Below are 72,089 nucleotides of genomic sequence, written 5' to 3' on the forward strand. Positions count from 1 at the left end.
AAGTAAAAGAAACTAGCCACAGAGACATTCAATTAATCACAATGAATTCTGATATTTTGGGACCAATAGACATCTACAATGTATATGTGAGGAGTTCTAGGGGTGGGAGGTCAGAGGTTTTGGCGGCCTTGGGCTCCCTACTTGATACCTTCTCCCAGGATAATCATATTGTCATTGCGGGGGATTTTAATCGATCATTTGAACCACTAGCCATAGACGATGATTTCTTGGGGGAGGATGAGGATTGGCATTGGGGGGGTCCCAAAATTAGAGTTGAAACCAGTTGTGCGTTGGAATGAGGATGTGATTGGTATGAATGCCCCATGTCTAGAGAAAGGTCTAAGAGCACTAAATGGAAGGACGATAAGTGACAAAAATGGGTCCATGACTTTTGATAATGGGCGGCACAAGAGCAGAATAGATTATGTACTTTGTAGTCTGCAATTATGGCCGCTCTTATGTGATATGGAGGTCGTGTGGAGGAGCGAGAGTGACCACAATCCCCCGTGTATAAAGCATAAATGGTGGTCATTACTTAACAGGCCTAGTAGTTCTACTACCCTCGCTCCACCCTTAATTGTCCCTACTAACAACATGCGTAGGTTGAGATGGATAAATGTTGTAACTAATCAACAAGCCATGGATAATATCAAAATTGAAGCTGATAAAGCGATAGCAGCCATGGAAAATACTAATACTTCCAGTTCTGAGCTGAGTTGTGTGGACGCAATCCACGATACTCTTTTTTCAGTAATTAAAAAACATTTTTTGAAGCCTGTCAAGGGCAAGAGAGCTCCTAAGAACGCAAAATGGTACAATGCCCGTTGTAGGGATGCACGCAATGCATTAGGTATTGCTCTAAAGGGTAGGGATACTAGGGCTATCCAATCCGCTAGAATGAAATATAAAGCCAGTATAGTGAACGCAAAGAAAGCCTGGGATGAGTATCACTGGGCTGAATTAAAAAGAGCCAGTGACAAGGAAGACTCCAGACTGTTCTGGAGCATTGTTAAATGGGGTGGTGAGGGGAATCCTGAACCCCCAAATAACAATGTCCCTGAAGAAGAGTGGGTAAAATGTTTTAGTACTCAGTACGCTGAGACTAAACAGGATACAACCATAGTGGATATAAACTATACCCACTATAAAGATCATTTCTTCAGTCCACAAGAAATCCTGGCGGCTTTGAATACTGTGAATAGTGGGTGTGCACCAGGTATGGATGGTGTTCCTGCCGACGTCTTTGTTAATGACAGGGAACGCTGGTGTAGGTATATCTGCCTCCTCATCAATAATATTGCTGGGGGTGCGGAGATGCCGATTTCCTGGCGGGGAGCAGTAATTATCCCATGTAGTGTAGTTCCTATCTTCCCAATAGGCTCTGCGCATTGGAATAATACCTACAGCAGTAAAGGCCTAGGCCAGACGTTAACTAGGTCTACTACTGTCGATACTAGACTTAAGTTTTGGGTTTGCCAGCGTAGCTCAGAGTTCGCTAGAAACTTTCTCGAATGTTCAGGAAAGAATTAACTCCCCTGATTAGACAAGAAGGGATTTAGTTTCTGACAACCATAGAACATGACAACTTTGCTCTCCCCTAATCAAGAGTGTATCTCCAGAGTCGTGTGAGCACAAGGCAATTATTTTACTCAGTCAGTTCGTGCATTCTTAGTCTCATCAGATTGTAGAGAAAAGGAAGAGACGGGCGTGTTCAATAAAAGGGTGTTATTTATTGATCAGTCTCTTTTCTCGTACAAGAGAAATGGATCGATATTATTGCAATACTTATAGTTAAGTAAAGTGCATACATTAAAAGCAATAGTATAAAATAATACTGTAAAAACATTGATATGGTTTCTGAGCCATATGATGTTTAAAATGATTAAAATATATTTACATACACATATACATTTGACTAAACGTACTCAACTGGTGTTTCTAAATACGCCTACCCCCTGTACCTGACCTAAGTCTAATGCATGGGCGGGAATAGAAAGTTACAGTTTAAGTTAAGTTTGTTTTTGCCAAGTGAATAACTAAAGAATTCTCTGTGAGGGGTTATTCAGTTCTGTACCTGGAAGTTAGGATGAATGAGGAATGGTATCTCTTTCTCTGGTCTCGATATTCCAGGCTGCCTGCGAGGGCTGCCCGAAAGCGCCGGTGCTGTGTCTCTCGGCAAGAGATAGCAGCGCGTCTCTCAGCGCGTCAGGAAGGCGGGGCTGCTGCCAGCGGGGTCTGCTCTGCTTCTGGGCTTCGGCAAGTATGGCTGCTCCGTCTCGTCACCACGCGTGTGTTTGCATAGGGCAAGATCGGCAATATTTATACCTTAAAGGTGCCGAGATTGACGTAAGGATGGACATAGATGCGTCAATAAAGATGTCATACGACTTGCTCGTTAGCACATTCTTTTACTGAAGTTCTCTGTGAAAACAAAACAATGGCCGCACGGATTTTCCAGGTTGTCATAGGTTTGATTTGTTATGAGAACGTCGTATGCCTTATCAGGGGCTGGAGGAATGTCGCTTGTCTAATTAGATCTCAAGCGTTATGACCTAATCAGATAACACGTTCCTGTGCCGTAGTGTGACTGCGTCAGATAACGGTATCTGCATCATGGGGGCTTTTCTTGCCTCATGGGCTGACTGTTAGTTAACTTGATAGTTAGTTTAACCAGAATAGGGTCAGGAATAGGGGGATCGATTCAGAACCTATAGGAATACATGACACCCACTCCACGCTAACTATGGTCATATTTACTAATCTATGCATAGTATAACATAGTACAACATACTATAGAGTATAGTGTATACCTCACCACCCCAAAATACATAAATGCATTTCGAAATTTTCAAATATACTGAAAAATTGCAGTCATATATATTGTATGCACTTAAGCTATGAATTAAACGCTAAAGTAAACACGCATTTGTAGACATTATTGCTTATTTGGTATATGAGAAATACACATGAAATGGCTCTTAATATGGCTATACAGAAAGAAAGTTCGAGACCATTTCATCACATAATAAAATATTTGTGAACATACCATCGGGCAACTAAAGTTTATAAAGTATCTAAAAATAGAAATCTTAGTTCTCTAGGAATAGTTTCTTACTTTAAGCAGAAGATAAGTGTCCCGAAAATTTTGTAAAAAATAATTTGGGGCTGCTAAAAAATTGTTGTCCGTGAACTGGTGGGAAAAATTGTTCATGTGACTTTATTTTCAAAGTTGAAGGCCGAATTCAGGGAACGCCGTGTGCGAGCTTGCTCAAAAGTCTCTATTTCTGTTCTGGAGAGAACATCATATCATTAAGGCTTTCGAAAAAACTGTCAACAGCTTCATGGGAAAGTTCCACTAAGTCGGAAATAGGTGTAACCATGCATTCGTGCGCATGATTGTCTCCATTGACATTCTGATTCGCATTGCTGACAGAAGGTCGTACCTGATTAATGCTGCTTTCATCTTGAACTTCACTACTCTTCAATCGTAGTGGTGAAGACTCCACGAATGCCGTCATCAGGATTGGCAGCCTTTGAGGGCAGCACAAAGCGTGAACCTTGGTAGGAACCAACAATGTATCTGCATCCACTGGCGCATCCGATTGTAGCGTCAGACAGGTGTCTAACACGCATTCTTCTCCGCATAGCAGACATCTCAATACAGGTAAAACACATCTTTGCCACATTGGTCGAAATGATAGAAACCAAGTCATGTTCAGGTCTCTAAGCCGGGATAGTCCCAGGATTTTTGATATCCGGTCCCGGTATCCAATGGCTAGGATTGTATCTTCCATTGTCGCGAGAGTTTGATCTGTGACATGGGTTGCCATAACGAAAAATAAGGACTAAGAATAGGATTCCTGCAATTAGTCCCAGTATCAGGGGAAGTCCGCCAAAAATCGAATGGACGAAATCTGGAAAAATACCCAGTATGGCTTTGAATGGTGTTAATGCCATCGAAAATACTGTCTTAAATACCTTTGAGACCCCAGTGGTATCAGAAATATTTAAGATTTCGCTCAGGATTTCCGCGAAATGTACGGGGGAATTAGTCGATAATAATGTATGTATCTCTGCAGTCGTCCTTGCGACTTGTAGATCATACGTTTCTTTTGATGACGTGAGCCTTGTAGGCGTCTGAAGAAGCACTGTTTTCATTCTGCTTAAAGTATCTATTCGAATAGAAGTAATTTTCAAACTGGGCCATGCCCTTGCCTCCCTGTCTGGAAAGGAGCTGGGGAACAAAGAACGTCCACAGCACTTGACCTTCGCAGTCGTAGTGACTAGATAAGGAGTCCCGGGCATAAGACTACAACATTTGCGGTCTACAATAAGAATGTAACTCCCATTATAGAGTCTTTGAAAGAATGGTTCTATTTCGGTTGCAGGTGCGCCTTGCTGGTGACATGAAAGGTTGTATGAATTCCCTTCACAGGCTCCATGCAAACTAATTCCGTTACACAGAAGCGTGCCGCTTAGTGACATAGCACAATTGTTGCCACTAAGAAACACTTTCTGTCCTTTATTACTGACACATGCATGCGAATAGGGCAGGTTCCAAGTTGTTTTAAGGTACCCCTTTCTCAATTTCTCGTACATGCCAGCCTGTATATATTTTTGGCAGTATTGAAACCTGAAGGTTGAGATTGGAATATTTATGATTCAGTGGATTATCCATTCACTGACAGGTCGTTCTGACATTGTCATTGGTAATCTTTCTAGTTTTTCAATGCTCAAGATTGTATAATCAGCACCCTTTTGCGCCATACCGATTTGTCTATCAGTAAGGTTAAAGATTTGGAATAGTGACGTTGTGTTGATTAAACGCCAAGGCACATAGCCTGAACGCAGATTTTGTAACGTCCAGCCAAGCTGTACAATAGAACGCAATTGTGACTGACCATGTTGTAATAACAGTAAGTCTTGCGATAATATATCGATTGCTGACGACACAATGCTGTCCAAAGAAAAAATTCTGGAGGACATTAACCCATTGTCCACTACAGAAAGTGATTTTTCCAAATTAATACGGTCAATTTCCCGTATTCTCTCTGCTGTTTCAATTTGAGTAACCTTCCAGGCCTCATTGTATGCTGCATATACAGAGGCTGCTATGAAACGCTTTTGACGCTGTTTGCGTGGTCCCATTATGAAATCACGCAAGTCAGCACCATCAGTAAGTAAAGTTAGGTGTTGCTTAATTTCAGGCAGTGTGGAAGTTTGTAGCCACTGAAGGCATAATTTGCCCACACTGTAGGTTGTTATTATCCCTGGGTGATGTCTTTGGGGATATCTAGGGTCTGGCCTGGTCATTTTGAACCCCTGTGTTTTATTCAGGAATCTGTCTTGACAGTTATTTGTGTCTGTGGGCCAGATCAACCATTGTTTCCAATTAGGATGTGTTCTGTTTTGGTTTAATATATGGTTTACGTCTATCTCTTCATCTGTATCAGAGTTATTGCTAAACATTGTTGGCTTTGAAATAGACGGTTTATTTAAATCTTTGATTTTGGCTAGGCCAAGACAGGTGGTTTGTTGAACAGTGTCATTTAAAAATATCATTTGTTCTGGGATCATGCAAGCTCTAAACAAAGCTTCTAAACCCTGTACTTGCCATTCTTTTGTACCCCAAACACTTTTCAAATCAACATTTTTGTCCCAATAATTAAATCCTAAAGTATTCATTTCTTCGAAGAATGAATCTGAATATATCAACTTTGTGTTGGTTATCATGGTTTTCATCCCTGTCTTGTTTGACAATTTATAATAAAATGTTTCAGCTTTACTTGTGTTAAAACCTGAAAAATATGAATATTTGTCGTAAACAGTTCTTGAGCTCCCTTTTGGAGGTGTTGCACAATGTTCCCATTGATTATAATTTAAAACATTTCTAGGTTGTGCAGATTTATGTAAAAAATGGTTACCATAGTGGTTATAGCAATACATACTATCATAATTTGTAGAACCTTGCAAATAATCATGTTTTGTAAATTTAGCAGACATTACTAAGTCAGACATCATGTTATTAATGCTTTCGAAGTCCCAATCATCAGCAAATGAGTTTGGTTTTGCAAAGTCACTCAAGGAGATCTTGATTTGGTGTGGGTATTTCAGGATCTCGACCGGACCATAAATTTCATAGTCAGTGTTGTCCCAGGCTACCCCACCAGGTATCGGATTGGCTGTGAAGTTGGCTGAAGAAAGTTCTCTTTTCTCGACGTGTGAAGATGTGTGTGGTTTGAGGACCAAGTTGATGTTCTGACTTGCTGTGTCCATTTTAGCATATTTTCCCTCAATGAAGCGTCCCAAAGTTAATACCATGATGAGCCAAAGTATGAGGATAAATGCACCAAAACCCACCCAAAATTCAATCCATGGAGAAATCAGATATGTTTCTTTCAGTTGGTTCAAAAGTTCCTTAGCTTTGTCTTTAAAGGATTTTGATGATGGCTGTGTCTTTGATTCACTGAGGCTTTCAGAGGAATCATCGAAGTTGATGAAGTAGCCGGATGCAGTTCTGTCAATTGTTCCAATTGCTTCAGGATTTTTGTTTCTTGCATTTTCACTTGGTACTTCATTATAGATTGGTGTGTCTCTGCTAAATGTTTTTATTTGGGTTTTCAGAGGTCTGAGTTCTATTGCATCGTTGCATAGTCCTTGCTGTTCTTCTGTAGGCGTTTCGAATGTGATGAGCCTCTTTGTTAGGACCTCTGTACTGGTAGCAAACCTTGGTGTTCTGCTACTTATTGGGAGTCCACTTGGCCTACTGTTTGTTATCGGCCACATGTTGTGGTTTTACCAGGTCGATGGATACAACTCGGTTCTTCTTTTTACCAGCAAGTGGCGGTAGTACAACCGATCTTGTCCCGTTGACAGACAAGACAGGAACTGCTTTTCTGTAAGAAGGCCCAAATTCCTTCTTTACCGCGATCTTCTCCCTGACTAGATCCCCGACTTTTGGAATCCAGACAGGTCTTGCTGGGACAGGTGGTGATTCTTCAGTGGTTGTTGGCTGTTGTTTCAACTGTATGTTGCTCAGGTCTTTTCTTGTTTTGTTTAAGTCCTGCAAAATAGCCAAACGGTCTTTGACATCAAAGCTTTTTTCTTTAACCACTGAAGTCTGACTGTCGAGGTCAGAGATAATCATTCTAGTTCCAAATAATAATTCGTACGGACTGAATCCCTTCAGAGAATTTCTTGGCAAGTTATTTAGACTACGTTGGACACTTATTAGATGTTTGACCCACCCAGTTCCCGAACCTAATATCCTTTCCATTATAGATTGCTTTCTGCCTTGGTTTTTTCTTTACACCATCCCGTACCCTCAGGAAGGAAGTGAGAAGATTCCCGCTGGGCTGTGCTCATTTGGCCATGTTTCCCCCCCGGCCGGAGGGCTAGAGTGAAGACTATGGTCAAACGTAACATGCTCTTAGCGTATATGCCATTTAGACTCGCAAATCTTTGTATAACAGTCCGGACGTCAGCCGAGTGCTGGTGATCTACATTATAAGTGGAAACTAGCCTGTATATGTTAATCGCAAGCCCTGCTTTTTATTGGTCATATTATCTGCCTTGATACGACGAGGTATTAAACTGTTTCTCTCCCCACTGCGATCTCTGATGCAGTTTGGGCAGTTTTTTACAAACATGGTGTAATGCAGGCTCATGCCTGGCCACCAGTACCGTGATTATAATTCTTCCAGAGAATCTTTCAGTTTGAGGTGTCTGAGACCCTCGCCCATGTGTGCGTCTGCGATTAACAAGCTTCTCCTGTCCATGTTTGGAATCACTCTATCCCCCACTCCAGGGATTCGAGCAAAAGGGACGGAGTTTGCATCGATTATGTATGTATAATTGAGTGGATAGTTGATCGGTAACGCTGAGCAGTCGCCTTTTGATGACGTTTTCACCGCCAGCATTGTTTCACCGTCAATGTATCTTAATGTACGCTTTTTTCGATCTACGGGAGCCGGTTTAGTGGCTGCCGCTGCGGCTGTTTCAGCCAATGAATTCCCTACAACGTGAACGCCATCACGCTGATGACTCAGTGAGTGTGTCACGTGAGTCTTTGGTAGTTCTTTTTGTAAAAGAGCTATTTGTTCCCAGAGCAATTTCTGCTTTATTGGTGCATCTGTGTCATCTTTGTAACCGTTCTGAATCCATGTCTGCAAATCCTTGTTATATGCTTTGACGCAGTAATATGAATCTGACACTATAAGTGTCGGGAATTCGCGATCCGCATTATCTAGCGCCATTTTTAATGCTATTATTTCAGTTTGTAGTTCTGAATTAGTTTCAACTGAGTGTGTTTTTGTTAATAGAGGTCTTAGTTTACCTCCGCGCCACACTTCTTTTGTAATCTCACATGTGGGGTTGTATGCATGTTCTCCCCAAACGGAGGGTTGAGCATGTCCGTCTGTATAGATTACACAGGCGTAATGTCGTAGAGGCAGAATGTCGATTGGTAGAGGATACGTCTTTTCATATTTTAGATTTTTTAATTCTTCTAGTTCTGGATCAAAGTAGTAGTATACTTTGTCCGTTGTGATTGAATTCACCCATTGTATCCATTCCGGATTCAATGTTGTTGTTGGTAAATTACACGGTGTTGTTAGTGCCTCAAAGGCTGATTCTGCTGTTCTGACTGTGATATGTCTACCGTCAGCTATGTCTTTTTCTCTAGCTATTGCGGTTTGAACTGCACGAATGATTTTTTCTGTATTACTGAATTTCTGTTCAGCTTCTGTATACAAGTGGGATTTTAATGCAATTGGTACCTTTTCTCCCTCATTAGAGGTCAGGTATGTGAATCCGCATCTCCCTGGGATGACTCGAATCACAAGATTGCGTGTGTTATCACGTGTTTCTAATTTTGTTTTAATTAGCATGTCTGTTTGTAAGGATCTCAAAATTTCTGTGTGTGTTTGAGTCCAATTGGATCTTTTAAAGTCTGGTTTAATTAGATCATAAAGGGGTTTGACCCTTTCTGCGTAATTTGCAATGTATGTTCTTCCGAAATTTAGGAAGCCTAGAATTGACTGTAGGTTTTTTAGTGTTTTAGGAGCTTGGATTACGGCACATTTCTCTAGGAAATTGTCTGCCAGGCTTTTACCTTCACTTGATAACTCATATCCTAAGAACAGGACTGTCAGATGGGCAATTCTGGACTTTTTAAAGTTGAATTTGTAACCCTCTGCTGCGAACCCAAGTATTATGGTGTTCACTCTTTTCAAGTGAGTATCCAAGTCATCATCTGTTAAGTAAATGTCATCGACATAAGATAATGCTTCATTATCATATAATTGTAGTAATTCTGTTACTCTCGCTGAGAATACCCCCGGGCTGTTCTTGTACCCCTGGGCTAACCGACAAAATTGCTTTTGAGTGCCATTTACTGAGAATGCAGTTAAATATCTGCTCTCTGGTGCTATGTTTTGACAAAAGAATCCATTGGAGATGTCCAAGGTTGTTTTGTATTTTTTGCGCACTATGTTATTCATTAGTGCAGCACTGTGTGAGTTTTGCACTGCAAAGGTTTTGCAACATGTGTTAAGGTGTCGGTAATCCAAAACTAGACGATATGAATTGTCTGGTTTGGAGACCGGAAACAAAGGATTGTTCATTTGTGAGGTGCAAGTTTCAATCACCCCCTGGTATTCTAGCTGATCTAGTTTTTCATTTACCTGTTTTTTAGCTTCTTGCTTAATTGGGTACTGCCTTTGTGCAGTAGGTTGTGATTTTAACTGGATTTTGTGAGGAGGAGAATCCTCATCCTATCCTACATGATTTTTATATAAAGCAGGTGCTAAGGCCACTGCCCACTTTCTAGCAAGTGTGTATTTTTTATGAATCGGGATTTGATTCGAGAAGGCAGGCATAATTACTTCTTCGCCATGAGGGCACTCCCTGACAAACTCTGGTGGCCAGTCTTTTTCAGCTAGAAGGATGTCATAGCCCTTGGAGAGGTTATCCCAAAATAGTCCCCTTATTTTCCTAGTCTTATCTCCCTCTATACGTAATGTTATCTCGTATATCTTGTGGGGTTTGCTAACTCTGGTGTCTGCAGTTTCCACTTGAAGATATTCATTCGTGTCCACTGTCTCCAGATGATTCATAAGGACTTTGCGAGCTATGCTCACTTCTGCTGCGCTGTCTAGCATTGTCTGAGCCCACTCTCCGTTTTTCAGTTGTGTCCTCAGTATTCTCGGCATTGTTAACTACCTTGATACTGGCTACCTTCTTTTTTGGAAATTGTAATTTCTTTTTTTGTTGAGCAGGTTCCTTGTCTTTGGACTTGGCGTGCTCTTCTCTTTGTTCTGATCGTCCTCTTCTTTCCGATTTCTGCGAGGAAGTCTGAAAAGATTGAGAGGGACGTGTATCAATGTCTTGATATCTATCAGGTTTTTTAATATTATCCCTATTTCTAAGGTTATATCTTTTCCCAGAGGGGTCACTCTGGGGTGACCTGTGTCTTTGGTTCGGAGATTTTTCTCTTCGCCTAGGAGACCTTCCTCTGGACTGGAATTTCTTTTCTTTAGGATTGGATTGTTTGTTTCCATCCCAGTTCTTTTTTGGTGAATTATTATTAAAAAATATTTTTTCTGGACTTTCAGTCAGTTGCGGTTTTACTGGTATTCCACCTAAACTATCTCTACCTAGTTCTTCATAGGATTTTTCTATGATTCTGGCAATTTCAGCTGGTTGGTCTGCTATATCTGTCTCTTTTAACCTCTGGCGGATCGCCACGTTTGCTGCTTCACCTTTTATATTGGCTAGTAATATAGCCGAGACCTGCTTGAAGTCTTTCAGTAATTTCATACCAAGAGTTAAAGCTGGTTCTGGACCGTATTCATCTTGAATTTGTTTTAGCACATCTGGTATTACCGAAATGGATGGAACACCGTGCGTTTTTGTGTAGATTGAAGCAAAGACTGTACCCCAAGTGTCACAGTCCTCTATGTGTGGTGCGATTCCCATTGGGAGACATATAGTCAGAATCCTGTGTTTTTCTAGCGGGGTGGTGTCAGGAAACACCGCCTCTATTTGGGTGATTTTCTGTGCCAACCAGAATGGTATCTGTTCCCGTTTAGCCGGAACTTTACCTAGGCAGGATTGGATGTTCTGTGGTGTGATTTTATTTGTGTTCCCCTGGTGAGGGGTCAGCTGTGGAAGTTTAATCGCTGGCTGAATTGTTGAAGTCCGCATTACATACTGGACTAATTGTCTATGAATTTTTAGTAATTGTTTTAGCTGTATTAACAGCTCTCCAGTAGACATTCCTTCGATGTCTGGGTGTGGTGTGTATCCGGCTAAGACCGGCCACGTTGCTCCTGGTCTACCTAAAGGACCGAGCCTGGTGATGTGATTATTATGTATTAGGGCGCCATCAAATAAGAGCAAATGCTCTTGGAATTTGAGTGGTACTTCCACCTCCTCGAAAGGAGTGTAAATGTCGGGTGGAACCTCTATTTTGTAATAGTGGAAGTACTTTGTTACAGCATTTGCTGCTGGAAAATGTATCCATGTATAGTATACCTCTGTCTGCCGATATTCGTGTGCCTCAATTACGAATATGACTGTGCCACCTCTAGGTGTCAGTCCATTTTCTATAAGTTTTAAGGTTATAGATTTCCTTTTGCTGACCGGAATGAGTATTATATCCGCGTCTGCATCCTTTAGTGCAGTATCTGCTGCTGCTATTTCAGCTGCTAATCTAACTGCCTCTCTTTCTTCATCACTTTCTGACATTTTACAGTCAGGATGGTTATTTTGTTTGTTTGCAGATCAGGTTTCTTATGGAACAAAGATTAGATGCACAATATTTTGGAACAGTGTATCCTTCAACGTTGACTAAACCAAGAACCTTACATAGGAGTTCCCTCCTGCGAGGTTTTGGAGGATATTACCTTTCACCCACTCCAGACGTCTTTGGAGTATTTGGGAAAAGGGGTCTGAGTGAGAAAGCACGACTGAGTTACTCTAAATGTCTTACGTTAGTTTTATCGCCCTTTCCAAACGCGTTGGGCGCCATGTAGTGTAGTTCCTATCTTCCCAATAGGCTCTGCGCATTGGAATAATACCTACAGCAGTAAAGGCCTAGGCCAGACGTTAACTAGGTCTACTACTGTCGATACTAGACTTAAGTTTTGGGTTTGCCAGCGTAGCTCAGAGTTCGCTAGAAACTTTCTCGAATGTTCAGGAAAGAATTAACTCCCCTGATTAGACAAGAAGGGATTTAGTTTCTGACAACCATAGAACATGACAACTTTGCTCTCCCCTAATCAAGAGTGTATCTCCAGAGTCGTGTGAGCACAAGGCAATTATTTTACTCAGTCAGTTCGTGCATTCTTAGTCTCATCAGATTGTAGAGAAAAGGAAGAGACGGGCGTGTTCAATAAAAAGGTGTTATTTATTGATCAGTCTCTTTTCTCGTACAAGAGAAATGGATTGATATTATTGCAATACTTATAGTTAAGTAAAGTGCATACATTAAAAGCAATAGTATAAAATAATACTGTAAAAACATTGATATGGTTTCTGAGCCATATGATGTTTAAAATGATTAAAATATATTTACATACACATATACATTTGACTAAACGTACTCAACTGGTGTTTCTAAATACGCCTACCCCGTGTACCTGACCTAAGTCTAATGCGTGGGCGGGAATAGAAAGTTACAGTTTAAGTTAAGTTTGTTTTTGCCAAGTGAATAACTAAAGAATTCTCTGTGAGGGGTTATTCAGTTCTGTACCTGGAAGTTAGGATGAATGAGGAATGGTATCTCTTTCTCTGGTCTCGATATTCCAGGCTGCCTGCGAGGGCTGCCCGAAAGCGCCGGTGCTGTGTCTCTCGGCAAGAGATAGCAGCGCGTCTCTCAGCGCGTCAGGAAGGCGGGGCTGCTGCCAGCGGGGTCTGCTCTGCTTCTGGGCTTCGGCAAGTATGGCTGCTCCGTCTCGTCACCACGCGTGTGTTTGCATAGGGCAAGATCGGCAATATTTATACCTTAAAGGTGCCGAGATTGACGTAAGGATGGACATAGATGCGTCAATAAAGATGTCATACGACTTGCTCGTTAGCACATTCTTTTACTGAAGTTCTCTGTGAAAACAAAACAATGGCCGCACGGATTTTCCAGGTTGTCATAGGTTTGATTTGTTATGAGAACGTCGTATGCCTTATCAGGGGCTGGAGGAATGTCGCTTGTCTAATTAGATCTCAAGCGTTATGACCTAATCAGATAACACGTTCCTGTGCCTTAGTGTGACTGCGTCAGATAACGGTATCTGCATCATGGGGGCTTTTCTTGCCTCATGGGCGGACTGTTAGTTAACTTGATAGTTAGTTTAACCAGAATAGGGTCAGGAATAGGGGGATTGATTCAGAACCTATAGGAATACATGACACCCAGTGTTTAAGAAAGGTGACCGATTACAGGCCGATTAGTCTTATTGATACCATACAAAAAATAATAGGGCGTGTGACTGTGAATAGACTTCTTGATTGGGCTGAGGACAACGATGCTCTGTCACAGTTTCAAGCGGGATTCCGTAGGTCCACAAGTACTGTGGATCAGGTTTTCCGTTTCAACCTACTGCAATGGAAGACCGTGGTGCTGGGCGGAGGTAGCCTTTTGTCGACTTGCGGACTGCATTCGACCTAGTGCCGCGGTCGAAGTTGTGGTTTGTTCTTAAGATCCTGGGTGTTCCTGATGATTTACTGTCTCTGATAATGCGGCTCCATGAATCAACGTTCGCTAGAATCCAATGGGGGGGCCCGGGCTTGGAGACAGCGGATTTCCCAGTAGAGCGGGGCGTCCGGCAAGGCTGCTCAATGGCCCCCACTCTATTCACACTGTTTATTAACGGAGTTGTACCCCGCATGATATCGGCAGAGTTGGATGCCCCTATATTAGCTGGCACTAAAATTCCAATTTAAATGTTCGCGGATGATGCGCTCATTCTATCAAAAACCCCGAGTGGTCTCCAGCGAGCATTGGCGATTTTTGATTTATTTTGTGGTGAGCACGGTCTGGAGGTCAATGTGACCAAAACGAAACGTATGATTTTTAATCCCCATCCCAGTTTTAAATCCAAAATTATCATGAACGGTCGGGCTTTAGAAGTAGTGAACATTTTTACTTATCTGGGTATTCATATCTCGAATAAGAATGGCTGGAGGAAACATATTGATATAGCTACATTGAGGCATAGACAACTATCAGGTGCTATCAGTTCTGAACATAGAAAGTCCATGACGAAACCAATAAAGCCTGCTTTGCAGGTATATGATTTACAACAAGGGGTGGTGATGGACAGAGTCTCTGAATTAAGCAGAGTACTCTCACCCAGTCAAGAGATCAGGGCTAGATCCAACACCGTTTTTTAGCTCATTGCACCATCCCAGTTTCAGAACCTGGCTGTATGCAAATTAGTCTGTCCCTGGCCCAGTGCATCATGGGAACAGGGCAGACCAGACTACAAAAGCCAATTCTTACACTGGGAAGGAAACAAACTTCCGGGGACCGGTTTCTGCCATTTCAGGCGTCTTTGGCCCGGCTTGCTTGAATCCTGATGGTGCAATGAGCAAGGGACTCACATCTGAGTATACCCTTCCACGCTTAGGGTGGACAAAATAATTTACAACAAGGGGTGGTGATGGACAGAGTCTCTGAATTAAGCAGAGTACTCTCACCCAGTCAAGAGATCAGGGCTAGATCCAACACCGTTTTTTAGCTCATTGCACCATCCCAGTTTCAGAACCTGGCTGTATGCAAATTAGTCTGTCCCTGGCCCAGTGCATCATGGGAACAGGGCAGACCAGACTACAAAAGCCAATTCTTACACTGGGAAGGAAACAAACTTCCGGGGACCGGTTTCTGCCATTTCAGGCGTCTTCGGCCCGGCTTCCTTGAATCCTGATGGTGCAATGAGCAAGGGACTCACATCTGAGTATACCCTTCCACGCTTAGGGTGGACAAAATAATTTACAACAAGGGGTGGTGATGGACAGAGTCTCTGAATTAAGCAGAGTACTCTCACCCAGTCAAGAGATCAGGGCTAGATCCAACACCGTTTTTTAGCTCATTGCACCATCCCAGTTTCAGAACCTGGCTGTATGCAAATTAGTCTGTCCCTGGCCCAGTGCATCATGGGAACAGGGCAGACCAGACTACAAAAGCCAATTCTTACACTGGGAAGGAAACAAACTTCCGGGGACCGGTTTCTGCCATTTCAGGCGTCTTCGGCCCGGCTTGCTTGAATCCTGATGGTGCAATGAGCAAGGGACTCACATCTGAGTATACCCTTCCACGCTTAGGGTGGACAAAATAATTTACAACAAGGGGTGGTGATGGACAGAGTCTCTGAATTAAGCAGAGTACTCTCACCCAGTCAAGAGATCAGGGCTAGATCCAACACCGTTTTTTAGCTCATTGCACCATCCCAGTTTCAGAACCTGGCTGTATGCAAATTAGTCTGTCCCTGGCCCAGTGCATCATGGGAACAGGGCAGACCAGACTACAAAAGCCAATTCTTACACTGGGAAGGAAACAAACTTCCGGGGACCGGTTTCTGCCATTTCAGGCGTCTTCGGCCCGGCTTGCTTGAATCCTGATGGTGCAATGAGCAAGGGACTCACATCTGAGTATACCCTTCCACGCTTAGGGTGGACAAAATAATTTACAACAAGGGGTGGTGATGGACAGAGTCTCTGAATTAAGCAGAGTACTCTCACCCAGTCAAGAGATCAGGGCTAGATCCAATACCGTTTTTTAGCTCATTGCACCATCCCAGTTTCAGAACCTGGCTGTATGCAAATTAGTCTGTCCCTGGCCCAGTGCATCATGGGAACAGGGCAGACCAGACTACAAAAGCCAATTCTTACACTGGGAAGGAAACAAACTTCCGGGGACCGGTTTCTGCCATTTCAGGCGTCTTCGGCCCGGCTTGCTTGAATCCTGATGGTGCAATGAGCAAGGGACTCACATCTGAGTATACCCTTCCACGCTTAGGGTGGACAAAATAATTTACAACAAGGGGTGGTGATGGACAGATGGACTGGGTAAGAGTGGTTTGCTTAATTCAGACACTCTGTTCATCACCACCCCCTTTTCTGTATCGTTTTTGGCCACTATAGGTGTGGCAGGGTATACTCAGACATGAGTCCCTTTCTCACTGCTCCATCAGGATTCAAGCAAGCCGGGCCGAAGAGGCTGAAATGCCAGAAACCGGTCCCCGGTAGCTTGTCTCCTTTCTGGTGAAGAATTGGCTTGGTACTTTGGTCTGCCCTGTTCCCATGATGCACTGGGCCAGGGACAGACTAATTTGCATATAGCCAGGTTCTGAGCTGGGATGGGGCAGTGAGATAAATAACGGTGATGGATCAAGCCCTGATCTTTGGACTGGGTAAGAGTGGTCTGCTTAATTCAGACACTCTGTTCATCACCACCCCCTTTTCTGTATCGTTTTTGGCCACTATAGGTGTGGCAGGGTATACTCAGACATGAGTCCCTTTCTCACTGCTCCATCAGGATTCAAGCAAGCCGGGCCGAAGAGGCTGAAATGCCAGAAACCGGTCCCCGGTAGCTTGTCTCCTTTCTGGTGAAGAATTGGCTTGGTAGTTTGGTCTGCCCTGTTCCCATGATGCACTGGGCCAGGGACAGACTAATTTGCATATAGCCAGGTTCTGAGCTGGGATGGGGCAGTGAGATAAATAACGGTGATGGATCAAGCCCTGATCTTTGGACTGGGTAAGAGTGGTCTGCTTAATTCAGACACTCTGTTCATCACCACCCCCTTTTCTGTATCGTTTTTGGCCACTATAGGTGTGGCAGGGTATACTCAGACATGAGTCCCTTTCTCACTGCTCCATCAGGATTCAAGCAAGCCGGGCCGAAGAGGCTGAAATGCCAGAAACCGGTCCCCGGTAGCTTGTCTCCTTTCTGGTGAAGAATTGGCTTGGTAGTTTGGTCTGCCCTGTTCCCATGATGCACTGGGCCAGGGACAGACTAATTTGCATATAGCCAGGTTCTGAGCTGGGATGGGGCAGTGAGATAAATAACGGTGATGGATCAAGCCCTGATCTTTGGACTGGGTAAGAGTGGTCTGCTTAATTCAGACACTCTGTTCATCACCACCCCCTTTTCTGTATCGTTTTTGGCCACTATAGGTGTGGCAGGGTATACTCAGACATGAGTCCCTTTCTCACTGCTCCATCAGGATTCAAGCAAGCCGGGCCGAAGAGGCTGAAATGCCAGAAACCGGTCCCCGGTAGCTTGTCTCCTTTCTGGTGAAGAATTGGCTTGGTAGTTTGGTCTGCCCTGTTCCCATGATGCACTGGGCCAGAGACAGACTAATTTGCATATAGCCAGGTTCTGAGCTGGGATGGGGCAGTGAGATAAATAACGGTGATGGATCAAGCCCTGATCTTTGGACTGGGTAAGAGTGGTCTGCTTAATTCAGACACTCTGTTCATCACCACCCCCTTTTCTGTATCGTTTTTGGCCACTATAGGTGTGGCAGGGTATACTCAGACATGAGTCCCTTTCTCACTGCTCCATCAGGATTCAAGCAAGCCGGGCCGAAGAGGCTGAAATGCCAGAAACCGGTCCCCGGTAGCTTGTCTCCTTTCTGGTGAAGAATTGGCTTGGTAGTTTGGTCTGCCCTGTTCCCATGATGCACTGGGCCAGGGACAGACTAATTTGCATATAGCCAGGTTCTGAGCTGGGATGGGGCAGTGAGATAAATAACGGTGATGGATCAAGCCCTGATCTTTGGACTGGGTAAGAGTGGTCTGCTTAATTCAGACACTCTGTTCATCACCACCCCCTTTTCTGTATCGTTTTTGGCCACTATAGGTGTGGCAGGGTATACTCAGACATGAGTCCCTTTCTCACTGCTCCATCAGGATTCAAGCAAGCCGGGCCGAAGAGGCTGAAATGCCAGAAACCGGTCCCCGGTAGCTTGTCTCCTTTCTGGTGAAGAATTGGCTTGGTAGTTTGGTCTGCCCTGTTCCCATGATGCACTGGGCCAGGGACAGACTAATTTGCATATAGCCAGGTTCTGAGCTGGGATGGGGCAGTGAGATAAATAACGGTGATGGATCAAGCCCTGATCTTTGGACTGGGTAAGAGTGGTCTGCTTAATTCAGACACTCTGTTCATCACCACCCCCTTTTCTGTATCGTTTTTGGCCACTATAGGTGTGGCAGGGTATACTCAGACATGAGTCCCTTTCTCACTGCTCCATCAGGATTCAAGCAAGCCGGGCCGAAGAGGCTGAAATGCCAGAAACCGGTCCCCGGTAGCTTGTCTCCTTTCTGGTGAAGAATTGGCTTGGTAGTTTGGTCTGCCCTGTTCCCATGATGCACTGGGCCAGGGACAGACTAATTTGCATATAGCCAGGTTCTGAGCTGGGATGGGGCAGTGAGATAAATAACGGTGATGGATCAAGCCCTGATCTTTGGACTGGGTAAGAGTGGTCTGCTTAATTCAGACACTCTGTTCATCACCACCCCCTTTTCTGTATCGTTTTTGGCCACTATAGGTGTGGCAGGGTATACTCAGACATGAGTCCCTTTCTCACTGCTCCATCAGGATTCAAGCAAGCCGGGCCGAAGAGGCTGAAATGCCAGAAACCGGTCCCCGGTAGCTTGTCTCCTTTCTGGTGAAGAATTGGCTTGGTAGTTTGGTCTGCCCTGTTCCCATGATGCACTGGGCCAGGGACAGACTAATTTGCATATAGCCAGGTTCTGAGCTGGGATGGGGCAGTGAGATAAATAACGGTGATGGATCAAGCCCTGATCTTTGGACTGGGTAAGAGTGGTCTGCTTAATTCAGACACTCTGTTCATCACCACCCCCTTTTCTGTATCGTTTTTGGCCACTATAGGTGTGGCAGGGTATACTCAGACATGAGTCCCTTTCTCACTGCTCCATCAGGATTCAAGCAAGCCGGGCCGAAGAGGCTGAAATGCCAGAAACCGGTCCCCGGTAGCTTGTCTCCTTTCTGGTGAAGAATTGGCTTGGTAGTTTGGTCTGCCCTGTTCCCATGATGCACTGGGCCAGGGACAGACTAATTTGCATATAGCCAGGTTCTGAGCTGGGATGGGGCAGTGAGATAAATAACGGTGATGGATCAAGCCCTGATCTTTGGACTGGGTAAGAGTGGTCTGCTTAATTCAGACACTCTGTTCATCACCACCCCCTTTTCTGTATCGTTTTTGGCCACTATAGGTGTGGCTGGGTATACTCAGACATGAGTCCCTTTCTCACTGCTCCATCAGGATTCAAGCAAGCCGGGCCGAAGAGGCTGAAATGCCAGAAACCGGTCCCCGGTAGCTTGTCTCCTTTCTGGTGAAGAATTGGCTTGGTAGTTTGGTCTGCCCTGTTCCCATGATGCACTGGGCCAGGGACAGACTAATTTGCATATAGCCAGGTTCTGAGCTGGGATGGGGCAGTGAGATAAATAACGGTGATGGATCAAGCCCTGATCTTTGGACTGGGTAAGAGTGGTCTGCTTAATTCAGACACTCTGTTCATCACCACCCCCTTTTCTGTATCGTTTTTGGCCACTATAGGTGTGGCAGGGTATACTCAGACATGAGTCCCTTTCTCACTGCTCCATCAGGATTCAAGCAAGCCGGGCCGAAGAGGCTGAAATGCCAGAAACCGGTCCCCGGTAGCTTGTCTCCTTTCTGGTGAAGAATTGGCTTGGTAGTTTGGTCTGCCCTGTTCCCATGATGCACTGGGCCAGGGACAGACTAATTTGCATATAGCCAGGTTCTGAGCTGGGATGGGGCAGTGAGATAAATAACGGTGATGGATCAAGCCCTGATCTTTGGACTGGGTAAGAGTGGTCTGCTTAATTCAGACACTCTGTTCATCACCACCCCCTTTTCTGTATCGTTTTTGGCCACTATAGGTGTGGCAGGGTATACTCAGACATGAGTCCCTTTCTCACTGCTCCATCAGGATTCAAGCAAGCCGGGCCGAAGAGGCTGAAATGCCAGAAACCGGTCCCCGGTAGCTTGTCTCCTTTCTGGTGAAGAATTGGCTTGGTAGTTTGGTCTGCCCTGTTCCCATGATGCACTGGGCCAGGGACAGACTAATTTGCATATAGCCAGGTTCTGAGCTGGGATGGGGCAGTGAGATAAATAACGGTGATGGATCAAGCCCTGATCTTTGGACTGGGTAAGAGTGGTCTGCTTAATTCAGACACTCTGTTCATCACCACCCCCTTTTCTGTATCGTTTTTGGCCACTATAGGTGTGGCAGGGTATACTCAGACATGAGTCCCTTTCTCACTGCTCCATCAGGATTCAAGCAAGCCGGGCCGAAGAGGCTGAAATGCCAGAAACCGGTCCCCGGTAGCTTGTCTCCTTTCTGGTGAAGAATTGGCTTGGTAGTTTGGTCTGCCCTGTTCCCATGATGCACTGGGCCAGGGACAGACTAATTTGCATATAGCCAGGTTCTGAGCTGGGATGGGGCAGTGAGATAAATAACGGTGATGGATCAAGCCCTGATCTTTGGACTGGGTAAGAGTGGTCTGCTTAATTCAGACACTCTGTTCATCACCACCCCCTTTTCTGTATCGTTTTTGGCCACTATAGGTGTGGCAGGGTATACTCAGACATGAGTCCCTTTCTCACTGCTCCATCAGGATTCAAGCAAGCCGGGCCGAAGAGGCTGAAATGCCAGAAACCAGTCCCCGGTAGCTTGTCTCCTTTCTGGTGAAGAATTGGCTTGGTAGTTTGGTCTGCCCTGTTCCCATGATGCACTGGGCCAGGGACAGACTAATTTGCATATAGCCAGGTTCTGAGCTGGGATGGGGCAGTGAGATAAATAACGGTGATGGATCAAGCCCTGATCTTTGGACTGGGTAAGAGTGGTCTGCTTAATTCAGACACTCTGTTCATCACCACCCCCTTTTCTGTATCGTTTTTGGCCACTATAGGTGTGGCAGGGTATACTCAGACATGAGTCCCTTTCTCACTGCTCCATCAGGATTCAAGCAAGCCGGGCCGAAGAGGCTGAAATGCCAGAAACCGGTCCCCGGTAGCTTGTCTCCTTTCTGGTGAAGAATTGGCTTGGTAGTTTGGTCTGCCCTGTTCCCATGATGCACTGGGCCAGGGACAGACTAATTTGCATATAGCCAGGTTCTGAGCTGGGATGGGGCAGTGAGATAAATAACGGTGATGGATCAAGCCCTGATCTTTGGACTGGGTAAGAGTGGTCTGCTTAATTCAGACACTCTGTTCATCACCACCCCCTTTTCTGTATCGTTTTTGGCCACTATAGGTGTGGCAGGGTATACTCAGACATGAGTCCCTTTCTCACTGCTCCATCAGGATTCAAGCAAGCCGGGCCGAAGAGGCTGAAATGCCAGAAACCGGTCCCCGGTAGCTTGTCTCCTTTCTGGTGAAGAATTGGCTTGGTAGTTTGGTCTGCCCTGTTCCCATGATGCACTGGGCCAGGGACAGACTAATTTGCATATAGCCAGGTTCTGAGCTGGGATGGGGCAGTGAGATAAATAACGGTGATGGATCAAGCCCTGATCTTTGGACTGGGTAAGAGTGGTCTGCTTAATTCAGACACTCTGTTCATCACCACCCCCTTTTCTGTATCGTTTTTGGCCACTATAGGTGTGGCAGGGTATAATCAGACATGAGTCCCTTTCTCACTGCTCCATCAGGATTCAAGCAAGCCGGGCCGAAGAGGCTGAAATGCCAGAAACCGGTCCCCGGTAGCTTGTCTACTTTCTGGTGAAGAATTGGCTTGGTAGTTTGGTCTGCCCTGTTCACATGATGAACTGGGCCAGGGACAGACTAATTTGCATATAGCCAGGTTCTGAGCTGGGATGGGGCAGTGAGATAAATAACGGTGATGGATCAAGCCCTGATCTTTGGACTGGGTAAGAGTGGTCTGCTTAATTCAGACACTCTGTTCATCACCACCCCCTTTTCTGTATCGTTTTTGGCCACTATAGGTGTGGCAGGGTATACTCAGACATGAGTCCCTTTCTCACTGCTCCATCAGGATTCAAGCAAGCCGGGCCGAAGAGGCTGAAATGCCAGAAACCGGTCCCCGGTAGCTTGTCTCCTTTCTGGTGAAGAATTGGCTTGGTAGTTTGGTCTGCCCTGTTCCCATGATGCACTGGGCCAGGGACAGACTAATTTGCATATAGCCAGGTTCTGAGCTGGGATGGGGCAGTGAGATAAATAACGGTGATGGATCAAGCCCTGATCTTTGGACTGGGTAAGAGTGGTCTGCTTAATTCAGACACTCTGTTCATCACCACCCCCTTTTCTGTATCGTTTTTGGCCACTATAGGTGTGGCAGGGTATACTCAGACATGAGTCCCTTTCTCACTGCTCCATCAGGATTCAAGCAAGCCGGGCCGAAGAGGCTGAAATGCCAGAAACCGGTCCCCGGTAGCTTGTCTCCTTTCTGGTGAAGAATTGGCTTGGTAGTTTGGTCTGCCCTGTTCCCATGATGCACTGGGCCAGGGACAGACTAATTTGCATATAGCCAGGTTCTGAGCTGGGATGGGGCAGTGAGATAAATAACGGTGATGGATCAAGCCCTGATCTTTGGACTGGGTAAGAGTGGTCTGCTTAATTCAGACACTCTGTTCATCACCACCCCCTTTTCTGTATCGTTGCAGGTATATGAGGCAAAGGCTCTTGGTTCTGCACTATATGGTGCTGAGATATGGGGCTTCGAGAAGGTGGTTGCCCTACAAATTTCGGAAAATAAGTTTTTTCGGCCTATAACTGGTGTCCCGAATAGTACCCCCTTGCTGCCCCTGAGATATGATCTGGGTAGAAAAGCGGTTACAGACCTGGTCAGACTCCGACCGATCCTGTTCTGAGAAGGCTCTGGACAACGCCTGAGCTTTCTCATTATGCTGAGGGCTTTTTAGACATTATCAAACTGGATATATTCCACAAAAATAGGTGGCTTAATTCCCTGAAAGAAATCTTGAATGATCTTGGAATGGGTTCGCTTTGGTCAGATCCAGCTGGAACAATTTTCCCTACTAAAAGTGCTTTGAAAGAAATTTACTGGGAAAAGGTAGCCTCTCGGGGTTGGAGTACTACTGGCTTAGGATCCATGACTGAAGAATTCTTAGAGGCTAAGTTGTACCCTTCCTTGGAACCCTACTGGGATAGTATAACTAGGCCTGGTGACCGAAAACTTCTATTCCAACTGAGAGCTGGGTCGCTACCTCTCAGGTCTTTGACAGCTAAATGGGAAGGTGGCCAGAATGTTAGCTGTCCTGTCTGTGGTCCCACTAATGAAACTAAGGGCCATTTTTTATTTTCTTGCACAGCCTACTTGGATCCAAGACGTGTATGGCTAAAACCGATGTGCAGGAACTTAGGGACTACCAGCAGCACAGTTGCCTTACGTATTATATGCACTAGTATCGAGATATGGATATCAATAGCAACTGCCAAATATCTTGGATGGGCATGGTCGATCAGACAGAGACTGCTAGCCACTTGACTATTCTCTGTTTGGGTAAACTCTATGGTTAAGTAAACAGAGACTGCTAGTCACTTGGCTATTCTCAGTCTAGGTAAACTGCTCGTATAATCCTTTCATGTTATTCTTTTAGAAACTTGTTAGTACTGGGTGTTTTTTTAACTCTTTTAAACATATTTATAAATTGTATTTATTGGTATATGATATCTTTAAATTTTGATTTATATACTGAGTCACAAATTGTAAACAATATGCTTTATCTTTTTATTGTAATTAATTGATAATCTGATTGTATTTTTAAATTGTTCTTGCTTTTATGAGTGAAATCTCGAATAAAGCATATTTTGACTTGACTTGACTTGTAAATCCCTTCTGTTTACTTTTCAAATACTACGAGTAGAACCCTTCTGCCTACTCTTCACACAAGCATTAGAGAACCTGCTACTCCTTCGACTCATCCACTTTGGGATATATACTAAGCCAAAAGTTTCACCAGTGAACCCCTTTGCTATCAATCAAGCTTAGACGAACCTGCTACTCCTTCCGTGTGACCCTTACTAGGTTATATCACAATAGAAGTTTTGCCAGCGAACTCTTTGCTACCATTTATTCAAGCATTTATTCAGAAAACCCTAATTAGTGCTTCCAGTTCTGCCTAACCTGCACCAATTTTCCTCAAGCCACTGACCTCTCTGCGACGTGGATTTTCCTCACCACCCGCTATTCTGTCCCCGGGGATTCTAGACAAACATATAACAATCACTAACGAATTTATTAGTACATATATCAATATAACAGCAAGAAAAACAATTTAAAACATTTCATAATTTTCAAAGCAATAAAACATTTGATCGATCGATTTTAGCAGCAATAAAAACATTGTTTCACAGTTAGCAGCAAATAACCTATCTACCTATCTTAACTAATCCTACCTAACTTTAACTAGTCCCTAACCATCCCCTCTGCTACCAGAAAAATTACTGATAGAGCGCGCAGGTCACCCGACTATAAAATTTACCATATACGCATTGGGCCCATAAATTCAATTCACCATATTTATTAATCGGGTAACCTTACACTCTACTACTAGTAACCCAGTTCCTTCCTATATATTTCCAATGTACCCGACTTACCAATCCACTGTTACGGGTACCTATGATCACAATGGATCGGGGAGCTAGCTGTAAAAGAAAGGCAGACACAAAATACAAAATACCATTTATCTTTGCACTCATGTAATAACCAGAGACACGGGAAGTTTTCAATGTCTTTATCTAGTTTTCTTCAAGGTCAGAAAGTAAAAGATTTACAGCAATTAAACTGTCAATAACTAAGATTATAAAGAGCACGTATCCATATAGAAAGTAAATAAGACCAACCATTTATGAGTTTAAAAGGAAGGTAAGAACAGGGAACATACTAATAAGAAATTTCTGAAATTAGACTTGATATGGAATGTCTAAAGGACGGGAAAAATAAGGAACATACTAGAATATCACAGTTGAGTATTTCCCCTTGAAGGTGGGTAAGGCAAAATAACTTTTAATCAAATCTATAGGAAATTCGAAGATAACATGTAGCTATAAGGAAGGTAAGAATGGACCATACTAATACGATGGTGTAATTACTTTGAATTGACTAAAGGATGGGTAAAGAAAAGGAACAACTATTTTATGAACAGTATGTAGGACAGTACTTATAGGATGTGAAAAATTGGAACATGCTAGTATAACAACTACAATGTAGGGCGTTATCATTTGTCAGCAACGGGAGGGTAATACGAATTTATTCAAAGCAAGGAAAATAGAGAATGCAAAATGGGTTCCCTCAGATTTATATTTACCTAGAACGGTGTGGAGACCAACACTGGCCACGGGTCAGTTAAGGAAAGTAGGAACCCAAGGAAAGACAGTCGCCAGTAGGCCACCAGGTGCAGAATGGAACCCCAGGTCAGGACAGGAAGACCAGATTAGGATCAGGACAGGACCACCAAGGTAAGACCAGCACCCGCAGTTCGGAAGCAACGCCTGCGCTCCACCCTCTCTTCAGCTATCAATCAGAACCCTGATTGGGTTATCGAATTCCCCAGCAAAGTGCTCCGCCAGCACTTAAGGTTTCCCAAAACCCCGCTTGGGTCTCTGGAAATTACGGACAGAGGGCTCCGCAGCTCTCTGTATCAGTCACCTATTGAGTGCGTTGGGTCAGTGACAGGTCAGCTATTCGGACAAGTCGGACAATTTCTCTAGCCAAACCTAGGCTAGTTATACTGTTTTCGGGTCAGTGTACCACCCCCCAAATGTTGCAAGTGTAAGAATCCCCACTTTCGATTGGTCCAAAGAAAGGACAGGTCAACACACCAACCAGGATTTGACTTTCTCAAGCCCCAATTTACATCTTTTGGGACCGCCTATTGAATTTGGGGTTCCCATGACATAGGTCTCCACCTAACAATGGTATACACAGATTTTATTACAATTGTTTCAAATGTAGCACATTTCGGCTCCGTTAGCTGGGCTACAGGTCGGTTCCCAGGAGCATCTTGACTGTGGCTGCCAGCTGGCTGGGTTCCACTGGTACAAGGTTTTCTTCCCTCTGCCAGGATGACATGCGCAGTAGGGACTTCAAAGATGGAGTATCAAATACCTCCCGGGCCCAAAAGATTCGCCACATGAAAAGTAAAGGAAAACAATTTAGAACATAGAAAAAATGAAAACACTGTATACCAGGAATCCCTATATGACTCCCCTTACTTTATACTAACTATAGCATTAAGATTAGTGAAAAACGAACAGCATTTGCAAAAAGCTGCATGGCAAGCATCGGACATGTGAGAACACAAAGCGGCCATTTTATAGCAGAACTGCGAGTACGTCACGTCACGTGAGTGTGACCAACGCATGCGCAGAAGAAATTCCCGCTAAGCAGCGGCCATTTTAGAGGCAAACGTATTATGGTTAGTAAACACATATGCAAGCTTCGCTGGGACACCCCGTATAATGTAGAAATGTGCAATATTAGTAACACAAACAGGTTGATTACATCTTATTAACGTTATTTGAGGTTCTTGATACAAGCAAGTCGCTTTACGTGCGAATCCTTGCTCCATCACCTCTAACATGCATGCATGCAATGTTAAAAGCACTCGATCTTCAGTAGTGCAGCTGTGTTTTGTGTTATGTCTAGGTGCGGGGGACTGACAAGAGCAGAATAACAAGGGGCATTGCTTTTTGACCTTGTACATCATGTGCAGACATAAACCTCAGAGAACTGCAAGGAACGTGAAAAGCAGACGGTTCTCATGTGAACAGGCACAAGCAGAGTTTAGTGAAAACAAAGTCATGTTATGTTATGTTATGTTAAGTGCGTTTTGTAAAGCGCGCTGACACCGAAGCTTCCTGGCGCTGATAGACAGAATAGATGAGGGGGGAGCAGAGTTGGCGAGATCTAACCAGAGGTGGGGAAGAGGTGGGTTTTCAACATTTTCCTAAAGGTCAGGATCGAAAGGGAGGATTTAATGGGGAGAGGGAGAAGGTTCCAGAGTGCGGGAGCCAGGTGAGAGAAGCGGCGACCGCCGAATCTCTTGGTTTTGCTCTTGGGGGTGATCAGCAGATCTCGGTGAGCTGATCGAAGATTGCGTGTGGGACAGTGAGGGCGAATGAGGGATTTTAAGAAAGCGGGACCAGGGCAGTGAAGTGCTTTAAAGGTGAGGCATGCCACCTTGAAGGCAACCCTACGATCGACTGGGAGCCAATGAAGGCACGTAAGCAGAGGCTTAGCTGATTGCCATCTGGGAGTGCCATGAATCAGGCGGGCCGCCTGGTTCTGGACAACTTGGAGGCGTTGTATAAGATACTGCGGTAGGCCGTGGTAGATGGCATTAGAAAAATCCAAGCGGGAGAGTACCAATGAGATGACAGTTTGGGTGAGTGCCGCCGGGGGAAGAAGGTAACGGACTTTGCGGATCCTCCGGAGTTGGTACATACAGGAGGAAACCACTGCTCCAACTTGAGCTCTGAGGGAGAGTTCGGTGTCAATGATGACACCCAAACTCTTTACTGTTTTTACAGGGGTGGGGGGGGGGGGTCCAAACTCTGGCGGCCAGAACTGTGGACCCCAGTAAGCTTGACTGAGCCCAGGAAGGAGGAGCTCAGTTTTACCGGGGTTCAACTTCAGTTGGTTCTGGTTCATCCAGAGTTGGATGTGAATTATGGCTCCGTGAAAGGTTTTAACAGCGTGTGGTGAGTTGAGGGAGAAAATAATTTGAAGATCGTCAGCATAATTATAGGTGACGATGTCCCATTTCGAGAGTGACTGAATGAGTGGCCGGAGATAAATATTGAAGAGGAGTGGGGAAAGGGAAGATCCCTGGGGGACACCACAGGACGTGGGGGTTTGTTTAGCGGTGTAGGGGCCCAGACGGACCGCCTGTGTTCTTCCCGTAAGGAAGGATTTGATCCATTCAAGAGCAACGCCCCGGATGCCTGCCTGCTCGACACGGTGGAGAAGGATGTTATGATCCACCGTGTCGAACGCGGCCGACAAATCAAGTAGGATGAGGGCCTGGGGGATTCCCGCGTCCGCGCCGCTCCTGAGTGTATCAAGGACTGCCAGAATAACGGCTTCAGTGGAATGAGCAGGTCTGAAGCCGGCCTGATTCGGCTCGAGATAGCAGGAGGTTTCTATGAAGCTGGACAGGCAGCGGGTAACATGGGCTTCCAGGAGTTTGGAAAAATAAGGAAGGAGTGAAATGGGGCGATAATTTGACGGCTCCGACATGTCCGCCCCTGGTTTTTTTAGGAGAGGTACCAGAATGGCATCCTTAAAGGCAGTAGGACAGATGCCACTGCAGAGAGATCTGTTCATTAGATGTAAAACACTATCTGGTAGGTTGAGACAGATACTCCGCAGGACAGAAGGTGGGCAGCAATCATTCGGAGAACCAGATTTCACACGAATGGCTAATTCTGACAAGGAGGTGGAATCTAGAGCAGGGAAGGAAGTGAGGGTCAAAGGATTGTGAGAGGAATTATCCGGTAGTGGCGGTTGGGGAAGTGGAGGGATAGATTTTTTGATTTTTGAGATTTTTTCTACGAAAAAGGAGTTCAGAGTATCACAGGCCTCCTGAGTGGGGGTCTGGGCAGGAAGGGTTCTGTCATCTGTGGTTAACTCATTCAGAACTCTGAATACCTCCTTAGATTTATCAGTTGCCTGGGAGATCCTGTTGGCGAAGTGTTCCATTTTGGCAGAACGGATAGCTGTTTTGAAATCTTTACGTGCGGCCAGATAGGATTGTTTGGCTGAGTCCGAATAGTCATGTCTCCAGGTGCGTTCTAACTGGCGTGTTTTTAATTTCCGGGCTTTAAGATCGTCGGAGAACCACCTGTGAGAATTCCGATGTCTAGTACAGGGGAATTTGACTAGGGGGGCAAATCGGTCGCTAGCCGACTCTAGCCAGGAGGCAGTATCTCGTTCTAGTCCGTCGATGTCGTTAAGATCGTGGATGACTGGGCATGAGTCAGCCAGGGCGATGAGGAAGCCCTGGGAGTCGTATGAGCTCCATTTACGGGAAAATCCACCAGCCATCAGAGGGACAGGAGTCTGACCGTCAACTGTGATGATGGTATCCACTAAGTAGTGATCAGACCAGGCCCATGGAGATATGTCTGGTGGGGACAGTGCCAGATTGCAGGTCCAGATCTGGTCCAAAATGTGTCCCTTGATATGGGTGGGTTGAGAGACCTGTTGGACGAGGTTCAAATCTCTCAGAATCTCAAACAGCTCGGTGGCATGAGGGCCAGCATTGGTGTCGCCAAACCAGTAGTTTAGGTCCCCAAAGATAGCGAAGCGGGAGTGCAATGTGAGGAGAGAAGACAATTGATCATTCATAGTGGAGGAAAAGGATGGCATAAGGTGTGGGGGCCGATATAGTAGGAGGAAGGTAAGAGGGCCAGTATTCGTTTGCACACTAATGAGGAGATTCTCCACCTCAGGGAGGGGGAGAGAATAGGAGGAAATGGAATTAAGGTGTTTGGATATGATGGCCGCTACCCCACCACCGGCCCGGTCGCCAGGTCGGTCGGCGTGGAGAATGTAGTAGTCAGGGGGGAGAGCCGCCAAAATATCTGGTAAAGATTCTGGAGTAAGCCACGTCTCCGTGAGTAGGAGGATATCGGGATTGGAGCTGGAGAGCAGAATGAAAATGTCCTCAGAATGTTTTATTAGCGAGCGAGTATTCAGGTATGATACCCTAATGGATGTGGAGTTCCTAGTCGACGTGGTTAAAGATGGGCATCCGCCGACAAGGGATTGGTCAAGACGCGAGATACCAGCAGCAGAGATGTGCTGCAAGACCATAGAAGATGGTAGTGTGGCAGAACTCTGTAAATCTCTAAGTGCTTGGGGGGAGTATCTGATGAAATGGTCAGCATGGCGTGCCCTATGGCCCGACCTGGCGCGGACGGGCGCAGACGGGCTTGCCTTTGGCGCGCCGCCGGCGCGCCCGCTGTGCCCGTCCGCTGCGCGGACGTGGAAGGCACATGATATAATTAGGAAGAAGCAGAAGGGGGTGTGGCCTAATTGTCGAGGGGGCGTGGCCTGACCAGGCTTCCCCACAGTGAAGATGTCACCAGGAATGGCGGCCCGCGACAGCGTTTAGATCAGCTGTGCAGGGGAAGTGCTAGCGAGGATAGGTGAAAACAGTTAAAATCACAAAAAGAAATACAATTTAAAAATAAAACTCGTTGCTCCCGGCTTTCCGCCTCAGGAGTTCTTTCTATCTGTAAGCGCTCGGGTTTTGGCGCGCTAAATAGGCGGAGGGGGCGTGGCCTAATTGTCGAGGGGGCGTGGCCTGACCAGGGAGTCATGTAGTCATGTAGGGACGTGTGCAAAAGCAGCAACATGGCAGCCAAGCTTGTGATAACTTTTAGCAAAGTCGGTCATGAATCCACCATTACAATAGTTTTGGCACGAAAAAGTTGAGGGATACTATCTGCAATGTCAAGTGCTCTATAAGAGACTTTACAAGATCGTTCTTGAAGTACTTCTTGAGCTCTGATTCTTCTTACTGAGCGAGGGCTTAAATAACAGTGGTATGTTTGCTCCACGGACAAGTTTGAATACAGGTGTAAGATCTGCGAGGAAGTAATTCTTCAGTCCATTGTCTGAGAAAACATGGGTAAACTCTTGGTATAGTGGCAGTACACCATTTGAACTTGATGACACTTGAGTCAGATCATTTTGCCTGCTAAGTAAGGTACCTGGGAAAATCAGTTGTGCTGGTAAAGTGACGGGCAATGAGCACTTATAAAAACCACCGTTCAATTAAAGAAGAAAGTTCCTATTCTAAGAATGGGGCAAAATGTCTCAGTAGAAACCCATAAACAGTTCAAATTCGAAAGACAGTGAGATCAAGCACAAAGCTCAAAATATCCAAAAGTCAACAATCAATCAGAGCAGAACCTCCCATAAAGAGTCTCAAAGCAATAAGGAATAAGGCACGGCAAAGTGTGCAGTATCAATAGCAACCGCAGGCAAAAGGATGGTTGGAAAATCAGTGTGCAATGTGGTGGAAAATGTATGTGGGGTTGTGTGTCTGTCTACTCTAGAAACAAGTGCTATTTTAAACAGTCAAAACTAATGTTGCATTTAATCTTGCATCTTTTTCTCCTCTCGTCCAATCATCTTCTAATTTCTTCCTGGAAACAAGTTCACTCCTTGTCTTCTTATATAAATACAATGGTGCACAGACAGATATCTTCTCAGGTGCAACTTTGTTGTTTTAGTTATAAATGACACATGCAGTGTCTTCATTCTAAACATCCTTTCCGACAATTGAAACTACATTTCTAACCTTCAAATGAAGCAAATGATATGTTAGCAAACAATGGATTATGTAACAATCAAAACATCTGCAGTGATGAAAGAACATTTTTTTCACATCTTCGTCCTTTGGGATTAAAGCAAGTATGCTAAAAAAATAGGTCAGGTTTAGTTTATGTGCTGCATTATTATGTTATTATTCTTCATAATTTTACAAAATAATAAATTCCAAACAAGCGTTTTAAACTCTTTATTGTTATAAGAAGAAACACATTGTTTAGTTATGTAAAACATTTATTAAGTAAAACGATCATGGAGAGGTCAAGAATTTAAACATTGAAAGCATGCATCAGCACATTTTATTCAAACTACTTTCTAAGCAATGCTGTTTTGAACAGTTTTGAGGCCTAGTATGTGTACGTTTAGTTCGTTACTACATTTTGGCACATTGTTAAATGTATTTTGCTTATTTAAGCCTGTATGTTAATATCACACATATATTTTAATTATATTATTTTGCCTTTTACTAAAAACGCTGCATCATGCCTATCCGATCGAGATCACTTTTTATTCTGTGGACCTGTGTCCCAAGAACTAGGATACATCCTGACAAAGGCATGGATCAATACTATGAATATTCTATGTAGAGTTACAGATATTAAGTATTTCCAATTGAAGAATTCTGGTGAAAGCATATAGATCAGACAGTTTTTTCTCTGTACAGCACGCATGAAATATTGATAAAATGGAGTTTTGGTGTCTTTGACCATGAATCTGCTATACAGACGTAAAACTGCTTCTAAATCTTACATTCTATCATAAAACCTCTTCTTTGCCATTTACAGCTGGCCGGAAGGAGAAGTTTCTGGGTTTCAAAGAACAAGTCAGTGTATTTCGATGCATTTATTAAATATTCTTTAGAAGTCAAAATGGTACCCTATCATAAATATTTCTGATTCAATGATTGTATTAGATATGTCTCCATCTGACTGAGAAAAGGTTCAGTGTTCCATTCAACTCTCCTGCTACTCCCAAATTCCAGTACACTTAGGAATTTTGGAACATATAGACAGAAGCTCTTAGATAGGTTTACATCTGAGAAAGGTACACCTCTGGAAACACCCTAAATATGTCCCTTTTCGATGTTTGGCCTTAGCATTGTCAAAGTTCAACACTTTAGACCTCAGAAAATCATTGAGGAATTGTACTTCTCAAGCATGTTTCAGAGAGGGAATATTAGTACTTCTGTCAAACATGCAAGTAAATGCTGCTTGAAATGCCCAATTATGCAATCAGGGTATTTGTTTTGTCCTGAGGGGTACATCATGAGGAAGCATTCACAGCTAGAGATACAATGCATGAATCTGAGAGGAACAGCAGGGAAGGAAAGGGAGGAGCAACACAAATGGAATAATATCTGAGTCAAGAATAATTACACTTTTTTGCCTCCTTACAATATCTATTTGGTGGTACAAAAGAAACAGTACTGTATTTCCCTCACCAATACCACCAAAATCAATGCTGTCTCCACATTATACTTTCATACCCTGAAGATGCTGAGGTAGATTTTCAAATGGCATTCCCAGTCAACACCCGGAAAACCATCATGCACGCCCTTGTCTAAGCAAGCGGGACACTTTATACCGGGATCAACAAAAAACTCACCAGAAGGCTGCAGACCATTCAGAACTCGGCAGCTGTAATCACTGTCAATCTCCCATGCTGCACTCACAGCACACCACACATGAATGATCAAGACTGGCTCCCCAAACACAAACAAGCATAATTCAAACTCCTCACCCACACTTTCAAGTACTACATAACCCTGGCCTAGTATACCTCAACAATCATATCTGTTTTCACAAACCTTCAAGACACCTCGACTCATCTGGAATTCTACTTGCACACATTTCATGAATACAGAAAGCCAGTTCCATTGGACCAGTCTTCTCTTAGATCGCTCGTAAAGCATGGAATGAACTGCCTGCCTTACATAAGAGCCTGTTCCTCACTATTTGAATACCTCTGCAAAGCGGAAGAACTAGATTTTCAAGATGTTCCAGCGGTCCCTAGGTTTTGCTATATGCACATCCACTCAGCGCCAGATGATAGTGCACTCCACACGTCTGCATAGCATATCAATACTGATGTTGAGAAAGATGCTCTTCTTTTTGAATTCTGCAGATCTCCTCCCAGTACGGCTTTGGAAGAAAGCCAAAAATGGGTACCAAAGTAGCTGGTGGCAAAGGGTTATCAGAAGGAAGGCAAAGGAATCTTTCCAAAACTATCCGTGGGCTTTCAAAGTTATTGAAGTAAGGATTAGGTAACGGTGCTGTACTGGCATGTGTTCAATTAATATCCTTAGAAAGAGCTGTGCCTTCTTACCAGGCAGCAGCAACATCCTACTTAAGTGTGCCAGATTCTGGGATATTGCCACCGATGAGGTTTAAAGAAGAACCATACTACCTGGGTGAATGAATAATGTGAGCCAGTCCATCTGTAAAGCTTGTAAATGTTTTCATCGAGGTAGCACTTATGAGAGGGTACAAGACATAGAGACATGTTAACAGACTTAAGAGAAGGAAATACTGATGAGCTGATCCTAACTACTCATTGTGTGTCACTGCTTTGATTACACACATATGGTTCCTACTTACATATGAGGGTATACAGGCCAAGTAGGAAGCGTGTTATAGATCATTTCCTGGTGAAGATGTGGGATACAGATATGTAATTTAATTTTTGCCTTTAAAAACAAGCATTGGTTTGGTCTCTAAAAGGTTGAGAATTGGCTTTGCCAATGCTTTTTTGATGAGTGCACGCATGTCAGTTAATCTTGTAATGGCTTTCCTATTAAAGAAATTCCATTCAAAGATAACCGCTGATGCACACGAAGGCTTCGAGGTGAACGCACTGTGAATGTTGCCAGCATGCTTCATGAAGCGTGCGAATGCGTGCCTTAGGAAGGTTATATGAGCCTGTGTCATGGACGATTGCTGCCATTTATGAGTTATATTCTATCATTGTGGATGGCCATGTTGGAACGGTAAACTAAAATGTACAAAAAATGAATAGGAAGTGTGTTTGTGCGAAAAAGGATCTCAGGGATCCAACAGCACTTTGCAGATGTTGGGCCCTAACAATTATATTAATAATCATATTAATATAATCACCAAAATAATAATAATCATCATCATCATAACAATAAAACAAAAAGAATTACTGGGCGTCGGACACGACCATCGGGGAGCTGGAAAGGAAGAGTTCAAGAAAGCGTGGAGAGGGGAGGGGCAAAAAGGAAAAAAAAGGGGATGATAGCGGCCTTGCAGCTCTTTGCAGCTGTTGAGTCCTCAACTGTATTTTATTTTTCCAAATAAAAAAAAAACATGCTCCCCTTGTCATGGGAGTCTTTTCTAATGGCAATGGGAGCATTATTCACATTATACAATCCCTCACCACCAGGGTTTGCCTGGCAGTGATAGACATTACAAAAATGGCTACATTTCCGCCCATCTAAATTTGGCAGGTGGACATGTAACCATTCCTCTGACAGCCCTTAGTCCTTCGGGCCCTCAGAGAGGTTTGGCTATGACTGAGTAGTCATCGCCATAGCCAAATCTATAGTTGGTGGTCTGCAGTAGCGGCCTGTGATGGGAGTGCTGTTGGGTGCTGAAGTGGGGCGGGAGAGGGGAAGGGTGGGGGGTCGTAAACTCTGGAATACGGCCGCACAGAGGTATGTACACAAACAAATAAATAAACTAATTTTGTTGCGCTCGCTGAATCACATTTGGTGATGCAGTGCGCACAATGATATTCGTTTTATTTATTTGTTTGTGTACTTACCTCTGTGCAGCCGTATTTCCATAGACAACAAACCCTCCAGTCACAAGCATGAGGCTGTTCCAAGGCCCACCCTCTGAACATATATTATGTATTGGAAGGAGTAGGTCAGCATAAAGACAGCTTAGGCTTTTTTCTAGCCGGGACCTAAAAATTAAAATTGTATAAACAATCATCCATTGGCCCCCATTTCTTTCAGAACCTGTAATTAGTTACCACTCTCATACTCAACTTTAACTGATGTTTATAATGTTATGCCTGTCGTTTATAATTAATTTTTATATTTCTCATTTTTACAGATCTTCAAGATCAATCAATATGCATTTGTACTGAAAATAATTTTGTGCTATGTCCTTCACCCATGAAATTTACCCAGTTTCATGTCCTAATTTGTTCACTAGAAACACTTATTTTTACAGTGTCGTGAATGTAAAATTTGTGTGTATATTATTATTATATCAACCAGTAATGCATTTCAGAATCGATGTGAGTGCGGGATCTCCTTAGCAAAAAACATAAAATTGTGTGTCCAACTGAGGGGTGTAGGATATGATGTTTTTAGGTTGTAATCATTGTATTGAATGTCACCACTATCCTCAATCGAAGATTTTTGTAATTATTCACCTCCTCTGAATATATTACCATCTACACATTTGGAACTGGTTGATGGGATTCTAATACAACGAGGCCTTCATCCGAAGTTTCATCCAAAAATATTAATAATTAACCCTAACAACATGACACATTAGCTGATTGTGAGCATTTAAAAAAATATATTGAACATATTTGAATATTAGTTTGCATAATACAATATTAATTATACGCTTCATAGGAAACCCATTTACATTTCTACTCACAAAGTCCTCTGTGAGAAGGGAGTGTAATGATTATGCTTGATTAAGGTTTGTTAGCGTTACTTTTCAACTTGAATTATTTATTTTATTTCGAAGCTTATATAGTGCACAGCAACCCCCAACGGGGGGGTCCCGGCGCTTGGACGGCAAAGGAAGGAGTAGACTCAGTGAAATTACTAGCTAGAGAAGAGCCATGTCTTGAAGTCTCGGCGGAAGATGGATTCTCATTTAGTCAGTCGCAGATCCAAAGACAGGCTATTCCAGACTTTCGCAGCAGATACCGCAAAGGCTCTGCCACCCATTATGGTGCGACGAAAGCGGGGGTAGATGAGGAGTCGTAGGTGGTTGGATCGGAGAGCACGATTAGATTGGGCCTGTCTGAGTCGAGCTTTCAGATAGGCCGGACCCGTATTCTGAAGTGCTCTGAAGACTAAGATCATAGATTTGAATTGGATACGTTTTGCCACAGGGAACCAGTGAAGCTTCTTCATGAAAGGGGAGATCGAGTGGCGGTAAGGGATGTTGTAAATCAGCGTAGCTGCCGCATTCTGGACTATCTGTAAGCGTCTAATCAGGTAGGCAGGAGCCCCTGCGTACAATCTATTAGTGTAGTCTAAATGGGAAGTAATAAGTGCATGAATCACGGTCCTACGTGAGTCCTGAGGGAGGAAGGGGAAGATTTTCCTGATCATGCGGAGTTTTCCAAAGCAGGCTGCAGATACTTGATCAATTGGATTTTTGCATGAGAGTTCGCTGTTGAATCTGACCTCTAAGTTCCTGGCCGACGTCACTGGTTCGGGAGGAGGGGATAATTCTAGAAGCCACCAAAGGGAGGGAGGAGTAGGGCTCGGTTGGTTAAAAAATAGCACCTCCGTTTTATCCGAGTTTAGCTTGAGGGTATTGAGGGCCATCCAGGACGAGATATTGTGCAGGCAGCCACGAAACTTGGAAAAGGTGGCTTCGGAGTGGTCCCTAAAAGAGAACACTAACTGGGTGTCGTCAGCGTATGAGATCACACAGACTCCGCAGGCTTCGATAATTTGAGCTAGGGAGGACAGATAGACGTTAAAAAGTAAAGGGCTAAGTGCGGAGCCCTGTGGGACACCACAGTTCTGTGGTTTTTCACAGGAGACAAAGGGCCGCAAGGAAACTGATTGAGAGAGATGAGTTAGGAATGATCTGAGCCAGGAAAGGGGGGGCACTGAATCCCAAGGCTGAGAAGGCGCTCTATCAAGATGTCATGGGAGACCGTAACGAACGCTGCAGACAGGTCGAGGAGCACTAACATGGCTGCCTCGCTCCTGTCAACGGATTTGCAGATGTTTTCCGACACCTCCAGTAGGTCGGTCTCGGTGCTAAAACCGGGTCTGAAGCCAGACTGAGAGTTGTTCCTGGACAATTTTTTCAAGAACCTTCGCCGGTTTAGGTAGAAGGGAAATGGGGCGGTAGTTTTTTAAAACTGAAGGGTCGGCATCAGGTTTTTTTAAGATAGGTAAAAGCATGGCCTGTTTCCAGGCAGAGGGGAAGATTCCGGTCTGTAGTGAAGTATTCCAGATGGTGGTCAACGGAGAAATAATAAGGGGGGAGACTAAGCTAAAAAGGGACGCTGGGCAGGGGTCAATGGGTGAACCAGATTTACAGGAGAGCCATTTTTGAAGAGCAACTTTGTGAGAGATCAGAGAAAAGGAAGTGAGAGAGTGGGCAGTGGAGGGTTCAGTGATGGGTTCAGGGTGGTGCAAGGAGGGGTCGAAGGAAGAGTAGATCTCAACAATTTTATCATGGAAGAAATTAGAGAGACTGTCGCAGAGTTCCTGAGTAGGGGGAGTCTTACTGGATCGGGCTTCTGGTTTAGCAAAACCTTTTACAATTTTAAAGAGGAATTTAGATGAGTTGCTGGCCGAGTTAATCTGCTTAGCATAATAGTCTTTCATTTCTGCGCGCTTTAGCCTGTGAAAGTTCTTAATGGCAGCTCTATATGTAGCTTTAGCCTCCAGACTATAAGTGAGTCTCCAGTTACACTCCAATTTTTTGCAGCCACTCTTTGCGGTATGTAGTGCGGGGGTGAACCAAGGGGCAGAGGGCTTAAGTTTGGTGGAGACAATTGGTTGGATATGGGCAACTTTGTCAAGAGCAGAGGAAAGCCAGTCGTTGAGGTCGGTAACAGCATGATCCGGGTCTCCACTGTCCCATGGCATGAAGTTGTTAAGGGCAGGGGCCAGGGAAGAACAGGTGACCTTGCACCATTTTCTGCCAAACTCTCGGGTAGGGGGGTCTGTATAGGAGGTGAAATGAGATTGAAACTAAAGGGGATCAGAGATTTAAAATATGATTTAAAAAATACATAAGTAGTTATATAATAAAATACGATTTTATGATTAAATAACCTTCTTATAATCTAATCCCATTTACATTTCTACTCACAAAGTCCTCTGTGAGAAGGGAGTATAATGGTTACGCTTAATTAAGGTTTGTTAACGTTACTTTTGAATTTGAATTACTAATGTGATTTAAAAATAAATACGTAGTTATATAATAAAATACAGTTTTATGATTAAATAACTTCCTTATAGTCGAACCCTTATTAAAATTGAGACGTTTAACTACAGTAGTTGAAGATTAATTTCATGATCTGGCTGTACGGAGAACCTGAATTCTGCATACAGATTTTTTTTCTCATCCAGAATCGCAAATGGTGGCAGTATTTTGAAAATCCCCTTTCTGACCCCTCCATTTTCGCCCACTGTCTAATGCAGAGATGTAACACAATACATACATACCCCTGGTTAAAATATTGCTTTGTAGTTATTGACATCACACCCTTGTGAATACTGTCACCATTTAGTGTAAAAAGGAAATTACTGTGTAGTACAATGACCAACTCCTCAGAAAACCTTATAATGCTCTGTAAAATATGAGAGACCAGCCTCCCGCTTTCTACTAAAGCGCTTTGGCCAATTTAAACACCAGAATATCTAAGGAAGCAATTACAATTAGAAAATAAGTTTTACAATCACTCACCTCTTTGGCGCCGAGCTCTAGCATCTTTTTTCTCAACCTTCCTCCTTCCGTACCTCTTTCAATCTCTGCTTTCCAATCCTTATCTCTAACCTTTTGCTGCAGGCCTTGTACTTTTCATAATTCATCCAATGCTAGAAATAGGACTATCAGCAACTTCTAGGATAATATACAGTTCATGACGACCTGATTCAATAAGTTTGTACCTCAACGAACCATTACGGAGAAAGACACAACTCAAGCATATGGACTTGACACGGATCTGCCAAGTACATCCTGTGTGTATGCTATCTCCTCAAGTACTTGGTCATTAAGTCCTTCTGCATGCCTAGGTTGCACACTTAATAACGTGTGTCCCTGTGCTTTGATCCGATTGTAATATACTGTCCGATCCACCGCTTGTTGTCTTCTAGGATTGGTGACATGATTGATGTGATGTACACACAATACTTTGCCCTGTCTTTTATGTATTTTGTGTTTGTAAGTAAAATCAATAAAATGTCTTTGAATTAAAAAAAATCGGAGCAGCAAACCTGACCTCCAGATTTACTGTAGAATAAACTGTTTCAAATAGGCTGATAAGCCCTTTCTAGTTTAAATTCGTATCGCAGACGACCATTATTCTCAATAGCAAAAAGAAGTCATTATTTGCCTACGTTTTCTGTAAGCAGAGCAGGTGGTTTCAACACACAACACCCATTGCATAACATAAGTTTATTCACAAATGCTTTAGCAAACTTCCTCAGCAAATCTCGCTTAGGCTGTCAACATATCCTCATTGCATTACATGCGTATTTACATTTACATAGAGATTAACGTGACACCCATTACAAAACATTATTACTTTTAAATCTCAAATGGATAAAAAAATATACTTTGAAATGTTTTCACATGACAAGCAAGGCTCTGGGGCCTATTAGGATGGCGGTCTGACTTTTTCCGGCCGCCTCCGTAGCGGAGATTGGGTCCGACCGCCATGCGGGCGCCGGTCCCACCCATGGAATTATGATGTGACCGCTGCACGCATGGCAGTGATTGGGTCCGTCCGCCATGCTTCCAGCGGTCCGTCCAGTTGAATTATGATGGGCCCGCCACCGCAGCGGTCGCATTCCGCAGTGTTAACATTGTGATGGGCGGTGCTGGCAGCAGCACTGATGCGTCGTGAAAACGAGCATGTTGTGCATTTCACTGCACTACATTGCAGGCACTGCACTGTGCCTGCCACTTGGTACAGTAAAAGGTATCTACCATGGGTACCTCCCCAGTGCAGGCCCCTAAACACAATCCCTGCCAGCCTTTCCATAGCAGAGAGACCGCCGCGGAAAAGCTGGCTTCCGCATGCATCCTAACCTGGAAGGCGGAAAAAGCTAGGCACGAGGCACCATTTTAGCGGTCCAGCTCCGCCCACCATGCTAGCAGGTGGATTGCTACCGGCTGAAAAGCGGCGGATGGATTTTCACACCGCTGCGATCCGCCCGCCATCGTAATAGGCCTCTTTGTTGTGAGCAACTGCAGCACACTTGCTACAACAATTCAGAGCTATTTGGTGAGTCTGTTGGGTGGGAGGCACATTAACTTACAAGTGGATGATTAAAAACGCAGGGTCCTGTATGTAAAAAAATCCAAATGGGGGGTAGAGTACATTGTGTGTTGCATGGGGTTTTTGGTGCATTCATTGCACTGCCTAGAGGTTCAAGGCACTACTCACACAAATGCCCAGGTATGTTTGGTAGGCACTGCAGAGCAGAATTACAGTTTACTAGGGGACGAATGGCACCGCTTGCTGAAGTACTCGGGGCTACATTGGTGGAAGCAGTTTCACAGCGCTAAGCATGAAGAGTCTCACACACAGATGAACAGTTTGATTAAAAATACTTACATTTGCCTATATGTGGCAGAGCCAGGGAGTGGCTCTACACCTATGGCTGCATGGACCAGTGTCAATGCACTTTGCATTCTGTCCATACTGTGCAATGTTATGCTGCTCCCTAGGGTCTACTTCTTCCATCTGGGTTGGCCGGAGAGCAGGAAACTGGAGAACACACTGCTGTCCTGGCTTAAAATGTCAGTGGTTGTTCGGTGTCAGGCTAGATCAGTCCATCTTTAATATCCATGTGGATCTTGTAGCTGATGGGGGTGGGGGCTTACTGCTTCCTTCTTTACTCTCTGCCATTGCTGATGAGGCAGGGAAAGGCCAGCAGAGCCAATCAATGTCACTCCACTGAACTGGGGATTGAGGGCCTCTATACAATGGAAAGACAGACAGCCAGGCTGCAGTTTCTCCAGGTGTTTGCCTGGACAGTCTATGGTGAGGGTTTCAAACCTCATTAATGCAAATCATTTTGGCTTTTCTAATGCTTCTCTTTGCCCTATGGGAAATAAGTGTAGTAAAGGGTTTACAACATGAACTAAAAACCCTGAACAAAAACAGTATTAAAATAAGGCAGACGTTCCGGTGTATAAGGAAGGAAGTGACACCCTCATGAGTGTACTTCAGTCCCAAACAAATTCTTCAATAAATGCATGCTGCACTAAAAAAAATGCTTACTGCATACAATGCATGTATGGGGGGAAAAAATGGAATGAAACAAAAAATGTGATGGTTTAGTATTCTTGTAGATGCAAATAGCCATCATGCATTGCCATGCCGGTGAGGAGAGATGTATATTCCACTGAGATGATCCGAGATGTGACTGACAAAGTTTCAAACCAATGGCTGAAGAGGAATGACGCTACCCCATCACTGTTTACTGTGCTGTTGAGACAGACCTAAAAAGGAGAACACAAAAGATTGAAAGAGATCATTGAATGAAAAGACCCAAGAGGTTACAAAATATTTCAATACATCAGCAGTTCATATAAAGCCACAGTTAAAAACGTTACCATTAAGTACCAAAAGATGTTGTCTGCATCCATTATTAAATGAATGAATGAATTGGGTACTTCTATAAGGGTGGGCGTAGTTCGCGAAGTAGCGCTACGCGAAGCTACGCGAAGTGCACTTCGCAGTACGCGAACTTCACGTCGCACTACGCGAGCTGCGTAGTAGCATGTTCGCACTGTGCAAGATGCGTTTTCAATGATTGCACAGTGCGGACAAGCATCCGGCACTGTGCAAGCATTGAAAACGGCATCTTGCACAGTGCGGGGTGTCGTTTACTGCTGCTCGAGTAGATTATTACTCGAGCGGCAGCTTTCTCAACGCGAACAGGTAGTTTCTCATTGAGAGCGGACGCGAGCATGCGCAACCACTCACAATGAGAAACCTAACCTCCTCGCGTTGAGAATCTCGCCGGGATGTCATTTTGCTTGCTTGCGGTCGCGAACATGACGTTCAGAACTGCGAACAAGCAAAAAATGACCGCTGCACTACGCTACGCTGCACTACGCATGTTCGCACTGTGCTACGTGCAGCTCGCGTAGTGCGAAGTTGCGAAAACTTCGCAAACTCCGCGAGCGTAGCGTAGTGCTTCGCCCAGGGTTACTTCTAGAGTACAACTGTCACTCAGAGGAGAGCTTCCTGATGCTGTGCTAGTGACTACTACAAATTTCTGAGAGGTTGAATTAAATTAACGACCTACAGAGTGATTCAGAGGCTTGGAAGAGCCAGGATTTAGGTTATGTTTCAAAAGATGCATTGGATTCGATGGAACGCATGGTCCTCGGAAGGAGGTTCCATGCCTTGGAGCCTAAAACTGCAGGAGACTTTCCCCCTTGAGATTTTAATTGAAAAGATGGTGGTTTCAGAAGGTTAGCAGAAAAAGATCTTAGTGTCGGTTGGGGCAGATAGTGGCAAAACTGGTCATTACTCAATGATGAAGCATGCCATCTATAAATATGTGATTGAGACTCCATTACAAAACAGGAGGGCTGTCCTCCAGACCACGCGGCTCCTTCCTTCATATGGAGGTTACCTCTCTTGTGATATTTGCGTTTAACAATAGCTCTAAAACCCAGTTGAGTGCTATTAATCACGCCATGTATGGCCCTGTCCCTAATCCCACTTATGATATGGATAAGTGGCAACTCCGGGGGGCGATTATAATAGAGCGCTTTATTCCAAGAGTGACAGGAGATGTTTGACAGGCCCCACTGCAGTGGCCCTGCGTGTCTGGGGTAGTGCAACATCGGCCACGGGTTGGACTGATAAACTCACTAGGGCGACTCCTCTATATGCAGCTGAGAGATTGGGTGGTCTGTGGTCCTCGAAGGGATTCGATAGGTGGGACCTTATCGGTATCAGCAAAGTGGGTGATCTTTGGGCCACCAATAGAGGCAAAACTTTTGACGAGTTACAACGGGAATATAAGCTGAGTGATAGGGAATACTTTCGATACCTTCAGATCCGCCATGCGCTCGATTCAGTTTTCCCTGCTGGCACATCGATCCCTGAGTCTTCTCCCTTGGAGGATAGAGTGCTTGATGGCCATATCCCCGACAGCACTATCTCCCTCATATACAAGAAACGTATTAATGTCCGTTCGGACCTTCTTGTACAGCTGCGTGAGGCATGGACTGGTGACGGGCTGGAGCTAGACGATGAAGACTGGCAGGCTACAGTTTCTTCCCCGAAGGAAGTTGCTATTCCGGCGCGTCTCCGACTGGTGCAGCTAAAGATTCTTCATCGCACTTATGTCACGGGTCCACGATTGATGCATATGGGTTACTCTATGGATGGGCTATGTCGGCGTGGATGTGGTTTGATTGCTACTTTCCTCCATATTATATGGGAGTGCCCGGCGGTAGTGGTTTTTTGGACTCGAGTGCATGAGGTGATGGGAGAGGTGACGGGCGTCGGGTTACTTCCTGAGGCCCGGCGCTGCTTGCTGAATATTTGGGAACCGAATGACTGCACCGTTGCCCAGACTCAGTGGGTCACACTGGGAAATATTATTGCCAAAAGAGATATCGCTCAACTCTGGGGGTGCCACTGGTCTTGACCTGGGAGGAGAACATGGACTGGTGCATGTTTAGGGAAAAAATGGTATACGTCTCCCGGGGTAGGCCTCAGAAGTGGGGTAGGATTTGGGGTCCGTGGAATTCGTATCGTGGTGGGATTTGTGACCCTCCTTTTGTAGAATCTCATGATGATACCGGTTCTCCTTGATTATACGTTCCAGTAATTTTGAATTTTTGTTCAATGTAAAGTATTGCTCGCTCTTGGTCCCCACGCCCCACCTCCATGATTTCCGGATGCTTGCTTTTCGTTGTCCCCTTTGTATCACACGTAGCAGCCCTTATAGTGGTGAATTTGCCTTGTTTCTTTTTCTTTTGGGTTTTCTTTTTTGTTCTTTGTGTGTTATAAAATAGAAACCTTTTATCCCTCCTCATTTACTAAATGCTTCTAACCACGTCATGCTTTTCCGCTGCCGGACCCTCGGGTTGTCGGCTGATGAGCTGTGTACTGCTTTATTTTTACTGTTTCGTATTGCTGGCCGGCCTTGGTGGTTGTAGGCCTGTATATGTCCTTATTTTGCAAATAAAGGTTTTTAAAAAAAAACAAAAAACAATAGCTCTAAAAACAGACTCACATCTAGATAAATTCTCTCAAAGTAAAGGAAAAAGTAATCAAATGCCGATCATCTGAGGACATGTATATTTATGTTGCCACTGTATTTTCGCCCAGTGCTGTATAGGCATCATCTGCAAGCGGGATTGTGTATTATATATGTTTCGTTTGCACATCAAATGGAATCAACTGATGCTTGAGTTAGTGTTTCTTGTTTTGGGGGAATGAGAAGTCATGCAATTACTCTAAAAAAATTAGGGGGCATATTAGCAAGAACCTCGTTAAAATTATCGCCGTTTTAGGGGCAGGAAACTGCAGCTAATACGGCGATAATGGACTTGCTAATATGCGTTATAGAATTCCCATAGAATTCTATAATAGGTTAGATGTGCAGGACATCTAACCTGAGCTTCTATTGAAATTCTATAACGCATTTAGCAAGCCCATTATCGCCGTTTTAGTGACAGTTACCTGCCGCTGAAACGGCGATAATTTTAATGAGGTTCTTGCTAATATGCTCCTAGATGTTTACAGTTGAGGAAGGTTTGGGTATTTGTAGTATCTACTTTATTGAGATTCTTTAAGTTACATTAGTAATTATGTATTTATTTTTAGCATGTGTAACAACTTCCAGTAGTGTCGCTTCCTGTGATCTCACTAATTATGCTAATTAGCAACTTCCTGCTGAAGGGGATGAGACGTAGTGGTCAAAGCTGCTGACCTTGACCGAGGAACCAGGTTGGAGTCTCAGCGTCAGCTCAACACCCTGTAATTCTGGGCAAATCACTTAATCTCCCTGTGCCTACCCAAAACAATTAATGTATCCTTGTGTAACGTAACCGGGGCTCATGAAAGTGCTCCAATTCCTTCAGGTCAAGTTTGCTCTATATAAAACTGTAACCCAAAAAAAATGGGGATTTGTGAATTGCTTGCCCGGCAGCCCATGGCTTCTAGCTTGCCTCTCTTTGACAGTGCTTGTTAGCTGTAACTGGAGCAAGTTTCTTCATTACTGCCAAACCAAGTGGATTGAGGTGGGGCACCTGAGACCTTAATTAGTCGAAAGGCATATCTGCTTTGTAAGTAAGGACGATGTTGTAGGAAGTAAGGAGAACACTGAAGAGCGAGTTGGAGCTGACGTCCATTTAGTGGCGAATTGCACAAAGCGTATGCAGAAAACCTGTGTGCTGTCCATGACCTCCGTCTGCCAAGCGGGGGTTGTGGTGATGAGTGAGGGCTGTCGTCCTGGCGCAATGCTCTATCGAGAAGAGTGCTGTGACCTAAAGGGGCAGTTTTCCTGTGTGCGCTGTCACAACCCCCGTATGTCAGGAGAGAGGCCATGGTGAAGTGAGAGGGCTGTCGCCCTGGCGCAGTGTGCAGCTTTGAAGGAGAAGTAAGCCATTGCTCGCAGAGGAATAGCAATGATTCAACTATCCAACAATCCAAGAGGACTCAAGACCTGCTGCTGGATTCAGAGAGGCTTACTACATAGGCAGAGGAGCATGTGGATGCCTGCTGCCTCTACCGTAGCATCCAGCCTTTGGCTCACAACCGGGCCGCAGACACAAGATCGTCCACTCCGACCCTCCACTCCGGCAAAAGTGGGTGAAGGAGCATGGTTTCACAAAAAAGAAACCTGCTCGGATTAATACCCCCATAATTCGTACTAACAGTAAGTAGAACTAGAAAACTAACGTACACCTGACATAAACACAAGGGAAATTGCTTTGATGCATGCATTAACTAACATGAAATAATACACAAAAGAGTTAAACAGTAATAACTTTTATGTTTTGGAAGAAATGAGAAATATTGCATGACCAGGCCGCAGTTGCATCAGTGATTGCATGTTCTCTGCAACACTGTCATTTATATTTGTATGCATTGCCAAGTGTGTCATAGCTCCTAAATGGTAACTATGTATTATCTTCACATAATGCTCTTTTTACATAACGCCTTTTGCAATACATGTCCTCCCTGTCATTCTTATTCTCCTTTTGGCCTCTTGCCCGTTGCTCCATCGAAATTGTTCGTTTGCCGGTTGTGCCTGGTACGAGCAGTCATTGTATTATTCTAAGCCTCTTTTCGTCACACCTCCTGTTTTTATACACTTTCACCCATGGATTAAAAATGTTTGCAAATATAATGTTTCCACCCATCGCACATTCCATTGGTCTGTCTCCCTTTCCTCAACCCGATCACAGAAAACCAGATGATATCAATAGTGATGCCTGCCGTGATGTCCGGTTTTGTTGGGAGTAGTCAGATGCGAATCCCGGCTCCTTGTTATCATTAGACAAGTGTAGACAGACTTATTCGGTTCCACACTGACGCGTAGCAGCTGCATGCGCCCTTGGTCTCTGGGCATATACCGAATTGCAGGTAAGAGACCTTCTCTCCCCACCGGAGTTAAAAGGCCTTTAGAGTCAGGATACCGGTAATTTACTTTAACCCTCACATGTCTCCCATTATTTCAGATACACGGATCGTCGTGTTTGCATCATTAAGTAATTGGATCTTTAAACACCGCAGGTCGGAGCGGTCACACTCATCTTGCTATTTTGATAAACTTCGCTCCTGGTAAGGGTCGCTCCTTCTATTTTTTGATGCACCATGTGTGTCGATTTTTCTGCACTCTTCAATATTAATACTCCCTAATCCTTTACAGAGACCCACAAGGACCACACGGACAGTTGTGTTCTTGTGTAGTATTCCATTTATCTACATACAGTTTTGCAACTTTGTGCAATTAATCTCGCTGTCAGCTCCCCTCCCCCCTCACTGGGGTACGTTCTTCTACTGAACCACTTTCTCTTAATAATTCATGTGCCTACTATTATATATATATATTATGCTGGATCATTCTCAATCTTAATTCCTTTCTTCACAGGTGCAGTGCCCGGCTGGGTCCCATGTGAGTAACCCTTTTACACTTTCACTTCCACAAGGTGCACGCCAATCACGCTGATAGACAATCTTCGTTTTAGGAACAGGCCGCCTCCTAGCGTTCCAATATAGCAACGTTGTTACCCTTAAAGTCTCACACTGATAGTATCCATTTTTCTACTTTTTTTTTAATTTTAGATGTTCCTACCTCATTAGGTCCTGCAGAGACCCCTCATTGCATTAGGGGTAGAAACGCCGTCGACATAAATTAAAGCGAACCATTCATCAGCGCTTATTATTTTATAAGGACGCTGTTTCCATTACTTATTATTCTTGATGGTCGACTTTACAAAATATTGGAAAGCAAGTGTATATTTTACAAATATGTCACCAATGTTTTAGGTTCCATGTTCACTGGGGATACTTCGCACTATTGTTCTGTTATTTGTAAAAAATTGCATTATTATATACATAAATAACGATTGATATTACCAAACATTGAGGTGTGTATGGTTTCTTCTCCTTTGGATATCGACTTAACCCTTTTTCTTCATTACGATTGTGCATATCAGTATCATTATTTACTATATTATTCCAAAGGAATCACTGTTTCTGTTTATTGTTAGGTGAGGCAAGGCAGAGCAATGTGTGGTATGTAAATCCCAAAATTGATTTTGCGTTGGGTTGTGCTAGAAAAGTGACTTAACCCTGAAGCACAATCTGGGCCTCAACTTATACATGTATTTATTGTTTTTAATTCTTCCACAAAGAAAGTGGCAACAAGAAGAAAAGTGACAGTAAATCTGTTCTGGTTAATTGGTTGCAAAGACTGTATTTTAAAATATCTTATGGGGTTAAGGCACCTGCTGCAGAGATCTGTGTGTTCCCAATACATCTGAGTGAATAATATTTGTAAGATAACCCTGGAGGTTAATGTACTTGCTGGAATGATCTGTGTTTTGTCTAGCCTCAGTTTTGACTCAAAGTAGCGTAGAGGGTTAATGCAAAGCACATCATGTAACATGCAAATGACAAATTTAATTTTATGTAGATAAGTGGATTACTACTTTGAACACAGAGATCCTTATGTTACTTTCAGTTGATTTGTAAACCTTCCAATATAGCACAGTGAGCTATGGAATGATATGTGACTGCTACACCTTGTAATCCCTCACTGTTTTATGTAACACATCCTGTACAATGATTTACAAATGCATATGATTTATTGTATATGTAATATGTACGTGTGATGTAACACCCTGACACCTCTGACACCCTGCATTGGGATGAGGAGCACTATACAAGAAAAAATATTGGTACTTAAATCATTTCAACACCTCCTCAGGGGTTGTAACCCCTTTACAAATTACATTTATTGTGTGTAAATCCTGGGAAAGACCAACACTTCTGACATTCTTAACAGTGCATGCATATCTCATAAACAGAGCCTAAACAAAGTGAAAAGCTGCCTCTCTTAAGTATGTGTGCTGTGCCAACAAGGTGTGAGCCTTTGTTTCCCTTCCCTGCATTTGCTTCTAGGTGTGAGGCTCAAACAAGGGGAGACCTGATGACCCCTCAAATTCGGCCTTTGTTATGGGCCCAGCTGGAGTCTGAAATAACAAAGCCCCGTCTCATCCCCGCCTGCACGTTGTTGCAGATCCAAAGCAGACAGCGTGCAGGCCAGGCGCCGCTGAATGTGTCCCGGTGTTTGAAAATTACACCAGCATGAGGCACATTATTCAGTGGAGACCAACTTCTTGGCAGGGTTGGACGATGTTCATCCTGTGATAATAGTGGGTGCATGGGCGTAGGAAGTGTGGGGGACGCGGGGGATGTATCCCCCAGATTTTGGAATGGGGGGACACGGGGGACAAGTGTGGGGGGGACGAGGGGACAAAAGAATTTCCCCTCTCCCTTCTGTTATTCGCAGGTCCATTAGTGGGCGAAAGCGCTACCCAATGGCCCTGCACTTGACCTGTGACCTCACCTGCCTGCAGTCAAAGGGGCCACCCGCCCTCTGCCCTTTGTTATTCTGCAGTAAGGCTTGGCCAGTCTGGGAAGGGCAGAGAAGGAAAAAAAACTCGTCTCTTTTCCGTCATGCCCAAAGAAGGCAAGGATAGTGTCCCCTTCTCCTGCTCAGCTTCTGGTACCTTCCCTCCTTCCCCCTCTCTCTCTCTTTATTCCTCCATCTCTTTCTGTCTCTGTCTCGCTTATCCTTAAGTGCTGATTTCAAAAGACAGCTGTTACATACTCTCTCTTGCCTCTCCTTTCCTTTTTTTGTTCCCCTGTGAGATGGATCCAAAAACGAGCAGAACACTTTGGCTGGAAATGTCCTCATTTTCTGACAGGGTTCAATTCCAAAGTACAACCTCGGGACGGAGAGAAAAAAGTATCAAAATAAGAAAAATAATTAAATAACCCAATAAAGCAATACAGAGTGGTGAGCAGACGGGCCAGAATGTTATTTACAACCATGCACCTTAGCGCTGCTTTACAGAGTTTTCCAGTGAAGCGCAACTTTCTTTTTATCTTCTTTCTTTGAACAACATTGTTTTCCCAGGGTGGGGAAGTGCACCATTCACAGAGGGACTGCAATACCTGGTTGAGGGGTGGAGTGGAAAACGTTTTATATGAGCGTTTTCAACTGTTTTAATTATTTTAGCCTATAAAATGTGTACAGCAGCTCTGTGTTGAGGGATTTGGTCTTTTTTAAACCACACTGCTTACATTTTGTAAGGATATAAGCATTGGACATTGAAACGGGTCCCTTCCTGGTCCTGTAGTCATGTCCTGAACTTTTCAGGCAAAATCACTTACTGATTTCTGAATAATGAGTTTAAAACCGTTAAGGTAACCATGTTGTTCCTTCTTACATTTCACATGCTTTGCTCATCCTTGCATTCAGTGTTTGCTTTTTTTAGGGTGTTGTTACTTTTTTTCAGACAGCATTTTACTCTTGTCCAATGCATAATTTGAATTGAGTCTCAGCACAATTGGGTTGTAGCTGAAGGCAGTGCCAGTTTCTCCCAGTGTGGCAGTATGGTGTTCAGTAGGGAAGAGGATGTGGCACTCTGGCCAGAGCTGCCAAATTTGGAACTGGAGCACCATTTTCAGCCTTCATGACCAGTCCACCAGACCACACTCCTGATAGATGCTACACCTTAGAAGGCCCGATAGACCTTAGAAGCCCTGGTGTCTTAGCACCAGCAGATGGACCCTAACGGTGGCAAGTGTGAGTTAACCTTGAAGGCCTGTCCACCACAATCCATGCAGTTCACCTCCAGTCTTGCGAGCAGGCATACGAAGAAGCACACACTAGAGCGACAGTGACTCTGTCACTGAGGCCAGTCCACCTTGTCCATTGGTACCTCCATTGGACTTTTTCAGCACTAGTAGTGCAACTTACCAGGGTTTGGTAATGTTGGATTTGCATGCACATTAAACTTAGGGGGTGATTATAATGGTGGTGGGACTGCCACATCACCGTGTCGTTGACAGTCCCACCGCCATTGATGACTGCATTACTGCCCGCCATATTACAATGGCGGGCGGTTCCCTGGCAGTCGGAGAGACCGATCGCCACGCATACTTCTCCCTTCCATAGGGAAGGGAGATGGCTGGGATCCTTGTGTCTTGCAGAAAGGAGAGAAAAGGGTGTATCTGCTCTTCAGGAAGGATATACAATGCAGAAAGGGCCAGAATCGCCACTCTGGCATTTCCTTTGTGGGCTACAAGCTAATGATGCTTAATTTAAGTTGGTGTCTGCAGGTGAGGCGTAACTGTATTCTTTGGTAGAGACCAGTACATTATTTAAATCATCAGACTGTAAAACCGAACAAGAGAAAGGCATTAAGAGTTGTTGGCAGAAGGAGGAAGGGAAATATGGAAAACAGAGAAAAAGGAGAAAGCAAAGATGAGAAAGAACCTGGAAGAGTGAGATAATATGGAGGGAGAGAATGTTGGTGGATAAAGGAGGCAGGAGATGAAATCAGATAGACAGCCTTGGTATTCAACAACCAAGCTCCGCCATGGATTCCCTCACTACCACCCTTTAATAGTGCTGCTCAGGTCTCCATAACCACTCTCTCAGATGCATTTAATTAGTTATATAGCACCACTCATACCAGTGCGGGGTGTCAGCACTTTACGTCATTCACACTTCACAGAGGCAGTCAATCATAGGTGTGTAAATCTGTGTATAGGAAATGTTAAATAAAACTACAGGGTGCAGGAGTCACATGTTATCCATACTTGTAGACAGTATTGTTTAAGAGTGCTTGGTCTGGATGTTGGAAAGTGGGTTAATAGTAGGGGCAAATGTATATCTGTCCCCGGCAATAAGGACACTACCTCAATATATAGCTCCGTACCGGTTTTCGAAAATTATTCTCATGCTCAAGCCTTGGTAGCTTGGCTGTGAGCAGGTATGTAAAGCATTTAAAAACACCAATTCAGTAAATAATTAAGACACAACACACAATAAAAATCCAACACAAATTTATAAAAATACAAAATATTTTTCTCTTTAAAATGAAAAAAATCCAATGTAGGGAACCGGGAATATGACTTTTTAATAATTTAGCACGATATAGCACATAGAAGCGTATATCCCCTTTTGGTACATCTGGTCACGCTGGACCTGCTTAAAGTCAAAGTTTCAGGCAGACCACGATGAAGCCCTGTGGTGCTATTCCTTGCGGTAGGTCTCGGTCAAAGTTTTTACCTTCTGAATTAGAAACTTTTCTGGAGCTTTTCTTCACGGGGTCCGTCAAAGCTCTCAGCCAGCCCTGATGCGGTGAGAGTTCGCCGGCTTGCCTTACAACGAACTCCCGGTCAAACTTATGGAAGTCCAACCTCCAGGGCTTTCCAGCGGTACGAGCTAAGGATGCAGGCTGGCACACAGTTGATGGTGGGTGGCTTGGCTCTCATGGTTGGCCCCGGTCACCTTTTCTAAGTTCGGAATTAGAAATGTTTGCAGGCTTTTTTTTGCAGGGTCTCTCAATGCTTTTCACTAGGCCCGATTCGGTGAGGGTTCGCCAGCTTGGGTTTCCCCCTACGCCTGATCAAACTCTGGAAGTCGGACCTGTGGAGCTTTTCAGCGGGAGGAACTTGGACGGCAGGACAACTCGTGGATACAGGTCTGTCGGTGGCAGAGACAGACGGATCCATTTGTGAGGCTAATACCTCAGTACATGGCGAGAGCGCTGTAGGAACTTCTTTTAACTATTTTAAAATTTCTCTTTCATTTTAGCAGAACACTGTTCTAACATTTAATCTGTTAGCGTGACAATAGCAGTTTTTGGAAAATACCTGTATGTTGACTGTGTAGCCCGCCCAGTTCCGCCGTGTCCATTGTGAGCGTTTGTTGCGGAGGGTGAGAAGCCCATCACTTCCGGGCCAGCAGGAAGGAGGTTAGCGGTCTAGTCTCGCCGTCCTACCCCCTACTTAATGAGGGGAGGAAAGCGGCCGCGCCAAAGGCAAGCCTGTCTGCGCCCGTCCGTGCCGGACGGGGGCCAGGGGCCAGAACCCCTGCCCAAAAGCCCCCAGATGGAAAAAACAGATTCCAGTACTCTAAAGAACAGATGGAACGCCTGTGTCCTCCTATGAAGGGGGCTTGTAAGCATTGACTGCAGGCAGAATTGATGCCTCACTCATGTAAAGTCTGCCTCTATAACCCCCTGGAAATCGAGGGTTTTGAGAGGGAGGATGAGACACTAACCATGATTCAGATGAACTGCCGCTCCCTAAAAAAACATACATTAGAAATCTTTGACCTATTAGTCGTCTACCAGCCGGATGTGCTCTTCTTAACGGAGACCTGGTTGGACGGGGAGTCTGACCCGGAAATCCTGGAAGCACTCCCCCATGAATACGGTCTGCTAAGATTAGATCGTGGAATACAATGAGGGGGAGGGATCGAATTGGTACATAAATTGGAGGTGATATACACCCTGGAATTAGTGAGCATCACTAATAGTGAAGCAGGTTTCTTTTCAAATAAAACTTCCCCCAACTTGACTATAAATGGCTATCTTATCTATCGTCCACCAGGGGTGGCTTCGCAATTCTTAGATAGTCTGGTGGAGGTTGTGGTTCAACCTGCTCTACGGTACAATAGGCTCTTAATTTTAGGGGACCTTAACTTGCATTTTGAGGATGTAGGAAATAAGGAAGCACAAGGGGTGATTGCCCCTTTGGAGTCATTTATGTTGAAACTTCAACCTTTGACACCTACCCATCAAGTGGGCCACCTTCTTGATCCTATTTTTGCTAACTGGGATTGGAGTGATGGTACAGTCTCCTATCAGGGTACCTTGGTTGGATCATTATCTGATTCAGTTCTATACACTAGATATGTCAAGAAGGTTTACACAAACTAGACCGGTGGCGTACAAACAAAGGAAATGGGGGAAACTTACTCAGGCAGCCTTGGAGCTTGCCTTGAAGCAAGGTTGTCCCCCGCTGAGAGAGAATTTAGATGAAGCTTGGAAAGAGGACTGGATGACCAGGGCGCTAGATAGGGTGGCGTCGTGGACGAACAGTGCCCCGGCGAGACGCACTAAGACGGCACCGTGGTTCAATGATGACTTAAGAGTAGCCAAGTCTGCATGCAAATGCCTAGAGCGCGCTTGGCGTAAAAACTACTGTACGACTCTTAATCTGGAATATAAGAACAGCCTGAAAGAGTACCATGGTCTGATAAGGAAAACGAGAAGAGAATTTCTAAATGAGAAAATTGAGTTAGCAGAGAATTCCTCTAAGGAACTTTTCTCCATATATAAGGAGCTCACTTTACTTAACAGAACACTGGCTCAGGACATCAACTCCAAGGAGGTCACGGACTACTTTGTGAAGAAGGTTGAGACTATATATTTGTCTTTTCCGATGGGGGCCGGTGAGGTAAAATCAGGACAAGCTGGCAGAATGAGGCTGATGGAGGATAATTGCCTAAACCAGTTTGTGGTCCCTGTCCAACCGGAACTGATGAAAATAGTGCTGAGTATTCAGTCAGGCTCCCCAACGGATGCTGCTCCACCTAAGATCTTTAGGAACCAGCTGGAACTCCTTATAAATCATATAAGACGTTTGGCAGAGCTATCCTTTCAGGCAAGCTATGTGCCATGTGGTTGGAAAATAGCTCAGGTAATTCCGATTAAAAAAAAAGCCAATCTGAACTTGTCCCACTTGGACAATTTTCGCCCTATTTCTCTCCTACCTTTTTGTGCTAAAGTGGTGGAGAAAATAGTTAATGCCCAGATAGTGAAATATGTGGATGAATGCCAACTTCTCCACCCCTCACAATCAGGCTTTAGAGCCAACCATTCCACGGAATCGGCTCTGCTCTTTTCTACAGAGCTGCTTCGAAGAAAAGTAGATGGCTGCCTTGCTGTTGCTGGACCTTAGTGCGGCATTTGATCTGGTCTCGCATCCTTTACTGCTCGCCCGTCTAAGGGAGGCAGGGGTTGTGGGGCCGGCTCATGACTGGCTGTGCTCGTTCCTTGCGGATAGAAGGTTTCAAGTCTACTGTCCCCCCTTTAAATCGGAATCTCGGTCCCTAAAGCAGGGGGTTCCGCGGAGCTCTATTCTGAGCCCTACTTTATTCAATCTTACATGGAACCCCTTGCGAAGATTGTGGAGACCTATGGGGTTGAGATTGTGTCCTACGCTGACGACACTCAACTGGTGGTGACCCTATCTCAACTCCCGGAAGAGGCGGCGGCTAACTTCTCTGCCTATCTAGTGGAATTAGCAGGCTGGATGAACAGTAACTGTCTCTGCCTCAATGGGAGCAAAACAGAGCTTCTAGTGATGGGGAAAACACCGTCAATTTGGCCTTCAGCTTGGTGGCCACCTGAACTAGGTCCCACGCCCAATCCCTCTGAGCAGGTGAAGAACCTGAATGTACGATTGGATGTTAATCACTCCTTTGAACATCATATTAGAGGGGTTGCAGGCAAATGCTACGGCATTCTGAAAAGTCTTCGCAAAACTTTGGACTTACTCCCCGTTACTGGGCGGAAAACGTTAATACACACCCAAGTCACCTCCCATCTGGACTATGGGAACTCCCTGTATATCGGTTTGAGTAAGAAAGGACTGCATCAACTCCAATGTGTTCAGAATGCGGCTGCTAGGTTGGTATTGAATCTCCCCCAGAAGTCATCTGGGAGCCATGCCTTAGCCACCTTGCATTGGCTTCCCATCAGGGAACGTATTTTGTTTAAAACTATGTGTATGGCTCAGCGCATTGCGCAGGGAAAGGGACCTATATACTTACAAAATATGCTGACCATGTATCGTCCTAAGCGGCTACTGAGATCCCTAGGAAGTATGCAATTCCAGGTTCCACGTATTTACAAAGCACGGATGGGTGGACGCTCATTTAGGTATTAAGCCAGTAAGCAATGGAACACACTTCCTATTGAGCACCGGATGGAACCGGTTGAGGTGAGGTTCCGTCAGAAATTAAAGACTCACCTATTTCCCAAGTAGTAGGTCCGATGTCCGGTTGGCCCCCACTTCTGCCTCCAGCCTGACAGTTGTTGAAGCTCCTTTATGGTCTGTATCTGCAGCGCGGGACACACTGATTTAAGTGTAACCAGGCGCTTTATAAACTCAAAAAAAAAATGGTTGATGGTTGTCGGCTTGGCTGGACAGAGTGAGTCGGTCCACTTATGGAGCTTTTTACCAAAGTTGCTCCAAACTTCTCCAAACCTCTGGAACTTCTTCTTGAAGTTTTCCAAAGGGTCTCAAAGTGTCAAAAACTTACTCCAAGGGTCTGGAATCTCCAAGATGGTCCTTGAAATGGACTTAAGTTACCACAATCCACTTGGACAAAACCCTTTCACATTCACTGGTAGTTCTCCTGGCTGGGGATTCTTGGTGGTCCAGGTGTGCTCTGATAACCTTCCGCTTGCAGGGAGTCCACTCTTTAGTCCTTTTGAAGCAAGGTAGTCCATAGGACTGTAATTCCAGATTGTGCAACAGGCACAATCTTCAGTCCAGGGCCTGGTTGGTTCAAATCAAACTCCTCAGCAGGGACCCTTCTTCTACCAAGTTTGAAGCAGCATCATCTGAGAGGCTTTGTCCCTTTCAGATATGTATTCCAAGTTGTCTGGGTCAAGAAGGAGGACACTCCTGTCCAATGAGGTGCAGGGCAATGCTCCAGGGTATGACCACATCCTCTAAAGTGTGGCATTATTTTCCCAAAAGAGCACATTTTCTCCAAAATTCATCATGGCTGATTTTCCAGCAGAGGGAGCAGAACTAACTAAACCAGCCTACAGGATGGCTTCATCTACCTAGGTCCACTCCCCTTACATCTGGGAATTCCTCCTTAATCCCCCCATCCGGCTGTAGGAGAGGTGTAAATGAAAGTGATTTTTCCAGCTTGTCTCCTTCTCTTGAAGAGCATTGTTTACTACCCCTCCCCTCGGCTCTGGTATTCCTATGCCCAGAAACCTCTACTCCCAGACAGGCATCCTAACTCTAGGGGTCATTTACCATCTCTTCAAACAGCCAGTCCAATCCACTTACCTCTGACAAATCAAGGCAGGGCACTAGAGGGCTGAATTGTGGCTTGCAGACAAGAAAGTCTTATAACTTCTTGTCGGTACATTTTAGAATACATTCAACAATACCACATTGTTGCATTTATCATTAACATTCTTCCGAGTCCTTTAATCCTAGTTGTATGGCTTTCCTTTCTTCTGTTATTAATTAATTAACCACTTGCAATGTTAACCTATGGGCTGGGGATCTGCAATGGAAAAATTAACTGGCCAATTTCTCCAATACCAGGGCCTATATAAGGATCCTCCTTACACCTACAGGACCCCCCACCCCTAGAATACATAGGAAAGACTTTAGGGGTTCTGATTATATCACAATATTGCAGATCCTCACTTCACAGTGCTCTTAGCACAAACGCCGATTTGGGAAGCACTATACTACAATGTAGGCAGTGAAATGTGCAATTTCACTAAACCCAGGGCATATAACACTCATTTTATAAGGGTCCTCATTGTAGATACCTGACCTCTAAGCCCTGGGACACCAAGGGGAACCCCTGGGGATACCTAATATGCCCCAACATTGTAGTTTATTAATTTGTAAGTGCCCCAAACCCAAAAGTCAAGATTGGGCACAATTTGCATTTTAAAAGCAGTCCTCCAACACGGGCCTGCTTTTAAACTGACCTCAGGCTACAGAAGTGCACACATGCAGTACAGGAAGGGCTGCTGGCCTCTAAACCACTATGCCCTAATATACACTAGGGACTTAAAGGTCGTTTCAATCCTCATGCCCTGTTATGTACTAGGGCCGTATAGGAGAGGTCATGTCAATCATGGAGGTACCCTAACCCATAGTGCACCCTATTGTATGTAGGTGTTTTTACTGTATTTTTAAGTGTCTCTTTCAACATAGCACTGGCCCTGGGCCTGGTTAGTCAGAGGGGCCAGGGTCAGTCAGAGTGAGGTACCACCAGTACAAGTCAGCAAAAAAGTTGGGGAGTGCCCAGGGCGCAGATGGCTTTGCAACACTAGAGAAGCACAAACCCAGAATTTAAACATAACACCATGATTGGGGGTTCTCTTTAATAATCAGTATTGATTTCCATCCTAATGAACCCATTTACCAACCTTAGGATAATGAAAGACTGGGGAAAAATCATAACGTTCTCATCTATACCTTGCAGTTTTCATGCAGCTCTTTGATGACGGTTAATAGGCCACTGTTCAATGTTAGGATTTTAACTTATAAACTGCAAATAGCAAAAGAATCTCTCAGACAAAAGCAGTAACTCGCTGACCTATTTACATTATATGCATTTTGTGATCTGTGTGGTACACGTTTTTTGCAGCAGGCATATTACCCCACTGTGGCTACTTTACTATGAGTCAGAACTTCCACTAGACAAACCTCCCATCTCTCTAAATAAAGAACATTAAAAACCAGAGTTATCTTCACATTTTTATTGTTACCTGGAAATTGCTGGAGACCAGGAACGCAGCAGCAAGTACTTTTCAAACCATAATTTACTTGCAAACATGAAGCCCCACCCTAAGTCAGCGACCTTATTTGCTTGGTGCATGAAGATGCAAGATTCGTATACCTGTTTTTTTAACATTTGGGCTGATTACTATGTGAATGTAAATAACAATAAAGCATAATGCAAACTGACTACATGCCTGCTTTTCTCAATATTTCACTTCAAAACTATGCGACTGTATTTGTTTAACGGGCGATGATTTGTATAGGGTCAATGGAAAGTCCACAAGGTTGTCCCTGTCCCCCCCAGAATTGTAATGTCTCCTACGTCCCTGAGTGGGTGGACGCCGTCCAAACGCGTGTACCCCCGCCTTGTGCCCTGGTCATATGGAGGTGGTCGTCATGCTTGATTGTAAAGACACATGCCATGGTAAGCAATTACACAGCGAGAATGTTCTAAGTAAGAAAAGCTGAAAGGAAGTTAAATGTTTCATTAAAAACTGTATAAATCGTGCAGCTGCGGAGCACTAGAAAATGTTCTTCAAGAATGGGGTTTAATCTGATGCGCAAAAGGGAAAAGTACAGTTGTGTGAGAGTAGTTGTAAAAATGTTTCACTAGATGGCGCCAACAACAAATAGATACAAGTTATTCTCGCTATTTCCAGAACAGAGTTCCATAAAAAGAAGCTCGTAAATTCGTTTTATCCACTCATTTTACTTCATACCATCGTTGACTGGTTTGAAGTAGCGGCGGGCACAAGTAAACAGTTCTTTTTTTAATGAAGCGCAGCTAAATGGCTAAAATGCATTAACGATAAATGTATGGATGGCAACCCCCTTAGCACACATATCGTATACATTTCCGTCTCACAATAGTTTGACTATTATATTACGTGGCTGGTCAAAATCATTGTTTGGTAGCGCTCTGATAAACAAATGAACATTAGACTGTCAGTGTGGTTAAATCATGTGGCTCCCGCGAGTCACGCGACCTGCGCCATCCCTCCTCCAAGAAGCTCTCGTTGTACTTTCAACAAAACTCTGCTAATCCCACGAGGAGCAAACCGTACCGGACAGTTTGTTTGTTCACACACAATATTTAGTTAACGCTGGTCCAAGCCCTTTATGTTTGTTCAAAATAAAGTCTATCTCCCATGACTCCAGCACATTAACATCTTGCCTAACCGCGGATGCTCGCGATCTGTATATTTTGTACGTGGTTTGTTATTTCTTTTTCTACACATTTGTGTTTCTGAGTACTACATGCCAAATATGAAACCAGTAAACAACACCGGAGAAGTAAACAGCACTGGAGCTGTCGTTTTTCATGTTTACTCAAGCTTCAGGAAATTTTTGAGGTCTGTCCTAATGCTAAATTAAGTTTTGAAGGGTCAGTACATTCCGCCTAATCGGATCCAGGAATTTGTGGGACATGCGTTAATAATCATGTTATTGATGTCCTAGGAAGCCATTCTAAAGTTGTGCCTGCCGTTTAAAAGAAACAGATTGAGAGTCTTTAGCTGACAAGAATAAGAAAGTGCTTGAATGCCAATGCTGTGTCAGAAGAGTACTAGGCCTGGGCACATTTTGCGGAGTTCCGCGTAAAAAACCTCAGCCATGCTACACGGAGTTCCGTAAGTGATGGAGTGCATTAGGTCAGGCCGTTCGTGCTGTTTTTTAGCACCAGGTGTTTGTCGCACGAGGGCACTGCTGCTCTCGGCCACTCGAGTAGATGTTTTACACAAGTGGCAGCTTCCTCAACGAGAACGGAAGGTTTTTCAATGTCAGCGGTTGCGGCCATCCGCGACTGCCCGCGTTGAGAAATCTCGCCGGGAGGTGGTCTGGAGTAAGATTCTCCTTGCTCTCCAACTTAACGTTGGCGAGCGAGAGCGAGAAAAAAACTCCGCTCCGCAGAGCAGAGTTTTTCGGAACTCAGCGTGCTACGTGGAGCGCAGAGTGGGGAAAACTTCACAAACACAGCGAGCGGAGCAGAATTTCACACCTAGGCCTAAAGAGTACCCTGTGTGAATGTCTGCGTGGTGCTGCACTCACCCCGGCAGAATTACAGTCTGAAGAGTCATGGCCATGAGATGGCTGAAGAAGCCTCATTCTAGGAGAGCTCCTGGTGTCTGTCCACATCCAGCCAGACCCACCCACAACCCTTAAGTACGTCTGTATCTAAGGCTCCATGTTCACCAAATTATTGGTGGGTCCCAGGTCATATGAGAAGTTCCATAATGAGCGTGCTGCTGAGCTTGCCCACAGGAGGCCCTTACCCACATGTATAATGGTCCATGTAAAAGACCCAGAATTTAAGAACTTGCGTATCTCGAGAACAGTAAATAAGCAACTTATTTATTCAATTTGTGCACCAACCAGTGCTGGATGCCCAAGCTTGCTGTCTCTTAAACCCCGGAAGGAGAAACCAAGTCCTAATAAAAGTAGATGGGGGAAAAAATGAGCATAGCCAATGTGCATCAATGTCACTTCATCATAAGTAGGGCTGCTTTGTAACATGTAATGGTAATGTTCAGCTTGGAATGTGATTATGTTTGGGTCCTAAGGGTATGTGAAAGGAGGGATCGCTTTGAATCATCTTTGTCTATCTCTCACACACCACCCAGTCCCCTTTTGAAATGCAGTGCACCCTTTCACACCTTGTCTTTCTGAAAGAAGACTCCTGGCAGTACATAAGCCTAGCAATCGTTCAGCCAGTAAACAATGTGAAGCCTGGGGCACGTCTTTAAAATCATTGGTGGTGTCCCAAGCCCCACAAGCTCTCATAACCCGGCACCCATGGCTATATCCAAGCTATCTCTTTATCAGCCTGTGACAGTTGTGGGGTTATTCCTTTGATCCAGACCCCAGTTGAGTTCGGTGACTCCGCTGGTGGTCAGTCCAGTATGGGGAAATGTACAGCACCTACAAGGAGTTGGCCCAATTTTCACTTTTTTTCAGTGTTTTTATAGCGTGAACTGTACCCGAAGATATTGGGGCACTTTGCATGACCATCCCTTACATTACACAGTACACATTTCATCATTTAAAAAAAAAATCTGAACAGGGAGATTGGGTGATTTGCCCAGAATCACAGGATGTTGAGTCGACAACGAGACTCAAACCTGGTTCCCAATTACGCCACATCCTCTCACTTTGACGTTGACTTTGAAGGACAGAGGGGACTGGCTGGCAGTGAGAAATAAGGCCAGATGAAGGATCGACTGGTGGAGACACAAAATGATGCACCTCTTTGCAGAATATTTATTGCCCCTGAGCTGAATGGTGCCCCTCTGAATGATTGTAGGCCTCCTGGAGGATTGGGGCCTCTCTATGCCACTGACTGAGACTCAAATGCAGAGCTGATTGAGAGAGACAGGCCAATGGGAGGGGAGGGGGTTAGTTTGGGGGGTGAGGGGGCTTTGGGACACCCCGACGGCTGCAAGATGGACTTGCAGTGCTTGTGCTTCCTTAGTGTTGGTGTGAGCGTTATGGGACCATTTCCTGGCAAGTGCCAGTGGATCCATGGCTGTGAACTTCTGGTGAACCCCAATCTGCTGTGTTTGCCTCATGCTTTGTGGTGTTGTCGGGCTGCATTTTGATGACCGTTCCACTGACCAAGCTTTGGAGTCAGTCTATTTGTGTTGAGGCTAGTCTGTTTGTGTTGAAACAGCTGTACTCTGTTGCTTGGAATCCCGTGGTTGTCCTCTGCCTACTGTCCTGGGTTGCTAGGACATAATCTATGCCTAGGCTGGCATGCAATGAAGTGGCACCTGATTGGTCTGTCGAGTAGGACTTACGGAGTGGGCTGGGTGACTGGTCAGGGAGGTCCTTCCTTCATTCTCGAGGAGTGAGGCGATGCAGATCACATTGGACGCAAGGGGTGTGAGCATCTGGAGGGAGCTTTATAATCCAGCATTAGCAATGGTGATGGTCTGTGCTGTTTTAAAGCGGGTCAACAGTGCGAAGGACAAAATAGGCTGGGGTAGTGGTTCCTGCTGGAAGCGGCGGAATAAGCTGGAAAATGTTTTTTTTTGTGGCGGAGTTTACAAGGAGTCAACAGATAGGACCCGACTGATCATGCTTAACAGAGCACAGAGTAAAACTAACAACAAAGGATGTTCTTGTCATGATACAGGGTTCTAGAGTTCTTGAACACAAAATAGACACCACAGCTATCAACATTAAGTTAGTGCTTGCTGATTTCTAAAAGATCTCGGAGTGGGTACCTGTGGTGGAAAATAGGGTGCACAGACATAATATCGACTCCAAAATATCGTTTGGACAGAATATCGAGTTTTAAATATCGTTTGGAGAAAATATCGACAGGACAGAATATCGACAGCCAAAATATCGTTTTTAAGGTAAGTGAAGTAATATCGACTGTAAATAATATCGAAAGTAAAAAATATCGTTTTTTATATAATATGTAATTATTTATAGTGTTTTTATGTCATAATATGTGTGAAAAGTGTCATTTTATGTTATAATTATTTTTAATTAATGATTTTTTTAAAATTATTGTGTAATTTTATTCTGTAGCGGGTTGTGGGTTTATAGGGGAATAGGGTGGGAAGTAATTTAATTATAATTAATTAAATATGTAAATTTATTAATTGGTAGTAATAATTAATTGGTAATTAAATATTATATGTTAATTATTTAAAATTTAATTGGTAATTAATTTAATTTAATTTATTAATTGCTAATTATGTAAATTAAAATAATGTATTTCCTGTAGCGGGTTGTGGGTTTATAGGGGAATAGGGTGGGAAGTAATTTAATTATTATTTATTAAATATGTAAATGTATTAATTGGTAGTAATATTTAATTAATTGGTAATTAAATAATATTTGTTAATTAATTAAAATGTAATTGGTAATTAATTTAATTTAATTGATTAATTGCTAATTATGTTAAATTAAAGAGGTATTTTTAGGGTTCAGGGTCAGTTTTTAGTTTTTGGGTAAAGGGGTATTTTTAGGGTTCAGGTCAGTTTTTAGTTTTTGGGTAAAGGGGTATTTTTAGGGTTCAGGGTCAGTTTTTAGTTTTTGGGTAAAGGGGTATTTTTAGGGTTCAGGGTCAGTTTTTAGTTTTTGGGTAAAGGGTTTTTTTTAGGGTTCAGGGTCAGTTTTGGGGTACAGGGGTACAGGGGTACAGTGTAAAATTAAATTTACATTAATTTAATTTAATGAAATTAAATTAAATTATATTTAAATAATTTTAAATAATTTAAATAAAAAAAAATTATTATATACTTACCAATACTTACGTTGTAATGGTAGTGCGTTGTAAAAGTTGCGTTGTAACGTCATATATCCACTGTTGCACTCTTTGCAGTGGGAATAGTAATTTTTACTCTTTTGTATTTGTACGTTAATAATATTGGCTATTATTTAATTAAATGTTGTTACTATATATATATATGTTTTAAGAAATATGATTAAAAAAATATTATTTTTTTACTTTAATTAATTATTTAATTATTAAAAGTTATTTTAAGTATTGTTAATTATATTTTAGTAATTAATTTTTTATATTAATGTAATTAAACATTGTTTTTATTAAAGTCGATATTTTTTACAACTATATTTTTGTTAACGATATTTTGTACATCGATATTTTTGTACTTACCTGTTTGTACATACAAACTCAATATTTTGGTTGTAGATATTTTCTCGTCGATATTTTGGGTAGTCGATATTTTGGTAGTCGATATTATTTTAGTGATCCGGAAAATAGATGGATAAGACAGCAGTGGACATGAAGGTGGGCACAATTTCTAAACTTCAATCAATCTCAGTGCAGCTGGAGGCCAGGGAGAAGAATGCTGAGGGCCGCTCGACTCTAAATAACAATTACATAGTGAGACATCCCAAGAGGGATGCAGACCAGTGATTGAACTGTTTGTCAGAGACTTGATTGTTAAACACCTATGCTCCATGGGACTCACCACATTGTTTTTAAAAGGGAGCACAAAGGGCCTTGATTCCCTCCCCCATTGAAGCTGGGGACGCTGCTTAGTCCATAGTTTCTAGACTCTTTAATTCTCGTTCTTCACATGGGGAGAGCGAGAGGCGAACCACCTAGTTACATTCTCCAGAATCTATATCTACACGCATCAAGAAACTAGGTATATTGGACAGAGAGAAAAGTAAGGAGATAATGGAACAGTTGGAGACCCTACTGGAAAATCCAAAGATTTTGGATTAGATGCCTCACCCACTAAGTAGTGGCATGCTTCATCGGTGAAGCCTATCCACACCCTGATAGGGTAATACCATCAGGGCGGACTCAACCATGAATGGAAGTTCATATATACAATGTCTATCTGGACAAAGCAGGGATCCAGTTGAAGAAGAGTAAAGAAGTGTTTTAAATAACCTCAAGGTATACCCTTTCAGAACTACTTCTATATGCGGGGTGCTGTGTGTTAATTAAAGGAATAATACTGGGTTCTGATTGAGCGATAATCTCTCGATCAGCCCAGATTTATTGCCGACTTGTTTCAGGCCACACAAAGAGTACAATTGGGTCGGAGGCCTTCCTCATGGCTAAGTATATATGTCACTGCCAATTTCAGTACACATTCCATGCAATTTTAATGAGGCATTCAACTCTCACCTGATGCGCTGGGTCCTTCCTTATTCCAAGGGTACCCTGTCTTGTTTTATTTCAGGTATCATGCGTGTCTGACAGCAGGGGCCATCCTATTGTCACACATACTCCAAGGACCTGGTCCCGCGAAATCACCTCAGCAGCTCGTCTAGGTGATTTTGCAGGACCATATCCATGGAGTATGTGTGACAATATGGAAGTTGAAAAATTGCAGCGGCACGAAGCTGCAGGCTGTGGCCAATGAAGGATCCACAGGGCTGTAGATCTCTTCTGTGAAGAGCAGCTGAACAGGATTTGCTGCTGCAGAGAAGAACATAGAGGGATCTGCAGTGAGGTCAGGTCGGTCGGTGATGCACCTTGGGCGGATTGATAAGTAGGTAGTTCCCAGTCTCCTCTCGGTTCTCAGAGGGTACAGGGCAGTCCTCTAAGAGTCATTTTGCAGGTCCAGAAGTGAATTGAAGAGCGGCACCGAGAGCCCTATTTTTATACTTGGTGCCCAATTCAAAGTAAAAGAAACTAATGGAGTTTTTGCTCGTCCCCTGGATGTTTCGGAAATTTGCTGCCTCCCTGACTTAGTCCCAGTCTTGTCTGCAGTCAAGTCAAGTCAAAAGAACTTTATTTCGGCTATACAGCCAAAAAGCACAGTAAAAATACATCATAGCATAAATGGAATTAATTCTTGAAACAACAAAAAGGTACAAGAAATAATTGTACAAAAGGACAATAAGTGTTAATATCACAAGCTTTTACCCCATAGCCTGACCCCCTAAAACTAGGAGCCACATGAATAAAAAAATACCCGCTATTATACAATTAAAAGATTAGCACAATACAGATATATTTAAAAAAAATAATTTAAGGATAAAACATTAACATTGGGACAACCATAAAAATATTTCAAGGTGTATCTCTAGATGTAGATAAGTTCAGATATTATACCATGACATTTCTAATCGGAAAACATAGTCAGGTTGCTGCCCATCACTTTGTCCTTTAAAATACCTCTGCGTGTACACCATATCGCGAATAAGAATTTTGAGGTAGCGACTACAAATAGTGGATGAGTGTCGTATTTTAGTAGCCTGAGAACCTCGCTAAAGTTCCTGAGGCCCAGATTTCTACAATGTAGGAGGACCCACTTATATCTAGACCCTTAATAAGCAGGACAGAATAATATGACATGGAGTTCTGTTTCTTCAGTAGAAGAGCACCCAGGACAATTTAAAGAAGTTTCTCCCTTCCATTTATTTGTCAAGGTGCGGAGCGGGAGCATCCCGTGCCTAAATTGTAAAAACAACTTCTTTGCCATGAACGGTTGAATACTGTCCAGGGCCAATTCCAATTTATATTGTTGCTTGGCATCTAGAAACCTGGATGTCAAGCTACATGAATTCATACTCCGGGACAATAGAGCGAATTTGTGTTCTTTAAAAGCTAGCGATAGACTTGTTGGCGATAGAGGGCCAGGTCTCTTCTGGCGTTAACCACATGTTTTCCCTCCCCAGTGAAAGACATGTGCGTCTAATGTATGACAACCACAGTAGATTTCCTGCTCCAAATAAGGACATAACATCCCTCAATTCCCCGCTAAAAATAGCTAGCTCAGGCATGCTCCAGAGGCGACGCCAGAATAAAAGAGGAAGATTGGCAATTAGATCAGCAATGGGTCCAATACCCAAATCCATCCTAAGTGGAATTAGAGGAATGCTTTTTGGGAGACCCAACAGCTGCCTAATAAAAATATTCTCTGTAAGAGATAAAATGTTGGATGGACAGTGTCCGCACAGTTCAGCTCCGTATAATGAAGCCCCTCTTGCTTGTGTTTTATAAATTTCTGCTGGGGGGCCGACCACTTTTTGGGTACAACTTTTGTGGACTTTCAAGATGCCTCCTATTGACTGCGTTAATTTTAGGTTAGCTTTCTTTATTTGTGTCCCCCAGTCCATCTTGTCATTAAGTGTAATACCCAAGTAATCAAATGTGGACACTCTCTCTAGGGGCCTTCCGTCCATTTGTGGGTGTGGGCAGTTAGTAGTGTTGGCATGAAAAACCATATATTTGGTTTTCTGGATAGTGATCTCCAAATTACTCTTCTTGTAGAAAGCACTGAACTCTTCCAGTAGCCGCTGTATGCCCATTGGTGTTTTAGATAGGAGGAGCGTGTCATCCGTGAACATTAATGGTGGTATTCTGTGGTTTTCTAACCTGGGAGAATCTATGTCCTTTACTGACAGGAGCATTTCGATTAAACCATTTTGGAAAAGGGAAAAGAGGGTTGGTGCTAAAACACATCCCTGCCTCACCTCCTTCTCCACGGGGAAGAGAGCTGTCAATTCACCTTTCTTACCAAATCTTACCCTCGCATAGGTGCCTTCATGTAGGGTCTTCAACAACTGGTATAGATAAACAGGGGCTCTCATATCATAGAGTAAACCCCAGAGCTGATCGCGCTGCACCATGTCAAATGCAGACTTTAGATCCACGAAGGTTAGGTATAGGCTTCCACCCTCCAGAGTTTCCAATGGATCAGTTGCAATCTAAAAATCTGATCGATGGTCGAGATTTTGGACCTAAATCCTGCTTGTAGGGGAGTTTAAACATTCATTTCGTCCATCCATGATTGCAATCGACCCAGGAGAACACGGGCAAATATCTTCTGAGTGACATCGATAAGGCTTATTGGCCGATAATTTGCTGGATTATGGGGTGAGCCCTTTTTAAAAATAGGAATTATTTCTGCACCATCCCAAGTCGGAGGAAGAGCCATACCTTGAAAGATGGCATTGAATAAGATCTGCAAATAGGGTGCCCACACTACTTGTTCAATTCTAAAAAGGTCACCAGGTATTCTATCAAATCCTGGTGCCTTATTAGGTAGAAGTTTGCCCAGCGCTAGAGTGACTTCTGCCAGTGTGCAGGGTGGTTGGCCCTCGTTTGGGGGTGCTAAGTCTATATCAATTGCCCGATATACTACAACTTCAACTAGAGGCCTTGAATATAAAACTTTAAAATGGGATCTCCAAGCTTCTTCCCCCAGATTGGGATCAATAGCAGAGCTGCCTTCAGAATTACCAGTCTTGACTAGGTTCCAAAAGCCTCTCATGTCTCCGGTATTTAGAGCTTTCTTAATTGCTTCACATTTTTCAATATCCCAAGCTGCTTTAGCTTCAGCTAGAGTATTATTATATTGTAACCTGCTTGCTTTGATACATGTGGTATCCGTCTTCTTAATCCAGAGTATCAAAGCGCGTTTGGCTTCTCTACACGCTTTATTATACAAGAGATGTTTAGGTTTGGGATCGGGGTGATTGCTATTTTCACTATTATAGAAAAATTCCGCTAACTTTTCAACCATGTCCTGGTGGTTTTTACTTAACAACAACAAGGATTCATCACCCTGATTAATATCCAGCATTCCAAAGGCGATCTCTAAAAAGGGAATGGTTTGTGTGTACAGGGAAGCAAATTTTTCAGTACATGCAACAAGGGTTTCCCAGCGTACTCTTCTGCTTCCTTCTATTGCAGTTAAATTTGGGGCAGATTGAGTTAGCAAGCCCCGTCCAGTACTCGGTTGGGGATCAGCTAACTCTAAGACCAAGGGATTATGGTTGCTTTCACATCGAGACTGGACCATAAAGTCCTTGATTCTAGAACAAATCTCAACATCTACCAGGATGTAGTCGATAGTAGAGGCCTGTCCCAAATTATTAAAAGTGACATTTCCCGGGCTGCCGGCAGAGAATCGACCATTACATGCCTTAAGCAAATGTGTAAGAGAGTTCATTTGTCGGTCAAGGAGGGTCCAGCCCCGTGTTGGGTAAATATTAGGTTCCGGAATGGCCCAAACAGAGTCCTCCTCACTACTAATGGTACTACGTGTGCCATTAATGGGTTCAAAATGACAAATAAAATCCCCTCCGATTATTGTGTGTACAGACTCGGGTAATGTAGATAGAAAGGAGGCCAAACAATCTAGGGTCTGCGAGGTTTGCCCCGCCCTCACTGGATGTGAATAAATATTAATACTAGCCAACTTAAATGTGTCAGAAAAAGAAAGGAGGATGCACAAGATGTCCAGGGAATCAGTGTCCATCAACTTGATGGTACAAACCAAGTGTACAGCAACCCAGATACAAAGACCCCCAGAGGGTCTACCCCTAGGCCCCTGGATAGCTGGGATTGAGTATTCAACATAACCTACCCTATACAGTGATATGATAGACCATGATTCCTGAAAGAGGCATAGGTCATGTGTATCATTGTATTCCCCCCAATCGGGGAGATCCATTTTAGAAATGAGACCTGCTATATTCCAGGATACCATCTTAATGTTCTTCGGGTGCATTGCAGTACCGATCGGTGTATGCAAGGATCGCTCCTCCTGGTGTAGATCTTGGCTGGAACTCCCCTCCCCATCCTGTGTAGTATCAAGGGACTCCCCTGATGTACTAATAGAAACACCAGAACTAACAGGTGCCACTATAGCCTCGCATGTTTTCCTAGAATGGTAACTCACAGGCTCCAATCTTCCACAGTTTTGGTGCTCTAATGGCTGAGTGGGTATACCTTCTGTTTGTTTGACTGTAGGATCCAGTCAATCGGCTAGGTCTAGGGAACTGTATCTATTGCTCACTGGAATGTTAAAAGACGAGAGACATTCCAACCCCGACCCATGTTTGATATATTTCCAGTCTGTCCTCTCGACTCCCACTTTTTGTATACACTTCCCATCTTTTCTAACAGGGAATTGAGTGGGTAGAAATAGCCCAAGGGGAGTGTCTGGATTCCACTATTCTCACTAATTAGCCCCCATTTAAGAATGTGCTGGACCGTCCTGGTGTCCCTAAAATGAATCAAAACACAATCCCCCGGAATGCCTTTTTGCCTCTGTCCCAGCCAACTGACCCTCCATGCAAAGAGTATTTCACTCTGGATTAACCTCTTGCATGCTGGTGACGAACCCCAGCCGTCATGCTCCGCGGTGCTCGTGTGCTGATGACGGCTGGGGTTTGTCACGGCCCGCCCTGTTAGTTTATTTACAGCACAACGGCGGAAACGGGCCAGCATCGAAGGGGTTAAGGGGGAAGGGGTCTATGTTTATTTAGCCAAAAAATTATTTTATTTTTCAGCTCAGGGTAGGGCTCCCCACTACCTGATTCCAACTCTGGTATTCCCGTTAAAATAACAACTTAGGATGTAGAAGCTGGAGGTAGGTCAATACAGGGCGGGGAAAGGTTTATTACCCTTGGGTTAGGTTGGCGAGTGTTCCCATTATCTCCTTTGCGGTTCCTAAGTGTATTTTGATCCACTGAAGGGCCTGTAGTTATTAACGTGTTCCTAAAGCGTTGGTCGATGTCCCCACCTTGTGTTGCCCCCTGCTGAGAGACTACTGGTTCTACAACGTGATGACTAGTCGAGATTGGCCCAGTTGGCTTAGTACAGATGGTACGGTAGTAGCAGGTAGGTCCACTTGTATGCGTTGGTGATCAGGGGCTTGGTCCAACAATTTGTTTGTTTCGAGGTTAATCAGGGCAGTGTCTAATTTGTTCCCCCATGTATCCACCAATGAAGTCAACTTCTCTAGGTGACTGGTTATGGCTTCAAGCTCAGATTTTATAAGCCTTTCAAAGTGGGATTTGAGCTCCTTAACCAGATTAGAGACCCATAGGGGAACCTTCATTGGCTCTATACTATTCAATCAATCAATCAATCATGCTATTTGTGTAGCGCACTACTCACCCGGGAGGGTCTCAAGGCGCTTGGGGGGAGGGGTATGCTACTGCTCGAACAGCCAGGTCTTGAGTTGTTTCCTGAAGGCGAGATGGTCCTGGGTCAGCCGAAGGTGGATGGGGAGGGAGTTCCAAGTCTTGGCAGCCAGGTAAGAGAAGGATCTTCCTCCGGCGGTGGCTCTTCGGATGCGTGGTACGGCTGCGAGGGCGAGGCTGGTGGACCGTAGCTGGCGGGTGGGCGTGTAGAAGGTCAGGCGGTCGTTGAGGTACTTGGGGCCCAGGTCGTGGAGAGACTTGTGTGCGTGGGTGAGGAGCCGGAACGTGATCCTCTTGTCGACGGGGAGCCAGTGCAGGTTCCTCAGGTGGCTGGAGATGTGGCTGCGTCGGGGGACATCCAGGATGAGTCGGGCGGAGGCGTTCTGGATGCGCTGGAGTCTTTTCTGTAGCTTGGCTGTGGTTCCGGCGTAGAGGGCGTTTCCGTAGTCCAATCGGCTGGTGACGAGTGCCTGGGTGACAGTCTTCCTGGTCTCGGTCGAGATCCAGCGGAAGATCTTGCGAAGCATACGCAGGGTGTTGAAGCACGATGAGGAGACGGCGTTGACTTGTCTGGTCATCGAGAGGGAGGGGTCCAGGATGAAGCCCAGGTTGCGTGCGTGGTCGGTTGGCTTGGTTGCGGTGCCCAGGGCTGGGGGCCACCAGGAGTCGTCCCAGGCGGAGGGCGAAGATCCCAGGATGAGGACTTCCGTCTTGTCCGAGTTCAGTTTCAGGCGGCTGTCCTTCATCCACTCGGCGACGTCTTTCATCCCTTCGTGTAGGCAGGTTCTGGCGGTGTCGGGGTCTCTGGTGAGGGAGAGGATCAGCTGGGTGTCGTCGGCGTAAGAGATGATGTTGAGGTTGTGCTGGCGTGCGATGGCTGCGAGTGGTTTCATGTAGATGTTGAAGAGGGTGGGGCTGAGTGAAGATCCTTGCGGGACGCCGCAGATGACTTCGGTGGCCTCGGAGCGAAACGGGGGGAGGCGGACTCTTTGTGTTCTTCCGGCGAGGAACGAGATGATCCACTCCAGTGCCTTCTCTTGGATACCGATGTTGCTGAGGCGCTGGACTAGGGTGCGGTGGCAGACCGTGTCGAACGCAGCGGAGAGGTCCAGGAGGATGAGGGCCACTGTTTCCCCCTTGTCGAGCAGGGTCCGGATGTCGTCGGTGGCTGCGATGAGGGCGGTCTCGGTGCTGTGGTTGGCTCTGAAGCCGGACTGCGAGGGGTCGAGGGATCCGTTCGTCTCGAGGAAGGCGGTCAGCTGTCTGTTGACGATCTTCTCGATGACTTTAGCAGGAAAAGGGAGGAGCGA

The sequence above is a fragment of the Lissotriton helveticus genome, chromosome 1_2 (genome assembly GCF_964261635.1).
Source record: "Lissotriton helveticus chromosome 1_2, aLisHel1.1, whole genome shotgun sequence".
In the NCBI taxonomy this organism is placed as follows: domain Eukaryota; kingdom Metazoa; phylum Chordata; class Amphibia; order Caudata; family Salamandridae; genus Lissotriton; species Lissotriton helveticus.